The 60,948-nt window shown below is 48.0% G+C and overlaps 2 protein-coding genes across 2 annotated transcripts; one reads left to right on the plus strand and one right to left on the minus strand.

Moving 5' to 3' along the window:
- The first annotated feature begins 3,687 nt into the window (after positions 1-3,687).
- Positions 3,688-17,012, plus strand: LOC119405666 (uncharacterized). The gene is made up of 5 exons (XM_037672508.2): positions 3,688-3,709; positions 4,464-4,737; positions 12,433-12,718; positions 14,373-14,569; positions 16,568-17,012. The coding sequence occupies exons 1-5, from the start codon at positions 3,688-3,690 to the stop codon at positions 17,001-17,003; spliced, it is 1,215 nt and encodes a 404-aa protein (XP_037528436.1). The 3' UTR covers positions 17,004-17,012.
- Positions 17,013-41,314: 24,302 nt separating this feature from the next.
- On the minus strand, positions 41,315-42,973 carry LOC119405667 (probable ATP-dependent RNA helicase DDX5). Its single transcript, XM_037672509.1, has one exon. The coding sequence runs from the start codon at positions 42,971-42,973 to the stop codon at positions 41,315-41,317; it is 1,659 nt and encodes a 552-aa protein (XP_037528437.1).
- Between the last annotated feature and the right edge of the window lie 17,975 nt (positions 42,974-60,948).

The following is a 60,948-nucleotide window of genomic DNA, read 5'->3' on the forward strand; positions in this document are numbered from 1 at the left end:
TGTTGGCGTATTCTCTGCGGGAAACACTTGCTCTCGCCTATGTAGCTGGCTGGACACTCAGAACACGACACCTTGGTGACGGTCAGTCTTTCGGCCTCGATAGCAAGCGGGTGAGCGTCGATTCCGGTTTGTGAATTACCGTGACCCCGCTTTTCCGAAGAACCTGGAGAGCTGTTCACGGATGCCCGGCACATAAGGAATGACGACGCGCTGGGCCGGCTTCTTCGATTCCATTGTAGCCGGTGGGGTGGCCAGGGAGGGAGGGGGGTCGCGTAGTGTGTCTCTCGCTGTCTCTCTGCGGTAGGGTGGCTGCCCTCTCGATACACATGATAACTATTTACATAACTATTCTGTGTTCACTCGGCGCTCTCTGAAACCGAAACGGCGACTGGGCGCTATAAAACCATCTACAAAAAATTAACCGTCGCGCGCTCGAGGAAACGAGCTTTCCATATGTAATAAGTGAGTCGTAGAAAAAACAAGATCCAAGCTTTTTGTGTCAATGCTCCTTTAAGCTGCCACCCCCTTTTGCTGAGGAAGCAAGGGGGTTGAGGAGATGAAATTCTTGGATAGAGAAGAAGAGAAAAGCACAGGATAGTAAGTGTCTCTCGTCGAGAAGGACATCTCAATCCTCCTGCTCAGGGGTGGGGGACTAAGGTAGCAGACAGAGGCTCAGCGTCGCTGAAAAAGGTAGTGAAAGAAGTTGGAGGAAAGACGAGGGCACCGTCTCGAGTTCCCAGAACACAAAATGGCAGGGCAACTCATTTGCCTATTAGAAAAACCGGCGGGTGTCCGGCGGCACTGAGAATCGAACCCGGTAGCTACCGCATTGGAAGCTGACGCTCTAGCCATTCGGCTTCCTCTGCGGTTTGGGCAGTGGTAGCCGGGGCAACCTGACAAAGGAGGTGGACGCAGGCACTGGAGGGAAGGGGGGGGGGGTGTCACACAGACTTTGGGGGGGGGGGCGATCGCCCCTACCGCCCCCCCTCTGGATCCGCCACTGGTACTTGGGAGCCTCCTCATTAGGCCATTGTCAAAGGGATGTCTGCTCTGCTATTGAAAAATATTTAACTGAACCATGGCGGTTTGGACTCGAAATCCGTAAATTGCCATGATTCCAAAATTCCTCAATAGCCATACAATTCATAAGTGTCCATTTCTTTAGAAATTCAATCGTTTCTTGGCCAATCCCCCCGGGTGGGCGTGAGCCAGCGATAATCATAATCGTCATCATCACTAGTGATCACGCGCGCCCGCAGTGCGTCGCGTACAAAGAAGAAGCGAAAGCCACGGCCGACGGTCATCCCCCACAGTGGCCCGGTAATTCAGGTATTGCCCGCATCCAAATTCATTACAGGTGCTAGATTTAGGAGGAAAATGATGTTAGAAGAATTTTCCGCACCGTCATTAACGACCATATTAGAATTCCAGCATTTAAATCATCAGTGGAATAGTAAAGTATGTCAATCACGAGCAATAGAAGTCGCAATCACAAGACTACGTTGTCAAACTCCCTATCTAAATTTTTATCTACACAGAGCTGGTCTGGCAGCATCACCTAATTGTCCTTTTTGCGGAATACATGAGACAACGAAGCACTTTCTCATTTCCTGCAAGAGGTACTCTACCTTGCGCAAAAATACCTTAGGTGTTGTTTTCCGTCTGCATAGATTAGAATTAAATGAACAAGATGTACTGTCTTTCGGGGCTTTTTCTCTGGGCCACAGTGACGGGAAGATTGCTGATGCATTGCAGGAGTTTCTTAAAGGTTCAAAAAGATTTAGATTGTAAACTTACCTTTCCAAAATATTATTTCTATTTTTTCCCCAAAATTATCGGTTTTATTGATTCAATTCTATTCTATATTATTATTAGTAGTATAAATTTTAACTCTAATTCATTTATACTTCTTTCGTATTAATTAAACAAAGTTTGAACCTCAATTTCAATTTTTCCTTTAAAAACTAACCGGTTCTTGGCCAATCCACCAGTGTGGGTATGAGCCACAGCTTCCAGGCTCTACTCTACTCTACTCTACAGTGGGTTGCGCCAGGTTGCGAAGGTCCAACCAACCAACCAATCAACCAAACGTTGTTCTACCGGGCTGCAAGCAACGTCACCCCTTCTCTCAAATAAAGGTAAGACGTTCGATGCCACCTCCTCATACATCATGTTTTACGAGGCTCACTATAGCAGGCGCGTATCTTTTTTTACGTAGAAGGTTGCATTTCAATTATAGTTCCACTGGGCCAGGTCCGATCTTGAACTGGCGCTCCAAACCTTGGCGCAAACTCGCTCAGGTAACCATTAGCGTAAGCATATAATGTCATTCATAAAAAGTTCTCTTATTGGCCATCTGAGTTAGTAAAACTACAGAGAGGAGTGGGTAGCATATTGTAATATTCATGGTTGTCGTAGTTTGTCTTCATTGGTCGAAGCGCTGTCGTGGGGGGAACGTTCCTTATACTGCTTTATACGTTCGCTTGTTGCTCTGTTTGTTACGCTTCGTTTTACACCGAGCAGGGCAGTTCGGCACTATTCTGCAAAAGTATTATGTACCAACTACTGCGGTAATCATAGACGGGTACTGAGGAAGTGTACAGAACTTCTGGTCGTTGTGCTTATGAGGTCTGCATGGTGTAACACTCCTATGACTGGGTTTACCGCATATTACCACACTACATATTCGCAGGTGCGTTAATTGACTTGTGTGTTCAGCTGCCTCCGTAGCTCTATTGGTAAAAATCATCTTTTATGTCACGGGGACTTTGTGAGTCCCAGTTAAACCCAGTGAATTCTGTTCTCTTTCATTGCCTTCTTAGTCAATCCTACACTGCAATTTTAAAAAGTTACTTATTTTCCCTCGTGGGTATTTAGCTTACTTTGATGGAAGGGCTTATCTGCAGCGATGTGTGCCGCTCCGCGTTTACGAGCATTTCATAATTGAAATAAGCCACGACCATAATAGTGCAAAAACGTATGTGTAAAGCCCCTCGTTGCAAATCGCACTGGCACTGGCGACCGCAGAGTCTTTTGCCGCGTGGCAATTGCTTTATATTTCGGTCTCAGTTGGAATTACACGGCGACCGGGATCGGCGATGTTGATAGGGTGTTAGTGTTTGCCCACGTCACTGAATCTGTCGCTCCTCATTGGTCTCCACGATTGGCGTCAAGTGACCTTCTGCTAAGCTTTCTCCTCCACCACTTCCCTCTGCGGCAGGTAATCGTTACAGCTCACCAGTTCAGCCAGCTGCGGCATGCTGCCCGCGTTCTTGATTTTATTTATTTTTATCTTCGTTTTGTTTTTTCAGAATGCCCTTAGTAGTAGAATGAAAAGTTGTTAGCTGGTGCCTGTTAATCTTAATATCTTTGCACTCGCAAGACACGCAGACACAGTAACGGTGACAATCGCTTGCTTGTGCACTTCAGTTTGTCTCTTTTTGCGCGTGCTGGGTCATTAACCTGTATGTATAGGCTAGAACATAGAAATTTTTTAGTTTCTGCTTACCGACAAACTCTGACTACACTGTGCCTATTCATCGCAAACCAGTTTGCACTGTGCATCCAGCGTGGGTGAACAGTCGCAGCCACTGTCGTCGTCTCATTCGACCCCACTGAGACAGCAACAGCGGTTACGCCTGCTCGCTTCGGGGCCCGTCCTCTCGCTGAAGCAGCAACGAGACAGTCATGGGAGACGCCGTCGAGGCAGGTACGAATCGACAGGCGTCTTTCACTGCGTTGGCTATTGCGTGCCATAGTAAGAGTGACAAATAATACGGAAAGTTTGAAAGTACATTTAGAATACCCAATGAGCACAGTTACTCGAGAAAGGCTTGTTCCGGGGCTGGTTGGTGTCTGTGCTTTTCCAGGCGCAATGCTTGAAACGTGAGGACCCGCTGCTCGGGCAGAAACTGAAAGCATTGATCAAAAGCGCGCGCTGTTTCGACAGACATCGGTAGACGCCTCCTACCCTTGTACGGGCTGTGGTCTCACCGCTCAGTTCGCGTTGAGACGGCACATTACGAAAACCGCTTCGCTCCCTGGGACGGCCCTGTTCACTTACACCAACGTTTAGTAGAGTTACGCGAGATCGGATCCTAAAGGAGTTAGCTGCTAGCCTTACTTCGTATAACGTTCCCATTTCTTGCCCTCGCGTTCATTGCTTCATATCCTTGCGGCGAAAGTCAGTTTTTAGACTGTCTACAAACCTCACAAGGTGCATGGTCGAATGGTATGTGAGGGATATTGCGTTTTCTTGGCTTCCATAAGAGTATTTCTAAATCCAGCTTCAATTATTTCCTGCGCGGAAAAAAATCTATATTCAAGTAGTTAATTTTTAATACAATATGGTACATGATGTTATACCTTCTGCGCTTAAGCGAAAACCGCAACTGCTTTTTATGATCGTTTATTGGATCTCTTCAATGGCCGTGTCGCTGCCGCCCTGCACCTGTCGTGCGCAGGCTCCGCCCCCACGACCGCGCCTCGGAAAGTGGACGACGCCGAAATAGACAGCACCGCGGCGCGGCAGCCACCACCGCCGATGCTCGGGGCCCTCGTCGAGCTCCCCTGCCTCTGCACCGCGCTCACACTGGCGGCCACTGTGCTCACGGTAGCCCTTCCCATGATTCTGCGCGACCAGCTGCCTCCGTGCCAAGAGCCCCGCTGCTTCCAGTACGCCCGCGAGATGACGCTCTCGGTCGACACGGGCACGGACCCCTGCAACGACTTCTACGGGTATGGACACGACAGGCCGGGTTTCTATAGTCGGGTACAACTTAAAGGGGTCATGACACCTAATTTTCGATCATAATTTGTTTTTATGTGGATTAATCCTGGCGCGTTCACAAACAAGCTGGCGAAATTTTAGCGCATTTTGTCTAGCACCTAATTTATACTTGAATAAGATTATAAACACTAGAGCAGCCTCAGAGTTGGGCAACACTGGCGCACTCACGAGCAGTGACGTAACAAGCTGCTTGCTGCGCGAGCGTCAGCATTCCATAGAACAATGTTATTCCTTGGTCAGCCAGGCGTGCTGTTGAGCTATTTCAGATTTGTTTAGCTTGGCATTGAAATTGAGCGATTTACAACGGCTGAAACCTTGGTAGAAGACGGCGGCTCCACTCCACGCAGCACATGACGTCACACACGCCATGGCAATATGGCGGTCGCCACCGGTGGGCGGGGTTCATGGCCGACGACTTCTAGGGCTAATTTCACACTGCAATATTTTTTACAATCCATTTTTCATGTAGTATGTATAGGCACGATGGACCATCTGCTTATATTTTTCGATAAAACCGCAAGTTGTTGGGAACCCGTGTCGTGGCCTCGGAGAGGCCCCGCCCATATAATCGAAGTACGGCATCCGCTTCAGTAGGCGGTCTTTTCCCCCTCCCCAGAGCAAGTTGTCTAGAACTCAGCCTACTCGAGCCTCTCCTATACTTTTCTCCCCATTCCCCACAGGTGTCGCGGTTGTGGTGTCCTCGCAGGAGAGACAGTTACTGCGTCACTTACCCCCACTCTTCACCTATTTTCCCAACTCAAGAATCTCTCTCTCTCACGTTTAGAATGCTACAGACAAGGTCTTATCCTAATCTATCTTTCCTTATCATCGTCTCTTCGGAGGCTTTCGAGTCTACCTACCCTGATTGCGGGGAGGTCAGTGAATTAGGACACATGCTCTGGCGGTGCCCCTCGTTACGGGGCCCTAGTCGGCTCACAGAAGACGATTGGGACTTTGCTGCGGGCTGTCCAGAGAACCTACGATGTTGCGGTGAGGCTACCTCCCCGTCCCCACGTGGCAACGGCCCACTGCGTAGCTCTAAGAGAGTGGCGTTTCTCAGGATCCAAATAAAGTTATTGGTCTGTCTTTCTCCGAAGGTGGGGTTACCGGCCGTCCTGTTATGACGTCAGTATGGAGTGCGCGCCCATTGATTCAGGCTTGTGTGCACCCGCATTTGAGGACGAAACGCCGACGACTTTTGAAGTTGTATCGCATTATGGAATATAACAAGGTGTAGTGCATTTACACGTACAATGCGATATCGTTATCAGAGTTAGCAGGACTGGACTGCCTCAAGGATCGGCTCGTTTTACGAACCCCATCTGTTTCAAGACTTCACATCTTGCGCTGGTTTCAGGCATTACAGGTCTTTACGGTAATCGGAATTCACTGAAACTTAATCGCAGGTTATTTCTCTCGTTTTAGGGCTCACTCAGACTCGCATCAGGGTCATTACACGCCCAACGTCCCAGCCATTTTGGCATCCGTCTAAAATGTATTCGAAAAAATCCTGCTGTTTTCCTGCACTAAAAACAGTTAATGCTAGAATATTTCGGAGAGCAAAAAATTTTTGGGGACGGGGGGCCTTCCGAATTTCGCAGAGTGTCGTCCGAGTGTTGTTCGTCAGAAAACATATTCTGAGAGTATCGTTCCTCGGTGCAATGTCAAGTTTGTTTTACACATTAAGCAAAGGCGTTTGTATAAGGTGTTCGAAGCTCAATAATATTGCTGCAATTATGGTGCCATATAAGCCTCCAAAAATTTCACCAAAATGTTCTATATCTGCGTATTTTCTCTCATAATGTTGCACTATGTATGAATATCTGATTAATGAACACCAACTCTACGAAAGGTATATTTGGCGTTAGAGATATTTTCAGACCACAGAAGTTTATAGGTTTTACGAGAAAAAAATCACGAATTTTGAGAAACTCATCATTTTGGTCCACATAGAGAATCAATATACACCACGTGGTGCTCCAAATATAAATCAGGTTTACGCCTTAATCGAAAGGAAATTAATAGTTCTTCTTATATGGCAAGTTTTATTATCATTTTTTAACGAACAAAATGATTTTTCGCCACGATGGTTATCATCCCATCTGGTCATACGGCAGGTTCCTCATTGAAGTCCCCCATTGCCGTCAATGGGAAACATCAAAAATTATTTTCTTAAGACAAAAAATGTAATGGTAAAACTTGTCATATAAGAAGACCTTTTTTATTTGCTTTCGATCGAGGTAGAAAGCCGAATTTTAATTGGAGCGCCTCGGGGTGTAAATTGCGTTCCAAAGTGGGCCATAATGATGATTTTCTCACATTCTTGAGTTGTACTCGTAAAACTTTAAAACGTCTGTCCCCTGAAAATAATTTAAACGCTAGATATACCTTTCGTAGAGAAGGTGTTCATCTTTCACATATTCATACATATTGCAATATTATGAGGCAAAAAATACAAACATAGCACATTTTGGCAACATTTCTGGAGGTGTATATGGCAGAAAAATTGCCGCAATATTATTGAGCCTCGAGCGCCTTACACAAACGACGTTTCTTAATATGTAACCCAAAGTTGGTGTTTAAACCAGAAGCCACACTTTCAGAATAAATTTTCTGACAAACACTCCGATGACACCCTGAAAATTCGGAAGGCTCCAACGTGACCAAAAAAACTTTTCTCCGATATATTCTAGCACTTGTTTTCTGTGCAACAAAAGAGCACGATTTTTTTCTAATGCATTTTAGATGATCACCAAAACGTTTGTGATGTTTGGCATGGACTGACCCATCATTCAGCACACCACGACCATCCAAAAATTTTACATAAACTGGATGAAAAATTACACTCGTCTGTCCACACTTTAAACCAGGCCACTTTTTTACATGGTTTAGATCATTTCACTGCATTTTTACATGATACTTTCGGACAATTTTTATTTAGGTTTTAAGCCCTGGGAACAAAATTACAAAGTCTTTTTTTTCTAACCTGTCAATTTCTTCCAAGCATTCGCATCTCAACTCAGGGGTCGGTCTTTGTCTGAGTGAGCCGACTGATTAGATTACCTTACTAGGGTGTGGTCAACCAACTAGATCAACACATTTGACTTAGGATTATTCGTGACCAATCCGGGTATCCTCTTAAAGAGGCCCTGCAACACTTTTCCAAGTAATCTTCGAATGGCTTCATTAAAAGAGCTTACTGCCTCACGAATCGACTTCCTCAAAAATTTTCGGAAGCCGTCAAGTACAAGCAGAGTTACATGGATTTGTCGCACGTTTCAAGCGCTTCCTTTCTCCTTTTCTACTAGCGAGCCTACTGAAAGATACGCAAAGAGGGAGGTGACATGGGGGCAATAATATGCGTTCTTTCGTCAGCGCATGTCATGACCTTGAGCACTTTCCTTTCTTTTTTTTATTCGAATGCCCGGCTTACTTTCAGTGGGATGCGAGCGAGCGCGGCGACATCCCGCGGCGGCCACGGTAACTATGCAGCTCACGATGCTCAAATCAGCCATTGGCCGGGGACTTTGGGTTTATGGTGCGGTAATTTGAGTTTGTGGCATCATTTGTCGAGAGAAGAGCGAACGATTCTTAGTAGGGGTGTGCGAATATTCGAGTTTCGAATTCGACTCGAATGTTACCTAATCGAATAATTCGCTTCGACTTTCGAATAGCTAGTGTTCGAAGTTTCGAATAATTCGGCAGGACGAATATCTAAAAGCACGACAAAGACCAATGGTGCAATTTGATTAGGGTGACGTGCCTAAACCCTACTGAAACGTTCCGTATGCCATTCCAATAATTCCGCATGTTTCCGTAAGAATCTTACGGAAATATACGGCAAACATATGGATTCCGTATGGAAACATATGGCATTATTGGAATGACATACGTAACGTTTCAGTAGAGAAACTAACGCTAACGTCGTTACAGTAGGCCTTTCGTTAAAACTTTCGCCAGTATCCTGGTTCAAAGACGAGCGCATATTTATTTTAAATATGTCATTTCCGCACGTCATGCCACCAGCAAACAAGGCCAGTGAACAGCCTAGGAGACCGCCGAACTGCTAGCGTCAAAAAATAACCAGCACACTGAGCGCAGATCTTATAGTCAAGTGGTTGGAATATGCTTCAATGAGCCCCTGATCCCAAGAAAGGATGGTCCTTTGAAATATTGAAAAGAACATGAAACTGCACTTTATCCAGGCATCGCCCCAAAATTGCTTTGCGATACATTCCCATCCCTGCTATCTGGGTGCCCAGTGAGCGCATGTTTTCAACGGCAGGAAACACCGTAACATCACGGCGAGAGAGCCCGAAGCCAGGTGATGTGGAGAATCTTGTGTATTTGACTGGATATTCGATATTTTTCTGGCCACTATTCGGCATTATTCGATTCGAATTCGATTCGAGATGAAATTTCACTATTTGAACACCCCTAATTTTTAGCTGACTGATAATTAATTGTAAATTCCAGGCCGCGCTGCTGCGCTATATCGTTTGATTTCTTGTTCTCTGGAGCCTCGATTACCGATCGGTAGCGTTTTCTGACCATGCTATAAAATGTTGCAGTGGCTCAGCTCGGCTATGCCAGGACATACGTAGCGTTAGCAAAGGTTCAGCTGATTATTCTTAGCTTTTAGTGTCTCCGCAGCACGTTTAGCCTTCTTCTGTTCATTCTCCCTACGCTCAACCGCTAATTGCCAGGCAACTACTTCGGGATCCGATGAGACAAGCTTCTCCGCTCTTCTGCGTCGTTGAGCAGCATTTGCGCTCTCCTTCTCCGTGGCTATACAACACTGGCAAACGCCAGTCAGAGGCGCTATCAAGCGGCTCCAGCGCAGTGTCAGTCGGCGACTGCACAGCGAAGGCGAATAGCTGCGCGCGCCGGCGCCAGCGTGTCTGCCATGGCTACGACGTCACTGTCTCTGGAATGCGCAGACCGGCGGCGGAGTGCGCGGGAGGTACCGGCTCCGGTGCGCCAGCTGTGTGACATCACTGATCCTCGCTCATGTGCAGCACGGCTCTTGAGGAGGCGCGCGAAACTGGCTCGGCTAGGCCAGTGTGGCTAAAGCTACAAAAAGTGTTGCAGGGCCCCTTTAAACAGCGTCCAGCACCGGCTCGTAGTGCTCAGTACGACACGACGATGACGCCCACACTTCTGATAGGCAGCCAAAGTAAGCGGGACATTGTTTGTCGGTCTTGTCAAGAAGTGGCAGCTCAAGGAAAACACGGGAGAAAAACGCAGTAGACGCTACGGGCGCTGGCTGACGCCAAGTTTTTATTGCCGTCACCTGTGCCAGAAATATGTGTGCCTCGTACATGTGCCACAAACACTCAGGTATTGCACACTCAAGTACTGCTCGAGCGAACTTTGTCTGTGGGAATACAATCATTGGGGTTTTGCATCCCAAATATCATTATGAGGGACGCCGTAGTGGAACGCTCCGGAAATTCTGACCATCTGGTGTTCTTTAAAGGGACACTGAAGGCCAATAAATAACAATTTATGTCAGAGTGAAAGGTCAATGTGTGAGAACGCCTGAAACGTCAGTACTATCAAAAGCAGTGCTCTAGTAATCGCAAAATTAAGGTAAATGTAGGACACGATGTGCGCCACGAGTGGGATATTTTGGAAATGGTCCCTATGACGTTAAGAGTACCGAGTACAAATAACCAGTAATCAAACTAGTTGCCATCAAAAAAGAACCTTCCGTGCTTCAGAAGACGTAATAAAATGCTGCGCTTTCGTTTCTGTTTGACTCATGGAAAGTGGAACCTCTTGTCGTTACCATGGGGAACGGTGCGAGGGGCTCAAAAGCTTCGTTTCCGCCGAGCTGCGCGTCTCAGTGGTAGTTTCGGTATCGCGTACTGCTGCGTGTGCTTGGCTGTCGCTATTTTCGCACTGTTGATACTCTACTGCTGCTGGCCAAGCTAAGCTCCATTACAGTGAACTATACAGTTTCGGAGTAGCCCGTGGCTGCGTCTTGGCAAAGATGATGGCCACTGTTGCGCAAGAAACCGCAGCATCGGCGGCCGGGCAGTGAAGGCGGGCAACGTTGGGCACGGCAACTGCTACGTCAGGACCGTTCAGGCGGGTGATTTGAAGTGCTAACGCCATACGGAACCACTAAAATGTAATTTTCTTTCAAAATAAGCATTTCCTTGGCATGAAACAAGCAATACGAGGTTTCTGGAACGCTATTTCAACAATCAACGTCGACTTAATATTTGCCTTTAGTGTCCCTTTAACGGTTACCTAAATCTAAGCACACAGGCCTCTGCCATTTCGCCTCCATCGGAATGCGGCCGCCACCGCCGGGATTTGATCCGCTACCTCCGGGTCAGCAGTCGAGTACTATAACTACCAGACCACCGAGGCGGATGTCTGTGTGAATGGCAACACAGCTTTGTGCACATACACGAACGTGCTCGCTGCAACAAAATGTGTTTAATGGCAGTAAACGACTAGGATTATTATGCGCCAAACGCAAGGTATAAATTGTGTTAAATGTTGGGTCTCCTAAGTGAGCTCTTGTCTGAGCAAGGGCCCCGACGGTCCCAACTTATCAGGATGAAAAGCTCGCTCTTCTTCTCAAAGATGAGAAAGGGGATGAGGTAAGCAATACTTAGATGAGCACACAGTGGGCTTAAGTTTTTTTTAATAATAATAATATCTGGGGTTTAACGTCCCAAAACCACGATATGATTATGAGAGACGCCGTAGTGGAGGGCTCCGGGAATTTCGACCACCTGGGGTTCTTTAACGTGCACCTAAATCTAAGTACACGGGCCTCAAACATTTTCGCCTCCATCGAAAATGCAAGTGGGCTTAAAGTTTTCCTAGAAATCCTGCTTCCCTTAAAATGCTAAAAAACTCATGCTATGTCAACAAGCGCACCTTCGCTTAAAACCACTTAAGTGTGAATAGGAACGTATTATCTGTAGAATGGAAAGAGGTTTTTTTCTCAGTGTTTCAAGTTCTGCGAAAGAAAATAAGATGTGCTTTACTGGTCAGCTCATATCCGCATGCTTCACATTTGGGTTTATCTTGCTTTGTTGTGATTAAGCTGCGCGTGTGTTATGTGTTGCCTATGCGCAGACGGCATAGTAGCACTTCCTTAACACGTTCTTGGTGTGTGCGAGGTTTCCATTCGCCTAACACAGGTTTTACTAGGTGTAGTTTGTTATTGGGTTCATTGTTTCACGCAGACTGCTTTTTCTCCTTAGTTTAGAATTGACTAACTTCATGCAGTCATTAGGAGGAGCATTTATTTTCCTTATTTCTTTGTGACGAGCTCGTGCCGCGCATACGTTTGCTTTCTCACTGCCACTAATTCCAACGTGGCTCGGAACCCAGTAGGATTTAATCTTCTGTCCTCGTGTGGTGGCTTTATTGCATTGTGTTTAACATCCCCCAGTAGTGGTCTAAAATTCATTTGCAACGCTGCGATCGTCTTGCGCAGGCGTATTCTCGGATTGCGTTGTTTCTGTGCAGAGTTCGCACCATTTGTGTAAAGAACAGCTTTTCTTTTTTTTTCTTTTTTGGCGAGTTTTCTTAAGTGCGCGGTCTGTAGGCCTAGCATGGTTCGTCCCGCACTGACTGATGCAACTGGTGCCGTGCCTCGCTCGCCCACCATGCAGTCACGTGTGCGGCAACTTCGAAGACTTGTACCCGCCCTACTCGAGCCTGCTCTCTGTGCTGGGCACCCGGGTAACCGAGTACCAGGACTCCGTGCTCAACCGGCTCGAGTTGAGTGCGGCTATGGAGACGCCCGGCGAGGTGACGGTGGCCGCGTTCCGCGTCTGCGTCGAAGAGTACCGCAGCGGCTATGATGGTGGCCTGCGCGCCATTCGCGATCTCCTCCGGGATCTGGGCCTATACCTCAGGGCCCAGAAGGTCACCTACACCGTAGAGAACGTGTTCGAGGTAAGCCTAACCGAGGCATCGACCACACCATCGAGAACGTGTTTGGTTAAACCTAACAGACACACCCGCTCCAACGTAATGAACGTGTTGGACGCAAGCCTAGCAGAGGCATCCGCTACACTATCGAGAACGTTTTCGCTGTAAGCCTAACAGAGACATCAAGTACACCATCGAGAAAGCTCTTAGGTTAAGCCTAACAGACGCATCCGCTGCAACGCTGAGAACATGTTCGAAGTAAGCGTAACGAAGGCATCCACTATGCCGTCGGGAACGTGATCAAGGTAAGCCTAACAGAGGTATCCAGTACAGTGTCGAGAATGTGTTCGAATTAAGCGTGACAAAGGCATCCACTACAATGTCGAGAACGTGTTCGAGGTAAGCCTAACAGAGAAATCGGCTACACCGAGGACGCGATTGGGTTAAGCCTAACCGACACATCCTCAGTAGTGTTGAGATCATGTCCGATTTAAGTGTAGCAAAGGCATCAACTCCACCATCGTGTGCGTGTATGAAGTAAGCCTAACAGATATATCCATTTCGAACGCCATTGCACACCACCCGGTAGTTTCGTCAGGTCCGTTGCCCCTAGATTCCAAGGAGGGGAGGTTGTCAACATAACTTTTTCCGAGCTTAAATTATACTTACTTACCGCGTCGATGCGGTATAGAGCTCTCAGATATTCGTTAGTGTTGGTGACAGTGAACCACCGAACCGGTTCGTCAGGGTGTACATATGGTACGTCGCTTTCTCAGCCAAACACCCTCCTATGTTGAGACCTACATCTCTCTGCGGAAGCACTGCGCATGCACATCGGTACCGTGACAGCACGGCGACAGCTCACTCCGTCCATATTCCGATCGCGTCCATTCAAAAGAGAACATCAACGTACTGACCTTATGGCTTAATGCTACATAACCTCGGCCAATATACCACTATATGTCGCGAAGGCATTGTTACGCTAGCCCCGAAATTTGAAATAAAGTTGACTATCAAATTAAATTATTTTGTCCTTCACAGCATTCGTAATGGGTTTGTGCTATCCTTTCACTGCGCGGTAGTGTTTCTGCAATCGAGAAAACATCTGGCAGTAGAAAAGTATGCGTGTAGACGAATGTATGCGTGTGCGTCAAGGTTTCAAGAGATTGCGGATGTAGCTACCACCACGTGGTCTCTCAAGTGCAGCATGTGGTTGTCAAGTGCAGCATGCGCACGGGTATGGGGGCAGGGGGAACCACCTCCCCCTTATCTTCTAATGGGGGCGCGAAGTCTGCCCATTCCTTCACTTAGTCGGACCTGCCCCGTCATTGCTTAAAGCCTACGGTTATGGGCATGCAGGTTTTTGACGTTAATGGAAGCCGAGGGCCTCTGAAGAAGTGTTTGCCTCTAACCTTTACCCTCGGAGAGCCAGGGACAAAAGGCAGGCCGTTGTGAGAAGCCCGTCATTGCTTCACTTTCACTGCATCCATTGCAAACCTTGTTTTCTTCCGGACACGACCAATGGGGAGGGGGGGAGGCGGTGTGGTGAAACTTTCACCCCCCCCCCCTAACGGAGAACCCTACGCACGCCTATGCATGCGGCATGCTGCCTCCAAGGCTAGTGCTTAAAGAGTTGTCCCTTACAGAGCGCAAGCTCACTCGCCCTTTCATTGTGCAGGGTATGCTGAGGATGTCCCTGAGTTTCGACCTGCCTGTGCTGGTGCGAGCCGTGCTGGGGCGCTCCCTCAAGCAGACGGCGCACAACAAGCTCGAACTTCAGTTGGACCTGCACGTGCCAGTGCCACCCGTCGAGCGCACCGTCGACAACATCGAGTACTCGCTGCGGGCCGTGGCTCAAAACGGTACCTTTAGCAGGTACGTGCTCTATACTCATCAGCCACAGTAGCATCGCTATCATCGCCTGCATCTACTTTCATCGCGAGCCATTCTTATCAAATCAAATGTTTATTTTTAGTCTGTACAAGTGTTTATTTTCTATCTGTACAAAATAGAGAGAGAGGTCTGTGTAAAAAAAGTTTTGGAGCACTTGCTTGATCGGGAAAATGGAGGCAAGCGAAGCTTGGCCTGTGCGTGCATGACGAACTGCTTTTCTTGCTTTCTTTTTCTTTCCTTCAAATTAAACACCGAATCTAAATTATTTGCAAAATAAATCGCTCTACAATAGAGTACGCAGCAGACTTGTACACGTTACAGAAAATAAGCACCCGATTACAATTACAAGTACTTCAAATGAAATTGATTACAGTGGCCAATTACAGCCCCAGAAAAGTAACTGAGCAACTACAGAAATGTAATCGATTACTTTTGCCTTACTTTCCTTAAAACTTTTATTGCCGTAGCACAACACAAGGAGTAAACTACAACGAACTGGTGTGGCTTGCGTAGTAGAGAGAAGGCTGGAAGCTTGCGTGAAGGCCGAGATGCTTACTGTGGCTTCTGTGACACGCTGTTAACTTTCAACAGGAGCTGTTTTTCAAAGTTGTCGTCACTGATTCTTCCGCGTTTCCTCGTTTAGAGGTCAGCTGCTATACTGAATACTCTCTCAAGGCATGCAGTGGAGGGAAGGGCGGTATTATAACGTAGGAACACCTTGCGCACCAGCTCGTAGTTGCGCCGTGCTTCGATGCTGGTGTCCATGTCCTCTAAGAAGCATTGCGCTTAGCTGCTGCTGGCACATAGATAACGCACTGCAGGTAAGGCCAAGGAAAAGGTGAAAAAATAGGCTCTGTAAGGACCCCGGTCGCGCATATATATATATATATATATATATATATATATATATATATATATATATATATATATATATATATATATATATATATATATATATATATATATATATATATCCACGAAAACTCCTACAAAGCAGGATTCTCCGTACTTAAGCCTATCAAACTCAGTTGCAAATAGAGCGTCTTTCCTGTAAGTCCTGTGTCCCTTTCGTCGGTAGTTTTTCATCGACAAGTTTTTGGCTCATTATCTTAGAAATGTCGGGAGGCGGGCCTGTGAAAGTGTATCCACCGAAATGGAGAGTCGGTATTGGACCAAAGATATAAATGAAAATCCTACCTTCTGCGCGCCCATCTTACAAACCAGGGGCGTAGCCAGAAATATTTTTATTTTTGGGGGTAGGGGGGGGTTCAATCATATTTTATGTATGTTCATGCGTGCGTTTGTATGTGTGCGTGTATACGCAAGCAAAATTGAAAATTTTTGGGGCGGAGGTTGAACCCCCCACCCCCCCCCCCCCCCCCCCGCTTGGCTACGCCCCTGTTGCAAACCTAGCTGTCTAGCTGTGAGCAGTCCGCTTACGGCCCAAGACATCCTCAAACACCAATGTCGCACGAGAGAACGTCTTGCCCCGCCGCATCGGCAGCTGGGAGTAGCAGAAGCTCGCGCATACAGAATAGAAACGCACACCTATCGCCACTTGGAAAGGACCCACCACATGAATTCCACATTACATGCCGGCGCTTGCGCATGGTGTGGTGCACGGCCGTCACTGCCACATGTGATGTGGGAATGCGCAGTAGTACCACGGGATGCATACTCGCCTATGTTATGTATTTACCTAGGGAGCCGTGGGAGATGGCTCGACCGGGGCTGGAGGTCGAAAGAGGCCTCTCGGACCAGGCGGAGCGTGTAGCCAGGAACACTGTAGTCCTGGAATAGGAACCCACCTACCCACTCTTTCCCATTCTACCCATTCCCTTATTCCCATTTCCCTACCTTGAATAATCAATAAAGTTTTTCGTGCCACCTTTTTCTTGTGAGCAGCGGTGGTTTTTCGAGCGGGGCTATTTATACCTGCAACTTGCTCTGGCCTTGTCACATCGTTGCTTGGCGACGCAGGTTCCACCACCTGGCGTCCGCCGTACTCGGCTCCCTGGAACTCCTGCAGTCTCGGCTGGCCTCCGTTCCGCACTGGGACGGTGGCATGAAGTACGTACGCTTCGGCGACGTCCAAGGCGCCCTGCTGTCTTTCACGACGACGGAACAACTTCTGAATGTCAGCAACGACGCCGTAACTGCTAAAGGATACTTCGACGACGACAGCGAGCTCGCGACGGGCAACCCGGAGCGTTTGAAGGGCTTCGCCACGTTCGCGGTGGACCAAGGTGGTGGCAGTTTGCTGAACCTCGTCCGGTACTTGCTCGTCGAGAGGCTGCTTCCGGTCTCCTTCTACGGTCTGGCCGACGTCTACAACATTACGGCCAAGGAAGCGTTCGGCGTCCGTGTCGCTGCCTGCAGGTATAGGCAGCTCAGACGCCGCGTGCAGAGCCGGTAGCCGTTCATAAACGTGCTGACCTATTCAATGCCTCCTAAATCCGCAGGCTGTTTTCATAAAATTTTCTGTTCGTAAGAACTTTTCAGATTCCTGTCGCGTACCACCACTATTACTCGGAGTTATACTCTCACATGTTTACGTTTTGCCATCAGACGGCGGACCTGAACGACATGTCATGGGCTTGCCTCAGAGTAACAGGGCAAAATCGAACATATATTAAAGGAGAGCAGTGGGAGACCGCACTGTTCAGCGCAGACCCAGAAGTTCAACTACAATTCCTTCGGCAGGCCGAGGATGCCGCCAGAGCACAAGGACTCAGGGCTGTCACCTAGGGGAGGGAGCCAATCCTTCCAAATCTTGCCGTTTTCAATGAAGTTGTTTCCTCCTCGTAAGAACTCATCGCGATTGGCTGACCAGCTTTTCTAATGATATTTCCGGACTCATGATTGGTTGAAAGTTTCTCTTACGAACATTTCTGACGTAAGAACTTTTCGTGAACATTTGCCCAGTGCTCGTGTTCCAAAGAAACTTCTTGGGCTTGGTTTGTTCACAAGAGCAAAAGAAGTCGGCCAACCCTGGTACAAGACCTGTCATGAGAGAATCCCGCCAGCCAATCGAAATAAGGACTTGTCAACGAAAAAAATTTGTGAATTGACCCGCATTTTAGCAGATTTATTAAAGGGGTGGTGACCCCAAGTTTTGAGGCTATAAAAAGTCTCTGTATGCAAGGACACTCGGCACGACGTGTTAGACACAGCAAACGTCTAGAATATATTTTATTCCTTTTCCAAAGTGTGTCTAAATGCTCATTCTCGCGGTCGAGACCCATCGCTAGCACGACATACACCGACGTCACTGTGTAGGAAGCGTAACAAAAGTTTCAGTGTCGTCAGACCACATTATAGCGACGTGCAATGAGCGGTGACCCACAGCTCCGTTGCACAGGGCAAGACAAGAGAGCATCGGCTGCGAACTGCACTCATTTTTTCTGAGCTTATTGCCGAAGTAGCCAGACTTGCTCGCATTTTGCAAAGTGCTTCGCATCGTCACGCAAACCTGCGAAGGCGACATTAGAGAAGTTTAGTTCGTGTTACCCTTCTTTGTTTTAGCATACCGGCTTGCCGTAGCTGTAAACGTGAGAGGCCGGATAGGTGGGGCATCCTGGTGGCTCTAAGATGAATCACGCAAGCACAGAATTGCTGCTGCATAAACCTCATGTATTCTACTTCTCTGCTGGTGTAAATTTTCAGCAGCGGCGTAGTTCCGAATGAGCTGCCTTTTAAAGCATTTTTTCGCCACGGTCACTCAGCGAAAACAAAGAAACGCACCTGCGATTGTGGTTGCACGAAGTGTCATAAGATGTCGATACCATCGTCCGGTAACCGGTACTCCACAAAACATCTCTGCGTATACCGGAATACCGTACACGTTAATATTCTCTATTAGAAATTTTTAGCGAGTATTGAAGGCATTTGGACGGTTGTCCGAGAGTGTGTGCGAGAGCAGACGATGCAGCACTGCGTGCGTCACAGCTTTGTGGGCCCACGTGTTCAAGTTTCCTACAGAGTGACGTCAGTGCCCAACTCGGTGCCCAGAAACTGAAATCTAAAGTCTTCACATAAATAAGGCGATATTCAATTGGACGAAAACGCCTGAAGCTTGGAGCGTGTCTCATGCTTCCTTGAGCAATAACAAACGTTTGCAACAGAGAACGCGCAAACAACTAATTTGATGACACCACACCTTTCAGCTAATATTGCTCGCATCAGAAAGCTTCAGTGAAACTTTATCAAGGAGAAAATCGGTTAGCACTGTTCAGCTGCGTAGCCAGAATTTTTTTTTCGGGGTAGCTGGGTGGGGTGGGGGTAGGGGGTGCTCAACCATACCTTATGCGTGTTCTTTCGTACGTTTGTATGTGCGGGTGTATTTATACACAAAATTGAAAAAGTTCGGGGCTGGGGGGTTGAGACACCCTAACTCCCCCTCCGTGGCTACGCCAGTGCCCCTGTTGTTTTATCTAGTCCCACATAACACGCTTCTAGCCGCGTAGCGATGCCATCATGAGAAGTCATCGATGAGAGCAAAAACACTATCCTAGAGCTGCATCTCCGGCATTACTCGAACCTAACGCAGGTGAAACTGTTTGGCGATCCTTGCAGTTGATTACCCTGTTCAATGGTTCGCGTCCGGCGGTGAAAGCGCCCCGCAACTCGGTTCCAAGAAAGCACAAGCGCCCTTTTTTATCGGAGCCCTTCTTGTTTGTCTGCACGTTTGGTGGCGGTCGTTCGGAGCGTGGCGTGAGACAAAGGCGCGTTTACGCAGTTGGTCACGCGTTCATACCCAGGCAACAACGAAATGTGGGAACGTGAAATGAAGTGACCTCGATCGGATTGCTTTATCGGACTGCCGTATCCTAAACCGCTGATCGCAGACAAGCCAACGCTCGAGCCGTTCCATTCGCACGGCGAAAGCGCAGGAGAAAGCGGTGTGACAGCCAGAAGAGCGTCGCTGAGTGGACGCTGAAGATGGCAAAGGCCGCCATCCCGCGGAATGGTAAAGAGTTAACAAAGAGCAACGGCGTGTTGCCGGAACTGATCGCAGAGGCCACGCTCGTAACAAAACAAGCTTCGCTTGAATAGACTTCCTAAAACGACCGAGCGCGCTGGTCGCACTTGCAGGCGAGAAGCGGTGGGCCTCACGCCACGTGCGTGGGCCGACCTCATCTTCCGCAACCTGCTGGGCCTTAACTACAGCGCGGCGGAAGTCCTGGCGCACGACGTGCTCGACTCGGCCTTCGCTCACGTGTCCTCCCAGGGCGGCGTCTGGACGGCGGACGCAGAGACGTCGGAGCGCGCCAAGCAGCGACTTCTGAGGATGCGACTGCTGCTCGGTCGCGTCGCGGTCAAGGACAACCTCAGGGTGCGCTACGGCCACGTCAAGGCGCCCAACGCCACCAAGCCCTTCGTCGCGTGGCTTCTCCGCACGTTGCAAGTGGGCTGCATGCAACTCGCCGCAGCAATAAGCCGGCGCAGCGCCACGCTCTATGTGGACACGCACGACCAAGAGCTGCGGGTGAGGTGATGCTACATAAACCTCCCTATTCACAGTATAGTGCTATGCATAGTGTGAAATCGTACTGTGCGGAATAACACTGCATTGAGAGAGGTACGGTCGCGCTCAATTCGACTTGCAACATGGGAGAGTGTGGCCTCACGAGTTCAAATGTTGCGCACTACATGTGGTACGCACCAAGGCTTCAACTTTCCCACATTTCAACAGGATGGCCCATCTATCTCTAGCCAGAGTTTAAAAATATGACAACGCCACCAAAGGCATGCTGCTGGCATGGAGTACGTCACATTATCTTTTTGTGTTCTTCTTACCTGCTTAATTAGGCATGTTTAATTGAATAACTTTTGAAGGAAGGAAGCTGGGTAGGAATCTCAATCGGAAAGCTGTAGATCGGTTTGCAAAACGTCCGATTAGACAGTTTCTAACTCTCTATCTATTAAGTATTAGTGGTTTTCTGCTTACTACAGACGCGCGCGAAATATGAAAAAAACACAACGTCGCATGCCCGCTTGCGTGCATTTGCGCGCCGTCATTGCAGCGTCCCCCTGGCGTTCCCTGTGCAAACGACCACATCCTTTGGACGGGTGTGCTGCCTCGACACTCGACAGCGCAGCGACGATAGTGGTGGCCATGCGATGACGAACGCTTTGCTAGCGGCAACATAAGCAATAACCACTTCACTTTTTTTTGTATTTCGCGGGCATCCGTAATAAGCCACACAACAGTAATACTTAGAATAACAGAGAGCTGAGCCAGTTGATAAGTATTCATGCGCAGAAGTTTTTGTGCCTTCTTTCTTTTCGGCCGCTGTGCGCCTAATCAGTCGTTAGTCGGCGTTTGCGGCGTCTTGACCTCTCTCTTGTGTCCGTGTCTGCACGCCCTGTCTCTAATACTTAATATAAAGAAAGCTAGAAACGGTCTAATCGGACGTTTTGCGAACCGATCTGCAACTTTCTCATTGGAATTTATTGCCCGTGCTGCTTCGTCGCTTCAAAAGTTAGCTAATTAAACATGCCTAAGTGAGCACTTAAGTAGAACACAAAATATTTACTCCTTGGAATTGTGAGCAAAATACATTTGGTCGCATAGTCATAGAGTGCGTCGGCATGTCGGCATATTTTTAAACTCTGGCTGGAGTTAGCTGGTACACCCTGTATATCGTCTTAATTAGGCTCGTCCCCAAGTGAAAGAACAGTGTTTACATGTGGAAATAAGAGCTAGTGTAAGCGGCGGGTGACCTTGGAACTCGTAAGGCCACGCGCTTCCGTGACGGAAGTCATATTGAGAGCGACTGCACATGAATAAATCGGTCATTGTTGCAATCAATATGTGTTTGCGCAGGGTTCATTCCGGCTTATCTAGAGCAAAAATGCACCCGCTAATGCGGGCAAGCGTGAAGTGATGTAAGGGAGGAGGAGGAGGGTAGACATTCGCATTTTTGCCTCCCCACCCACCCCCACTCATTTGTAGCTCCTCTATTCTCACCTGTAATACCGGATCGCATGTGACGGTCTTCGTCCCATATTTTTGTTTCTCAATAAGTTTGTTCATAAGCTGCATGGACGTGACTGATCTCATTCTTTCCTTGAGGCACCCCATACGGTCACACTGCTGTAAAGCATTACCGTGGAACAAAAAATGTGTATTTCAGAATTGGCGTCCAGAGTGCAGTCATTCTCGAGATTAGTATAGATACATATCGGGTTTCTCGAAACCTTGCATCAAGTATCCTTCAGAAGTGACCCATATATGACATATGGGAAATGCCTGCTTTCAAATGACAGCGTTACCTGACATTTTGTTCAGATTCCACCTGCACCCCGGCGAGCAGCGGAATGTCCGTCAGCACACGATGAACGCTGGAGAGGGAACATGAACTTCGCTGCGCACGTATTGCGCCACGCGGTGCGGGCGCGCTGTAAGCGGGAGAGAGGGCGTGCCGCTACAGATGACTTGTTGCATCGCTATGCATCAGTCGTGTTGTCGTCCCCCATGCGGGAAGCCGACGGTCAATTCTCGCGTTTGATGAGACATCCAAGGCTTTCGCCTTAATAACATGACTTCGATTTCAGGTCCTCGATTCAAATCCCAACGCGATCCTGGACCCCGTCCGGCAGGATATCATGGTGACCCCAGCGATGTTGTTCGCGCCATTTCTGGCGGAAGACGTGCCCAGCGCCGTCAACTATGGCGCCATCGGAAGCCTTATAGGGTCGCTGCTGGCACAGTCGCTGGACCCTTCAGTCGGCGTGTACGACATCCTGGGACGCAGGATGGAGCAGTCCTGGTTCTCGGAGGCCAGCCTAAACGCCCGCAAAGGCACCCTGTCGTGCATCTCCACGAAGATGGCGACCTACGAGAAGGACTCGCTATCCGACAAGCACGCGACTGAGGTAATCTTTATAGCATATGAAAATGAAAAAGTATGACCTCCAGCTGATAGCTTATGACACGAAGCTACAAGCAAAGCTCTTGGGGGTTTATCGCCTTTCAAAAATGATGAATAAATTGTCCTACTGCGTGAGTCGAAAACGGTACCGTTGCTCTTTCTTGGGCAACTTGCCCTACCATGTGAGCCAGTAAGGAGACTACCATATTTCAGAGCAACAACGAGTTACCCAACAAGTCGAAGAGCGGAGTCCCTGAATAGTTCTGGCAAGTTGTTGGAGACAAATGAGGTGCGAGTCTCTCCTACTCAATGCATGTCAGGAGCTAGGCTTTTGCAGCGATAGCTGGTATCAGTGGCGTAGCCAGGGGAGGGGGGGGGGGGCACACCGGATTCGTGCCCCCCCCCCGAATTTTTTTTTTTTTTGCTATGGCATAGAGAGCCCAAAATGACACTTGACCACATCTGCCCGCCCGCCCACACTTCACATCAAGGAGGTGCCCCCCTCCCCCCGAAAAAATTTCTGCCTACGCCCCGGGCTGATATCGCTATGCCTTGCTTTGCATTTATATTTTGAATGGGGTCATGATTACTGTTGCCTCAGTTGCTCATTTCGTGCTTATATTGTCAAAGGCAGTGATTATGCTCAGTTTTTAGTATAACATTACGTCCTACTATGACTTAACATTGTACATGTTAGCATTTGGTATATATATTTACTATTTTCGTTACTACTGTCACAAACGAAAACGAAATTAGCATCTTAGAGCGATAGCTCTACACCTTCCAGTACAAACCCAGAAAACGACCTTGTGCATGCGTTCGACCTTGATGCTCAGCCAACGTCAATTTCCACCTCCTCCTCCTTACACGTGTGTCGTTATAGCAACGGACATGCGCATTGTCGGTTTGTTCTCTCTCGCGCACCCCTCTCCGTCGGTCCGCGAGAGCCGCGAGCCGGCCGGCGCTCGCGCCTCGAGGCCTCAATTTTTTTCACGTGACTCCCGCATCGGCAATACGAAGAGAAAATGTGGACAACGTGCTGCTGCTTGCCGCGCGGGGGCGCCGACGTGCGGGATACCGCCACAGCATGCTTCCCGCAGTTGTTGTTGCTATCTTTCGACAAGCTTGGCTTACTTGAAAGGGTATAGCGCTTTACCACTTGTAAGCTTGGCTTGACTGCAATCAACCATAAAGTTTCCTACAATTTTTACTAGAGGGAACTGTGGCGCGGCGATCGTACAGCCACCGTGGGAATGATGGGTAGTACACAGATTTGCCTAGTTTTCGCGCGTGTGGCTTTGAACGCACTTATGGCTTTGTTTATTGGTTTGCTTTGTCTTTTCTTTTGTATAAAAGAACGGCTCGTTGAAAACCTCGTAAGATGATTTGGACAGGTGAGCTAGAAGGCCCAAGGAGGGGAAGTGGGACTGCTGAACTTCTGGTGAACTTCGCTTTGCGACAAAGCTGCTGCAGGCCACACGAAGCCACATGGAGCCGAAAGAACGAAATTTAGGCAAATCCATGTACTACCCATCCTTCCCATGCTAGCTGTAGCCGGCAGGGTCATGCATTGAAGCTCCCATAGGCACTAGCGCCAGACTTCCCTCTAGTGTACTGTTAAACTTTATGTGTTCAACCACATAAAGGACAGGTAGTAACCGCGGAGCCGAACCATGAGAGTGAAATAACTAGAAGAATAAGGATGGGTTGGGGCTCATTCGGCAAGCATTATCAAATCATGAATGGTAATCTACCACTATCCCTCAAGAGGAAGGTATATAACAGCTGCATCTTACCGGTACTTACCTACGGAGCAGAAACCTGGAGACTTACAAAGAGGGTTCAACTTAAATTGAGGACGACGCAGCGAGCGATGGAAAGGAAAATGATAGGTGTAACCTTAAGAGACAGGAAGAGAGCAGAGTGGGTCAGGGAACAAACAGGGGTTAAGGACATCATAGTTGAAATCAAGAAGAAGAAATGGATATGGGCCGGGCACGTAGCACGTCGGCAGGATAACCGGTGGTCATTAAGGGTAACTGACTGGATTCCAAGAGATGGCAAACGCGTGAGGGGGAGACAGAAAATTAGGTGGGTAGATGAGATTAAGAAGTTTGCAGGTATTACGTGGCAGCAGAAAGCACAGGACCGGGTTGATTGGCGGAACATGGAAGAGGCCTTTGCCCTGCAGTTGGCGTAGACAGGCTGATGATGATGTTCAACCACGGCATTTTTTACAGGTGCTGGCTTACACTATGGGTCTGCGTATGGCGCACACCGCCTTTATCGGTAAGCTGGACGACAATGGCACCCTGACGGCGGCTGGCGAGTGGGACGGACCCTTCCTGTCCGGCAATGACGTCAGCGGACTGCACCGGCTCTTCTTCGCCGCCAGCTGCTTCCAGCTCTGCGGCGTGTCGCCACCGCGAGGCGTCGCCACCTCCGCGCTACCGTTGCGCCACCGGTGCAATCTGCCGCTGATGAACTACGCCGAGTTCAGGCGCGCGTTTGGCTGCTCCGCCAACAGCGCCATGGCCCCCACCGAGACCTGCTTTGCCAAACCTTAATTAGGGGCTCGTTCATTTCGCTTCGTCTTTTTTCTCGAATAATTACTTTAGTAGTGTGTTTTTTATGAAATTCGGAACATTTCCCACATTTTTGTACTTTCTTTAATACACGCCATTTAGATGCTCACTAGTTTGTTGAAGACGCGTTCGATTACGCAACCAGCAGTGGGCACTGGACGCTCGTTTATAACACAAACCTACAGGTCCTAGGTGCTACAGCTTACTGTTTCGATAATGCTCCATTATCGGGCGTATTAATGTGATCATAGTGACATAATTGTCGCGTCTCTATAACGTGAATTTCTCATGTGCGCATAATGTTTTCATCCATTCTGTTCTGTGGTTCCTTAACCGTTGATAACTTCGCGTATAGAGCGAGGTATCTTATTCATTTGGAGTACCTCGAATCGAAGAATACATTACGTGACTTCTTACGTATTACGTGCTACCAACTTTAGCCTCCCTTTTTGCACTACTGATTCAGTAGTCCATATATCGCGGCTCTCGTCAAGTGAACGAACCCGAATAGAGCATGGCTTCCACGAAAAAAAAAATAAACATGTTAATAAACGGCATCCAAAATGGCGGAGCTGCACCAGATCTCTGGAATATGCGACGTTCGGCGCTCAATGTTTCCAACGAATGGTGTTTATCCCAAAACAGGCGATCTGTTTTTAAGTGAACTGGCACGTCTTCACAGGGAGGGAGAGGAGAGGCCTGCTGCCGGCACGAGACGCGCCGAGCATGCGAGGGAGGGAGAGGAGATGCCTGCCGGCACGAGACGAGCCGAGCATGCGCAGTGGGGGTGTGGACGGCGGCCGACGCCGCAGGTGCGACTAAGAAATGCTCCGCATTTAAAACGTCAGCGTCTGCAGTTTGTCTAAAGCTGGCTTCTTTGCAAGAAGGGTCTTTGTGCAGAGAAGCCGGCTTTGCAGAGGTGCGTCGTTTTAGAGCGCAGCTCTTCGGCGCCTGTTCTTGCGTTGAGCGGCATCGCAGTTGTTGTCAACGTAACCGATAGAGCGAACGAGGACAAAAGAAACCTAGAAAGAGACTGCCCCAAGGAGGCTTTCACCATGAGCCAGTGAGCCGCTGTGTTCGCGTCTGCAATGCCTCGTGTCTGCTCGCGCGTCTTGTTACAGCGCAACGCATGCCTTTCGCGCACGGGAAGAAGTAGGTTGACGTGCGAGGCTTGAGAGAACACGTGCGTTGGTCGAAGGGACACCCCCTTGGTCGGTGAGCGCCATCAAGAAGAGGACATCATCATAATCATCACTTTGTGTGTGGAACGCTCTAGCGGACTCTCAAGGGCCCTTTACAGTCCGGTGCAGCGTTCGCGTCCGCCAGCGGCGGCGAAAGTTGGCAACGCCAGGTTCACCACGTTACGTTGACGCGAAAACCGACAATGCTATAGGCTTCCAAAGCAACGTCGAGCGGCGCCACTGCTCTTATCGCAACTGGGAATGCACACGGCCACAACACTGCCGCCCCCTCTTCCGTGCACGCGCAGAGCTCTTGGATTGCATCTGTGGTGCGTCACGATATTAACTATTGCTCACTAGCAGTGCTCGGGCCGAATGAGCAGCGCATGCGCTCACGGGTCCTTGCCGCCGCCGCTGCCAAATCCGGCGACAAACCGCCTTCGCGTGCAGCGTCTGCTCCCAGTGACGCATAGCTCGGCCACGCGAGAGTCGCGGCCAAACTTGAGCTTTCCACCTCCACGCAGAGTGGATCCACCGAATCCACTCAGCGTGGATTCGGTGGCTTCAAGCTTTCCATCGCTGCCCACTTTTTTTTTTCTTTTGATAAAGAACTTACTCATACTTTATCTCTTAGCGCGGTACATTATTGAGAAGCCCGCAGTTATAATCAGAGCAACAGGATATTTTTCCCTTTCTTAAAACACATATACCCCAATTAACCTGGTGATCATCACCTGACCCATGGCCTTGTACCATAAACACTCGGCTGGAATGGCCCAGGGAGGCAGTGGGTGTCAAAACCTGCTGTCAGTGTGCGGCGGGGCTCCTTAGTGTGCATGTGAGCTTAGAGGGGTGCACAGGTCGGGTCAGAAACCCAATCTGCCGTGGGGGCACTTAGAGTGGATTTGGTGGCTTCAAGCCTTCCATCGCTGCCCACTTTTTTTTTTCTTTTGATAAAAAGGTTACTCATGCTTTATCTCTTAGCGCGGTACATTACCGAGAAGTCCGTAGTCATTATCATAGCGACAGGATATTTTTCCCTTTGTTAAAACACACATACCCCAATTAACCTGGTGATCATCACCTGACCCATGGCCTTGTACCATAAACACTCGGCTGGAATGGATCAGGTTTAGATGCCAGCTTGTAAAAAGATCACGTGCTACGTGACGCCAGAAAGGCAGAAAAAGTGTTCCACACTCGCCGCCATGGCTGCGATTGGCGCTGACTAACACTCCAAGGTTTAAATGCACATATATACCCCATAAAGTGGACGAGAGGATGACCGCCGCTGTAGCTCAGTGGTAGAGCATCGGACGCGTTATTCGAAGGTCGCAGGTTCGGTACCTGCCGGCGGCAAGTTATCTTTTCGTCCACTTTACTTTCTTCACATTTATATTCTAAATACTACAGATAACATCCCCTATACCTTACTTGGCGTTATTGTCTGTTAGTTCTCATTAATATTGTGTCTAACAAAGAAAACGAGCCCTTAAGAGTAATCTTTCCTTCATTCAGGAAGGCAGTGGGTGTCAAAACCTGCTGTCGGTGGGCGGCGGGGCTCCTTAGTGTGCCTGTGTGCTTTGAGGGGTGCGCAGGTCGGGTCAGAAACCCAATCTGCGGTGGGGGCACTCAGCGTGGATTCGGTGGCTTCAAGCCTTCCGTGGCTGCCCACTTTTTTTTTCTTTTAATAAAAAACTTACTCATACTTTATCTCTTAGCGCTGTACATTATCGAGTAGTCAGCAGTCATTATCACAGCGACAGGATATTCTTCCCTTTGTTAAAACACATATACCCCGAATAACATACTGGTCATCACCTGACCCATGGCCTTGTGCCACAAACATTCGGCTGGAATGGCTCAGGGAGGCAGTGGGTGACAAAACCTGCTGTCGGTGGGCGGCGGGGCTCCCTAGTGTGCCTGTGTGCTTTGAGGGGTGCACAGGTCGGGTCAGAAACCCAATCTGCAGTGGGGGCACTCAGCGTGGATTCGGTGGCTTCAAGCCTTCCATCGCTGCCCATTTTTTTATTGCGGTTGGCGTTCCTTGAAAACTTCCCGCGCTTTGTGACACGTATGGGTACCCCCTTTTTAACTTTCACACCAACTTAGGTCACTGGTATGTCGACGGGACTGGTAAAGAATGGAGCAGCGTAAACCAAGGGGCCGTTTTGACTCGCTTGGTTTATCACCTGCGCGCGTAATATTTTGTGATTTGGCTTCGGAGGTGCGTTGAAGCGAGAGGCAAAGTAGCCAGTTCGACGGCGCGAATACCGTCGGAACGCAAAGCTGCCGCTACTTTCGTCAGGCATCACATTTTGCTCCTAAGTTCTGACGAAGTTTTAACTAACGATTTCTTTGTTGTTTCTTTGTTCTTCACCTTAAGCCATGCGGATACCGCCCAAGGATTTACTCATTCATGGCTACGCTGGAGTGCTACGGTAGCGTTCCAGTGTGGATGTGGCCCATTCCACCCACTCACTCTCCCAAAACGCGTATTGCTATCACGGCTACACAGAAACGAAGCAGTGTAATAATCAGCATCATCACTTGGCATCATCGCATTCGTTATCATCATTTCGTTTTATTTTTATTTATATTCGTCCGAATGGGAGGCTGCTATTACCAGCTCCGGACTCGATGACCTGCTATGGGCAGTCGAACGGGCCTGTGACGCAGCAGAGAAACTTGGTATTTCTGTTCCGACGTGGGAGCGGCCCACAAAGTGCTAGAGTGAGTTCCCAGGGACCATAATAATACTTATCCATCCATCCATCCACATTCCCCCTCTGTCACGTGACCTACGTCACGACAAATACTGCTACTACTCCTACTAGTACCGATCACTGACGATTAACAAGACTCTCTGATGTTACCCTTTTAGGCCCGGGGTTTCAATTAGAATAACCTGTTTTGTAGGTCGGGCATCAAGCACCTGGTAAAGGTAAAGCGTTGTTCTTCCTCAAGAGCTCATATTTAGCATCTTCTCTACATATGGTGCCAACCTGCAGGTACACACAACAAAGCGAGGTCACGCGTGAACGAAGAAATCACAGAAAGCACAGAAGCGTGTCGCACTGTTCGCACATTTGATGATGATGATGATGATGATGATGATGATCCTCTACACATGGCTCATACCCACTCTGGGGGATTGGCCAAGAATTGTAGATATGAAGATTTAAAACTACTGAGTTAACACAAAAGACAAGCACACATAAAAAGAACTAGTGCAATAATTATTTCTACATTCAGCCCAGACTTCTCATCCTAACTAAAAATTAGAATAATGAAATTACTGTGGTACCGAACGTCTTCTTTTTTATTGATTTTTTTTTTCTTATTGATTCATTACTATTTTCGGAACAGGTTTGCATTTAAGAACTTAAAAACACATTCGTTTTGTTTCCTGAAGGAAAGCAATTACGGCATCAAAAACATACCTGTGGCTGACGCCCAAATCCGAAGCACCGAAGGTGAGAATAGCGTCTATTGTTAAAATTATCCCCAGCTTAGCACAATGAGTTTCAAGAAGTCTTTTTCTTTGTAATATATAGCGGCGACACGATAAAAAATAATGCTCTATCGATTCGATTTCTGAACAAAAGTGACAGAGGGGAGATATCACCAGACCAGCCCTGTGTGCATATAGATTCAAAGGGGGCACTCGGCATCGTAATCTAGTTAATAATACTTCTAATTGTCTAGTTTGACACCACTGAATTTTCCATGGAAATTTTAGATGTCTAAATTCTGTCCATGAAGTTATTGATTCTATGGCGTCTGCTCGAAGGGAAAATTTCCTATACCTAATCGCAGTTATGCTGGCTACTTCAGGGAGGACCGAAATTATTGGACCGTTCAATGCCGCTCTCGCTAGTGTGTCGGCCATTTCATTTATTTCTAATCCACAATGGCCAGGTACCCATAATAATTTCAAAATTTTCAATTGTGGAGGCACTAGCGTAAGGAGCGTTTTTAAGGCAATTGATTTTGATGACATTGTTAGATATGTACATACTGACAGGGAATCTGTTATTATTATTGCGCAATGGTCGTTCAAATCTAGTTTTCGCAGCGCCAGTATAATTGCCGAGAGTTCCGCTTCAAACACAGGGGTGAAGTCCGGCAGTCTTAATGAAAATGACCAGCCAAGCGAAGGGGAGTAAATACCTACGCCTGCCTTTTCGTCAATTACTGAAGCATCTGTGGCTACTATATTTTTTTGTTTTCGCGTGCGTAAGATAATCTTGCAGCCGACTATTTAACACCCTGTATGATTGAAATTTAGGCTTAGAGGGGAAAATCTCATCGAATTCTATCTTAAGATTTTGATTGGACACATTTGCTGCAGGCACATCTCGAATCTTCACGTTTATCCGGTCTAGCTGCTTCTGAACAAAAATAATCTGTGGTGTACGAAAACGTGGCCAATGAGCAAGAAAAAAAAGAGTCTGGCTCATTTATAAAAGCATATTCGGATCGTCTTAACGGAAAGCTATAAAATTTTAAAAATGTCTGCACCGTCAGGATTCGGAATCGACAAGGCAATGTTGGCAAGCGCGCTTCCTGATACAGAACGTTGATTGCTACAAACCCAGGGAGTCCCAGACACAATCGCAAGGCTTCTCGCTCCAGCATAACCAGAGGCTTAAGTTTGTACGCAGGGCCACCCGAGAACAAGACACACCCAAATTCTAATATTGGGCGCATGTACATTTTATAGACCATCAAAAGTGTGTCCCTACGTAGTCCATATCGTCTGCTGCTCAGCCTACGTAGTATGCCTAAGGCACGTTGTGCCTTAGGTACGATACTCTCTATGTGTGGAGTCCAGTTTAGTGTCCCATTATAAATGATTCCCAAATATTTTAGCGACTCAACCTGCGGAATAGGCTCTTGTTTATAGAATATTGAAATTGAAATTGGATCTGCGATTGGAAATATCAACAATGCGCTTTTATTTACTTTTAAGGACATGCAAATTGTCTCTAGCCATACCTCTAGCATACTCATATATCTCTGTAATTTCTGATATAGAGAATAAATATCACTATCAGCCGCGAAGAATGCAATATCGTCGGCATAAACATATACCTGCACATCCTGGCAATTGGGGATTGAGCTCATTAATACATTAAATAATACTGGAGACAACACTGCTCCTTGGGGGACTCCGCGAGTCTGTTTGAACTTTAATGATGCACAGCCGTCCTTATAACAATAAAATTCTCTTGCCCTCAAAAATTCGCCCAACCACGCAATGATATATTGAGGGAAATTACGCCTCTGTAAGTGGTCCTATAAAACTGAATGCTCCACACTATCATACGCTTTGGCGACATCTAACGTCACCAAAGCTGCGTGTTGCCTTCTTTTCCGAGCAAGTTGAATACGGCTTTCTAAATCGGCGTGTGCACACCATATAGAACAGTCTGCTCTGAAGCCAATTTGATTTGGATTTAACAATAAATTATCCGCCATCCAGATTGAAATTCTATTATGGAGCACCCTCTCTATGAGTTTTACCATATTAGAAGTAAGAGAAATAGGTCGAATGTTTTCTATGGTATAGCCTAATCCTTGTCTTTTTTGTACCGGAATTATTTTAGCTAATTTCCAATCATATGGAATCCAGGCATTTTTTAAGGAATAATTTATTGTATTGATGAGGTCACACGGTGATAATTTGAATAATATCTTTATCATATCAACCGTAATTCCGTCCGGACCTGGAGTTGACGAGGGTAAATCTTGAATCACTAGACCTAATTCTTCCAATGAAACTTTAGTAAAATCCACCGTTAGCGCTGGTACTTGCAAATTGTATAACTTAGTTGATGTGAATCTACATTCCAGGCCTTTAGCTATGCCTTCCAAAGATTTCTTCATTTCATCTGATGACATAATTTCACAGTCTATATTACTTGGTGATGGTAAAATTTTTCGTGATCTCATAAACCTAAACAGCGATTTTTTGTTCTTAGGATTCGATAGGTAATCATAGTGTTTCCTATGCTTCTTTAGCTAAAGAAACTGTGCGTTTAAATATTGCAGCGTAAAATTTGTAATCGGACCAATTTTGGGGGGACTGGTTATACATAAGCTTCTTCCGAGCTGCCTGTCGTCGACGGTAATCTCGTGTACAATCTGAATTCCACCAAGGACTACCGGAAATGGACTTTGCAGACTCTACAACAAATTCTGCTTTTTTGTACGTCCTTTTAATTAATGCACTTAGCCTCATAGCTTTTATATCGTCTCGCTCATCCGAATGTGTGGTCAACGCATTTTCTAGATCTTTTTTAAATTTGCCGTAATTTATAAATAGTCGAGTCTGAGAACAGGATGAAGTTACTGGACAAGCAATCTCAAATATTACTGGCAAATGATCGCTATTTCGCTTAGGCAGCTTCTTCTTTCACCGTGCAGAGATAGGCTATTTATTTTACTTCTGTGTCGAAAACTTGAATTTTGGCGATCGGGCATTAATCAATCGCACCTAAATAACTTTCGAAGTAATAAATTAACTAAAAATAATAGAAATAATATTAAATAATACCTATTTCATAAATTAATTTGGGCATTAATTACTTCTTATTGGAGATTGTGAGCAAAATTTTTTTTTACTACCGCGATCATGCGCATCTCAACATGTAAACATGGCGAAGCTTGCGTTAAGTCGCGCAAGGCTTCAAGCAGCGAAGCGGGACGATTCTGAAGTCTAATCTGGTTGCTTATAGGTTGTTGCTCGGCTTTACCTAAGTGATGCTAGGTTGTTTCTAGGTTGCTTCTAAGTTATTGCTAGGATTTAGCAAGGTTATGCTAGGTTGTTTCTAGTTTACTTCTAGGTTGTTTCCAGGCTTTAGCTAGGTGATGCTATGTTGTTTCTAGGTAGTCGCTAGGCTTTTAGCTCGGTGATGCAACGTTGCTTCTAGGTAGCTGCTTGGCTCTTGGCTATGTTGTTTTCTGGGTTGCTTCTAGGTCGTTGCTGGGCTTTATCTAGTTGTTGTTAGGTTGTTTCTAGGTTATTGGCAGTTTTGTTATACTTCAGAATCGTTGAGCATTGCTGTTTAAAGCCTCGCGCGACTTAATGCAAGCTTCGCCTTTTTTTTTCTCTTTCTCTCTCTCTCTTTCTTTCTCTCTCCCTCCCTTTCACGTGTTTCACGCGCTCCACTTCGCCGAGCAGATTTTTCTTTTAACGCTCGCACCTGCTGTACTCGGTGGAGGGGTTTGCCCAATTCCTGCGGCGCCTACCCACCTGCGGAGTTCTGCACGATGGAGCACAAGTTACCGATAGCCTAAAGGGACATTACAGAGCAAAACGATTTTTCTCTTATTAGTAAACTACTCTTTCACGATACCAAAAACACCGCGCTTGATGCGAGAACACGCTTAGTAAGCGAGAACTCGCGCAAAAAGAAAATGTGGGCAGCGACGCCACATTGAAGCATCCGCACCATTCTCCGTAACGTCACATATTTTGTCGGCGCCTACTAGGGCCTACGTAGTTCCCGAACGGTAAAAATGAAGTACACTGTTTTCTGAGGGGACCAAGAGCTAAAACACCAAGTTTGAGAAATCTTGTTCAGCCAATGGCGTCAAAATACGGTAAATACACTTTGAAATCCGTGACGTCACGTGTGGAGATTTTGGCGCGAGATTTAAAAATGAAACTTTGAACTGCATTTTCTCTTTAATAATAAACATATGATGGTGAAATTAACGATATTGTAGTTCTCAAGGTACAATTTATCAATCTAGACCGATTCGTTGTTTCTCTTTAGTATCCCTTTAAACAGCTTCACTGTAAAGTATATGAAGAGAGCGCATTCCGGTTCACGCTTATGATAGTTTTTGTACACGTTGCACACAACAAAGCTTTTACGGCCGGCCTAGCTTCGCTGTAAAAAAAACTCTTATAAAGCATCTTATAAAGCATCTTATAAAGGGCGTCCAAGATGGCGGAGGGGGAGGAATGAACTTTATCGACAAAAACCAGCAACTTTAGGTGGCCGGGCCTAGGCTTTCCATGAGGGGCCGTCAAGGGCTTGCCTCGACGCCGCCGAGCTGCATCATATTTCTAGAATGTGCTACGGTTGCCGTTCAATGTTTCCGAGGAATGCAGTTTTCCTCTAAAATATACCGATTGACTAGTTGTTACTGCGTACGTTGAAGTTTTAACGCAAACGTACAACGCGGCGCTGTGTCCTCGTGTCTTCCACCGTCCTGCGTCTTTTGCTTGCCTTAATCCTTAAAATGTGCTCCTGTAGAACCTTACGAATCTCGCAATCATGATTTCGAAGTATTGATTATTTTATTGATTGTGTTTTGTTTGTTTGTTTGTTTGTTTGTTTGTTTGTTTGTTTGTTTGTTTGTTTGTTTGTTTGTTTGTTTGTTTGTTTGTTTGTTTGTTTGTTTGTTTGTTTGTTTGTTTGTTTGTTTGTCCTCGCATGCAAAGGAAATTCACCGCAGAATAAGAATAACCTGGAGTGCAAGCGGCAAGTATTCCCAAATCGTAATCGGCAATTTACCGCTGTCCCTAAAGCGGAAAGTTTAGAACTATTTCACCCGGCCAGTACTGACGCACAGGGAACTTCGAGGTGAACAAATAAACTCGAGGAGGAGGGGGACCACGTGCGCGATGGAACAAAAATCACGCCCTCTCCCGCTAAAGGGGACCATGAGGCGATGCGAAGCAGCGTTTCGGCATGTCGAGCCCACGTTTCAGAGGGGAAGTGGAGAGGGAGAGGGAGCGGGGGAGAGGGGGAAGTGAGAGAGGGGGAGGGGAAGTAGAGATGGGAGGGGAGAAAGGAGGGGAGGGGGAAGTGAGAGAGGTGGAGGGGAGAGGGGGAAAGTCGGAGGGGAAGCGTATGGAGAGGGTTCGCGCATGCGCAGTAAGGGTGGTCACGCCGCACACCACCACCGGTTTAAACTCCGCCATAAGATGCTTCGCATTTAAAAATTGATTGGTGGGACATTCTGATATGTCTGCTTCTATTAAGAAAAAAAAGGGAGGCACGTGCAGTAGATAGCCGATTGTCAGATCAACGGAATAGATACCGATAAATCAGGAAAGCAGCCGAGGGCGGCAGGAAGATAGGCGGAATGATGAAATTGAGGATTTCGCAGACATGTAATGGAAACAGCCCACGAAGGTGGGGTAAATTGTAAATCATTTGGAGAGGTCTTGGTCTGCATGCAGTGGACGATATGTTGATGATGACGACGGTAAACAACTAAGAGGAGGACCGGCTTTATTAATCGCACTGAAGAATTCGTGAAGTGTTGTCTAGCTGCGTGAGGTAGTCGTTAGTCGATGCCTGCCGGTGACATCTTCTGCTGACAGCTGTCAGCTGGGTGTTGGGCAAATAGCGCAAAGTTTCGCTTTCATTCGCGCCACCCGCCCAACTCGTGGCCCATCCGGACATCCAGGGAGGATGTCCGGATGTCCTGACCTCCCCCTCCCCGGCCTCCGCCTCTAGATTTCTGCATTGTCCCTCACGGACAGGGTGAGGGTCCCCTTGCAGATGAGGCCACCAGCATTCTTCAATAGTACTTTTCGCGAAGTTTTACTACTCCTTAAGAAAAAAAACAGAGTCCTGTGACATTTTTGCCATGATTATAACTCCCACAAGATTCTCTTTAAAGAGGCTCATTAACTTGTATTTGGAGAATCGGGGGACGCACGAGGTGCAACAGCGGAGAATGCGTCGAAAGACCACGAATCCGAGGAAGAGCTTCATCGTCTGCATTCGCTGACGTCGGAGGAACGAGCGGACGAGCGTCTAGAGCAGAATACAGCCTTTCTGGTAATCCGTCCCAACATGAATTTTGCGGATGTGGGGGAAGAGGATAAAAGATGGCATCGCCGAGTTCAGGAAGCGCAGGGCCGGACCAAGCATAGACCATGCCGTCTTTTTTTCTGCTGTCGCCTGTTAGAGTGCCCCCGTGTAAAGTCTAATCTCGATGAACTTTGAACAGTAAATAAAATATGGCCCCATTTTCTTCGTAGTTTGCCTGTCTGTACTTAAATGCAGCATAGGGACTGCCCGGTATTTGGCGCTACAATATCAAAGAAAAGGATATCGACCACTGTAAGGCGCAAAGAGTGACTCGACCTTCGTACTCTATCAGTTAATCGCAGATGGAAAGGTGAGAACACAATACGTACAAAGAAATTAGCCGTCTGCCGATCGCTGTACAAGACACGGCGCGCGCGACCGCTGGCGACCACGCCCACCTGGTCAAAGTACGCAGTCCCCCCTCCAGGTGGGAGACGGCCGGTACGTTTCCTCTCCGCTTGAGCCGCGATCGCTGGCAGCCCTCATACGCTTTCACTCGCACGCAGAAGATACGACGCGCGGGGCGATGTTATCGATTAGGACGTTATACGGAACATCACGGCGATGGCGATGCCAAAAATGCGGATAGAGTGTCCATATAATTACTATCGCAATAATGTACTGCCTGGATTCAACTGGCATGTAATCATGGCGATCATGTGACAAAAACCGCATTGGCGACACCCGGTCAGCTTAAATAGCAGGGGCTAATTTTTGTTTCATCTCGAAAACTAAAATATGATGAGCTCAAAAATTAAGAACAAACCCGGAATGTACTGCCGTACGGCACACTTGGTTGAGAGTCAGCGCCGTGGTCTGTGTCATCTTTTCTTACTGTCATTGTAGCACAGTTTTTCTACCCCGAATGGGCGTTTTCCTGAACGACAGGCATCTTTATAGCAGCAGTTGCCAGCCAAATGTGATGACGTAAAACGTTACTAACCGAAATCTGAGAGGAAAATTCCGTCGACTGGGCTGGAACCCACGTTAATTTACGCCCGCACAGGAACGAACGTCTACACCATTGACCACCTCTGTGGAATGCTGCTATCATTACCGAAGCTTGTAGCGTCGCTGCCATTCCAGTTATGCCACCGGATGAGTCATGCACCCGTTTGAGAGCATTATTAGCCCGTTTCGCGCAAATGTGACGTGCATTGTGGCGTTTTACACGTACTACATGAATCGCTCAGCGAAAGCGGACAATGGAACCTGCTCAGCAATTGTTCCAAACCTCAGCCTCTGCCTCTCCTCACCCAAAGACAGGCTCTGCCTCTGCTGCATTGCCTCTGCTCCTCCTGCTCCGCCTGGGCTCATTATTTTATGCGTAGTTATCCCCCTTGACCTCAGCGGTCAACTTGGGATAAACAATGTCCGACCAGTAGCAATTCTCGCGATTGCTACCTGCAAGCCTCGCCATGAGGCGTTGAACGCTCGTCGACGGGGCTGGGGGCTTATGTTTGGTTTTTGCGCTTGTATATGCATTTTTTATGAAAGTCGATTGAGAACCAGCAGACAAGACGTGGAAGCCGCTACACTAAATTGGTCAATTTTTAGGCACAACTCCACGTGTGCTGACGCTGTCGTGACCGCAGCAAGCAACTCGCAAGCGCACTGGTTATCGTATATATTAGAAACCACAGTTTTGCTTCAAGGGCAAAACAGTGAATGCGATGACAACAAATTGTAATGTAATACAAACTATGGCTAGCAGCTCACTCTTTTAGCATACAACCTGGTGTAACTCACCAGAACGCTGGCGTAAGGAAACACAGCCGTCGCAGCGAGCGCAGTGACCTGCGTGCTGTCTATCTCATGAAAGTTGAACGTGAACTGAGTGGTCAAAACGCAGCACGTACAAAGGCATTAGCCGTCTGCTGATCCCTGTTAACATATGGTGCGCAAGACCGCTCCCAGTCGTTGAATAATCGCAGTTACTGGCGAAGCTATATTTCTTTGGCATATATTTGTTTATTTCTTCTACATCTCTATATATTCAAGTGTTATTTCTGCTTATGTAGACAAAACAAACTTGCAAGCATTGATAGCAGTTAGTTATGGCAGAATTTCTGTGAATAAGAAAAGCTACTATCATCACCAGTCATACAAGCTGGCCCTCCTCCCCCCCCCCCCCCCGGAAAATACCTAAATCCGCCTTTGGGCCTTTCCCCCTCAGTGGTTTTGAGTCACGTGAGAAGACAAAAAAAAAACGCCAGGCCTGAGCGGAAAGCGCAGCACAGTCATAGCGAAAGTTTCAAGAGCGGCATTTCTAGAGCCCGTTGTAAACGCTCTTGGGGCTACTAATACAAGTACACTTGCATAAACACTTTCACTACGCCATAAATCTTAATTTCTGTGAAGTTGGGAAGCACCCACTTCGCCATCACTCGTCATTCTGTGGAGAAGCGAGGCACCCGCTTCACATCTGTAAGGCATTATGTGCACCTTGTTGATGTGGCGGCTGATGACGCTGAAGAATTATGGCTCGGGATACCGGGCCGCGTCGACGAAGCAACAGTCCCCGGCCTGATCGTGAGCCCTTTCTAAAAGAGCCTTTCTCCTGGCCCGTCTCCTACCCTCGTTATGCTCGGGGTGGACGTTTCGCGGGATGGGGACAACGGTGATTCGTCCTCGCTGTTCACGAGGAATGGTGCAGAAGCGAGACTCGATTTCCGTCACTGCATGGAGTCCCCAACCCCCGCAGGATGTTCCTACCGGAACGCGTGGTGGACAGCCTGGCGAATTGCGCCCTCTTCTGAGCCTCCGCAATTTCTTCCAGCGTGTTGTGTATTCCGAGACGAAACAGTCTCTCCGAGCTTGTGTACATGGGAAGCCCGAGAGCTCTCTTGATGGCCTTCCTGATTAACGTGTTGAGCTTGTCACGCTCCGCTCTCTGCCAGTTGTACATGGCTGCAACGTAGGTAAAGTGGCACATCACAAAGGCGTGCACCAGCCTTGCGAGATTGTCTTCCCCAAGTCTCTGTTGGCGGTTGGCAACCCTCCTTATAAGTTTGACGGCATTGTCCGTCTTTCTGGATGGTCTCGTTACCGTCAGGTTATTGGAGCCGTTGGATTTGATAGTCATACCCAGAACCCGGAGGGAGTTCACCCTGGGGATGAAGCAGCCCTCACCTGTCCTAAGAATGCTATGCTATGGTTTACCCTCCCCCACCTCTTTTCTCTCCTCCTCACCCTCCTTATCCGCTCTTCCTTTTAACACCCCCTTGCCATACTATACTAGACATGGCTATGCATTGCTTTACACTCTCCCCCTTCTCCTTTCCATGCTCCTCACGCTCACATCACCGCTCACCCTCACTCCCCCTTCCCACCTCTTGTTATACTATACTATACATATCTATGCTATGATTTAACATCTCCCATCTTCTTTCCCTCCTCCTAAACCTCACTTTCCTTTCCCACCCCTTCCTATATAACACTATACATGGCTATGCTATGCTTCGACTTCCTCTGCGCCGAACTCCGCTGTTAAAAAAATACAATTCCAAAGCTGTCCATGTGTGCGCGAATACGCCTTATCTGGTGTGTAAATAGTCCGCCACGATAGATCAGAGGTTACGATGCTAGGCTGCTGACCCAAAGGTCGCGGGTTCGATACCGGCCGCGGCCACTGCATTTCGATGGAGTCGAAATGGTAGAAGACCGTGTACTGTGCGATGTCAGTGCACGTTAAAGAACACCAGATGGTGAAAATTTCCGCAGCCCTCCACTACGGCGTCTCTCATAATCATATCGTGGTTTCGGGACGTAAAACCCCACATATAAAAAACAATATCCGCTGTGCATTGAGAGTCGAAAGGTGAGATGAGAAACTTAAGAATCAAGCAAAAAAAACTCACAGGGTCCTTTATGCATTCCCTTGAGACAACTCGACGGCTAAATCCGTCCGTTGTGGTTATTTCCCCGTGCACTATATCACACGAACGCTGCTCATATATCACGGGAAAGATGGAGAGCTAAAATGGCAAGTTGCAGAAAACTTTATTGAGTTAATGTAGCTAAAGCACGACAAAAGACTGAAATCCGTGAGGTCATAGACCTTCGGATGCCAAAGGTCTGGCGCGATATTCAACAGTTACATCTTACATTTCCCTCTTATAATAACGAAGATATGTTAAAAAAATAACCACAATGCTTTTCTGAAAAATGATCTCTCGAAAATATTTCGATGTATTAATCTAGTGTCGCTTCAATATCTGCAGATGGAAATATACAAGATCAAAAGCTTCCCGTCGGCGAAAATGATTTCATAAGGTCTAACTTTCTGAGGCAGCAATGGCAAATCAATAGAACATCGGGCCATATTGAAAGGTGGTAAAATTTAACCGCATGGCATATCGTGTCGTCCATGCAAGTATCGTTGTCGTGTAACATGGCGTCGAATGAAAAAGCAAAGGCGGTTTTTATGTTGCCATATTGGTATAAACTACTTCAAGCAGTAAATAGTCGCGAATATATTTGTCTATATCGTGTGGAATACATACGTTGAATAGATTATAGGCAAGAGACGTCGTCAACCCGTTAATGGCGCCGAGTCTGAAAATAGAAGATTGGGCCACGGCTAAGACTTGTAACGACGCGAAACCATCACAGGCATTATGGCAAAACCTATTGTGACTAACGAACCGTGTGTTTCACGTCTCCATACTCTTCGCAACGTCAACGCTTAGCATAAACTTTATCGCAACCTGAAATGGTGCGAACTATCGCAACAATGCGACGACGAAAACCGAGGGAATGCACCGTAAATGTACGGCTAGTAACACTAAAAGTAACGAATCGTGGAAAAAAAAAACAGTTTGCTTTGGTCGCGTTAAGCAACGAACACTTCGGCAGGTATAGCAGATAGCAGACTACTTAGCAAATGCCATCATGAACAACTGCTTTATTCCCATCTCGGATGGTGAATTCAATGAAAATACACGTGCAAGGTTGGTGGGAGCTAGATATTACCCAAGTTAGGGCTATAAGTCACCCAAGTGTTTGTTGTTCATAGGGTTTCGCATTTATTTTTTGTAGGGTTTCGTAACGTCCGCTGAAATACTGCGGAGCGCAGGGCAAATTTGGACGCGCAAAACAAATGTCGCCATTATTTTACGGCAAGCGCCAGGCATTGTCGATGGCGCGCGGCGACAGCATTATTATACTTCAGCGAGAACACTCTCGCCATCTGTCCAATTTGTAATACGAAGCCAAGAGCACGGAGAAGTCCAACTGGCTATCTTCGTGCAACCTTCTTCGCCATTTCCTGTAGTAGCGGCGGTACTACCAATTTGGCCTCTCTGAGAAACCGCGTCAGATCCTCAGCGTGGCGGCTGTCGTCGCGTCCCAAGAAGGTGTACACCACACCGGTCCCGTCTGTACGAACCGCGTACTTGAAGCGGCGCCGGTACTCGTCCTGACTGCTCGGGCAGTCGTAGTTGACGACGAAGCGCACGTTTTCCGCGTTGATAGCCCTCCCAGCCACGTCGGTCGCCACCAAGACGAGTACCTTGCCGAAACTAAGGGCGTTCAGGGCCCACTCGCGTTCTTGTTCCGAGTGCCCGCCGTAGATACCAACGGCTGGCCAGCCCTGAAGGCGGACGCTCCACATCAGGTCTTCCACCGTTTGCTTCCTCTCGACGAATACTATCATCCTGTCCCTCTCGTCTTGAATGACGTCCTTCAAGAGGCTTACGAGCCTTTCTTCCTTTGCGGACTCCTCGCAAACATCGGCGATGTGTTTCACGCGCCAGCTGTGATACTTCTGGACCACGGTGCCTACACTGACGGTTATACAGTCCTTGGTCAGTTTTTCCACGAGTTCCTGCGTGTCTTCGGTGCACTCCGCGAGCCACACGAGCGTCTGGCGGTCGGGTCTCACATTCGCCGCTACAGTGCGAAGGTGTTCGGCGAATCCCATCGCTAACATGCGGTCCGCTTCGTCCAATACAAAGTAAGTGCAGCGGCGCAGGTTCACCTTCAGGTCCTCCATGAAGGCTAGGAGGCGACCGGGTGTGGCAATGCAGATCTCGGCGCCTTCTTCGAGTTGCTTCAGCTGCGGCCGCTTCGCATACCCGGACGCGAGGCACATGGTTCGCATCCCGGACCCTTCGATGAGAACGTCAGAGACAACCCGAACCTTCTGGGCAGCTTCCTGGGTCGCCGTCAGAACCAGTACTATAGGGCCACAACCGCGTGGCATGGACGGCTGGCGCTGTACGTGGACTATGGCCGGGGCCAAGTAGGCAAGTGAGTTCTCTTCGGAAGCTGAGCTACTGACGGCCACGAGATCTCTGCCGCGTAGTGCTACTGGCCAGCACTGTGTTTGCAACGCAGTCACCGGCGATCCAGGGTTCCGCGCCTGGATGTTTCTCCTCAGGAATTCGGGAAAGTTGGCTTCGTCGATGTGCAGGACGGGATCGGGCACGTCGCGTCCCGTGACGGCGACGTCATTGGCCTTCCGGTAGGCCTCCACTTCTTCCGTCGATCGCTGTGACGTCACGGTGTGTTCGGGGCAGCAGTCCTTCGCGTGGTTAGGCAAGGATAATTTTGCCCAGTCCGGTGGGCACAGGTTGCATCGCACCTGGCTTCCGTGGGCAGGGCTGGCTACCCCGTTTCCTCTGCCTAAATAAATTCGCGCGGTTACTGTGTCTCCAATGACGGGGTACCTCGCGCGTCCCATGCCGAAGAATGGAAGTTCCGGGCGGACTTCCGGCGCGGCCAATGGCATGTCGAGCCCCTCGTTGGGGCCATTGAAGGGTCCGCGTACGGGGGGCCATGCCGCTCCGAGCCCGCCCAACGCAGCTGGCGGATTGTTGAACTCTATGAGGAAATCCTGTACAGCTTCCGCTGCTGCCTGGGCTGCGTCTTCGAGAGCGTCCGCTAGTCCGAGCATCGTCGCAAACCGTTAGGCCTCCTGCGTGTGCGATTCGGTGATGGCGACGGCGTTGATGGCGCCTTCCGTTGATGATGATTATGATGGTATCCTCTTACCTGATGGCGCTCACTCACAAAGAACCTGGCGGCAGGATGTTTAAGGTAAAGACCTATGAAGCTGAAAAACGCTAGAAAGTTAGACTAAAAGTAAAACACCGAATAAATGAAAATGCTTAACGAGCAAGCGGTCAGACTGTCGGGTGGGCTTTCTGACGGAGATAACGACGGATTTCGAACTAAAATATCAAGAGATAAAAATAGACTAACCCGGTAAACTTTTGTTTCATTTATGTAATCGAACACAGCAGAGCAGACATCCCTGCGGCTATAAATTAATGTAGCCCCGCCAAATCATAAAATTACTCCATTTATCGCTAGTCCTGTCTTCCGAAGTGAAGCTACAAGGTATCTTTCTCTCTTATTAGAATATCGGCGACAGGATAAAGAGAAATGATCTATTGTTTCGATTTAGTTGGAATACATGTATGAAGGAGACGCCTCGAGGCCACCTTTACGTAAGCAATAATTCAATTGCGGAATTCTACAGGATAATTTGGTGTAAGAAACTTCTCACTGGCGAGATGCACACCACTGTTTATTCCAGCAATATCTTAGATGTGTGAAATCTTTAAATTTGTCCAATGATAATTTGCCTTTTTCGCGTCGCAAACAAGCGTTTCTGAGCCTTCGTGCTGTCGCGTAAGCCGTATCTTGTAAAATTGGGATGGCGGGTCCACTTAAGGATATTGTGGCTAATGAGTGCACCATTTCGTTCAAATATTATCCGCGTGGCCTGGTACCAATAGCAGCTGAATTTTTTTAAGTTAGCCTATATTAGATGACGAAACTTGCTATTGAGTCATGACTCAAACCCTCCGATGATATGGCGAACACCGGGTCGTTATAACAACATGTCTTTATAAGTATACGAGATGAACTGATTGTCAATAAATTTAATGTCACCTCTACCGTAATTAACCCTATATAAAGGAAATAATAAAATAAGAACATCAAAAATAGTGAACAATACGAAAAGGTTGGATGTATTTGATGTCTCATATATTTTGAATTTTCTATTTATTCATCTAGCTATCATGAATACCCTGAAACGCCATAACCAAATGAATATAACAGAGAATTAAGCCACGGAAAGCATAGGAGGCAATGAATGTTCTCTTTAACTGTAGTGTAGAAATAATGACGTAAATTAAAATGAGTTAAAGTGGACGAAAGATCACCCTGCCCCTCGGCGAGACCTGAACCCACAACCTTCGAATTACGCATGCGATGCCCTATCAAATGAACTACGACGGAAGGTGCTTCCCCGTCCACTTTGTCGGGTATTTCTGTATGTGTAATTCCTTGGATTACACATACGTTTACGTGAAGTTTAGTTTTACCTACACCTAGTTTACCTAAAGCTGGCTTCTTTGCAAAAATAGCCTTTGTGCAGGGAAGCAGGCTTTGCTGACGCGCGTCGTTTTGAAAGGCGCGTTCAGGCCGTTCGCTTCAACGCGTCTCAACATAACGCTGCCTCCAGGCTTCAAACATTACGCGCGTGGACGAAGCGCTCAATAGAGTCACTGTAACAGAATTTGGAGTACCGCCACAATATGCAGCATGATGGCAAAATTAAGCGTAAACGGCCATATCCTTTTCTGGCCTTTCGACGCCTTCCTAGAGCGCTTCAAGCAGAGACCGAATTTTCGGCCAGGGTAACGTGTTCCCTTCGGCAATACTGGAATATTTTTGTGTACTTCTTCATATGGATATCACATGTTCTTCCGATTTATGTATGGTCACTGAGCGGACTCAACAGTAAATTAAGTGTGGTAACTACGTATAAAATGTGAGTGGATTGTTCATATGCTCCTAATTCTCTTTATGGCTTCATCGGCCTCGTTTTGCTTCGGTTGCTGCATTCAGTGGCCAGTAGTTTCAAACATGTACGCGCTCTCTGAATAAAGCGCCATTTACTGGCACACTTGGTGTATCTCGCGCACATCTTTGCGCTACGTACATTGAGAGCCGACTTAATGCATTGTGCAGTTGGTGCCCAGGTTTCCTATATACTGCTCGATTCCATCGTTCTACTGATATCGTCTAAGTATATATGCACGCATGCAAATGTTGACATTACACAGATCGACCACCTGAGCAGCACGCAATCAGAGGGAAGTATTGAAACTTGGCCCCCGTGATGGAGAACGCTGCACGTCCCTATGCTTAGCTATACCTTAGCGTAGTAGCACGGAGCAATACCTAATCCATCAGGATTCTATGAACATAATGTAACTCGCGTATCAGTTGCGTGAATAGGCATGCTGGACTTGCCGTAACTCTGGTCGGCGTCTACTGGGTGACATTGTTAATTCAGTAACTGTCTCTTCGACAGTTGTCCCTCCTGTGAGTGTAATATACGCTTACTCGAAATGTATGCGCGATGTTCTCAAAAGCGTGAAGATAAAGCGAGCCTCCCCCCCCCCCCCCCCCCCCCACCGTGCGCACGCCTACTGCCACACGTCAAGTGAGGTCGCTTTTTACTCACCAAACACATATACCGCAATTAACCTGGTGATCATCACCTGACCCATGGCCTTGTGCCATAAACACTCGGCTGGAATGGCTCAGGGAGGCAGTGGGTGTCAAAACCTGCTGTCGGTGGGCGGCGGGGCTCCCTAGTGTGCCTGTGTGCTTAGAGGGGTGCACAAGTCGGGTCAGAAACCCAATCTGCGGTGAGAGTACTCAGCGTGGATTCGGTGGCTTTAAGCCTTCCATCGCTGCCCACTTTTTTTCTTTTTATAAAAAACATACTCATGCTTTATCTCTTAGCGCTGTATATTATCCAGTAGTCCGCAGTTTTTATCATAGCGAGAGGATACTTTTCTCTTTATTACAAACACATATACCGCAATTAACCTGGTGATCATCACCTGACCCATGGCCTTGTGCCATAAACACTCGGCTGGAATGGCTCAGGGAGGCAGTGGGTGTCAAAACCTGTTGTCGGTGGGCGGCGGGGCTCCTTAGTGTGCCTGTGTGCTTAGAGGGGTGCACAAGTCGTGTCAGAAACCCAATCTGCGGCGAGGGTACTCAGCGTAGATTCGGTGGCTTTAACATCGCTGCCCACTTTTTTCTTTTTATAAAAAACATACTCATACTTTATCTCTTAGCGCTGTATATTATCCAGTAGTCCGCAGTTTTTATCATAGTGAGAGGATACTTTTCTCGTCATTACAAACACATATACCGCAATTAACCTGGTGATCATCACCTGACCCATGGCCTTGTGCCATAAACACTCGGCTGGAATGGCTCATGGAGGTAGTGGGTGTCAAAACCTGCTGTCGGTGGGCGGCGGGGCTCCCTAGTGTGCCTGTGTGCTTAGAGGGGTGCACAGGCCGGGTCAGAAACCCAATCTGCGGTGAGAGTACTCAGCGTGGATTCGGTGGCTTTAAGCCTTCCATCGCTGCCCACTTTTTTAGTGCGACTGGCATTCGTTGGAAACATCGCGCAGTTGGCATGTTTGTCGTCTCTTTCTAACATTCACGCCAACTTGGATCACGGGTATGTGGGGCTTGTAGAGAATGGAGTTGCGCATACCAACGGGCCATCTTGACTCGCTTGGTCTTCTCCTCTGCCCGCATTATTTTGCGAGTGGTAGAAAAAGTAGTGCAGTAAAAGCTCGTTAATTCGACCTCGGTTAATTCGAACTTACCGTTCATTCAAACTGACACCCTGGTCCCGGCACAGCCTTGTTCATTTCTATGGAGGAAAACTCCCGATAATTCGAACGCGTCGATATCCACAACGGTTAGTTCGAACTGGGAGCGCCTGGTTTTCATCTCTCCAAGCAGGAGTCGGCCCAAAGTGATCACAGTGTGTTGCAAAACCAAACAAAACCAAGTTTACTAGAGATTCAAAACAATGATACAGCAGCATTTCTCAGCAGGTGAGAATTTGGACGCTGCGCTGGAGCGCTTGGCCAAGCTGCAAACAATGCCCCTGGAGTCGCTACAGAAGAAACGCAAGCAAGTGAAAATTACTGATTACTTTTTATTTTGATTGCATTAACTCTACTATGTAAATAAACGTGTTTTGGAGCATAACTAGCGTCATATGTTTCGACATTAAGACTCACTGCTCACATGAATGCATGTCGGTGCTTGTCTCTGGCGCATCACTGACTGATCAATTAATTCTGTTTAGCTCCATGACCTTAATTTACGAAATCTCCTGCCACAAACGTGTAGTAGCGCCTAATTCGCAATAACGAGCCCAGAGGTGGCTTCTGTGGGTTCTGCCCGTGCAGTGTGGCGTGATTTCCGTTCATTCCAGCGCCCTCCCGCTAATTCGAACTCCGCTTAATTCAAATAATTTTATAGTCCCCTTCGAGTTCGAATTAACGTGCTTTCGCTGTAGTAGTAGTAGTAGTAGTAGTTGTAGTAGTAGTAGTAGTAGTAGTAGTAGTAGTAGTAGTAGTAGTAGTAGTAGTAGTAAGCAGGCCCGTAGCCAGGAATTTTTTTCGTGGGGGGGGGGGGGGGGGGCACTTGCTGAAAGCCTTGACTATTTGAGAAAAACACCTATTTTTATTATTTGTTTTTGGTAAAAACACGTATTTCACCAAAATTGCAGGGAGTGCCCAAGCCCCTACCCCCCCCCCCCCCCCCCTGGCTACGGGCCTGGTAGTAAGAATAAAACTCGCAGGTTCCCTTACGCTTTCGACTAAGACTACTCGAAGGCAAAAGCCATCTTCTTTTTCTTCTTCTGAGCACATGTACTCATCCTCCCACGCCCCCGTCCGAAAGCTTTGCGCACCTAACGTGGTTTCGCACTGCCTTCGGGATCGGACGGATTGCAAGCTTTATGCACTTCACCTGGTTTTGCACTGCCTCCGTGATCGGCCCACTTTTTACCAAGCGATGATGCCATATGTGATGACGTCACGTTATTGACGTAGTGACGTCATCGTGACGTCACAAAACTTGGCGATCTCTGCCGCCATGATGACGTTGACGTCACCACGTGATGATGATGATCCTTTGCATCACTCTTGTTGACGCCGCCGACGGTGAATTTTCGCCTTAAAGAGGCCTGCAACACTTTTCCAAGTAATCATTGAATGGCTTAGCCTCACGAATCGACTGCCGCAAACATTTTTAGAATCCGTCATGGACGAGCGGAGTTACAGAGATTTGTCGCACGCTTCAAGCGCTTTCTCTCTCCTTTCGCACTAGCGAGCGCGCTGAAAGCTATGCAGGGAGGGGGATGACAAGGGGGCAAGAAGATGCGTCAGCGGGCGTCGTGGATTTGAGTACTCCTTTTTTTTTTCTCCGAACGCACGGCTTACTTTCAGTGTGATCGCGAACGAGCGCGCGGGCAACTGGCGGCATCCCGCGGCGGCCGCGGTAACTACGCAGCTCACGATGCTCAAATCAGCCAATGGCCGTGGACTTTGGGTTTATGGCGCGGTCATTTGGGTTTATGGCGTCAAGTGTCGAGACGATTTCTAGCTGACTTTTATAATTAATTGTGAATTCCAGGCAGCGTGCTGCGCTTTAATGGTTGGCTCGCGTGTTCTCAGGAGCCTCGATTACCGATCGGCAGCGCTTTCTGACCATGCTGGAAAAGCGTTGCAGGGCCCCTTTAATAATATTCGCCGACGACTGCGATACTCCCTAATGTAAAATTAGGGCGCAGCAGGATGCGGGCGTCGACGGCTCTGAGCACTTAGTTCAGCTGAAGTCACGTAGAACATGGAAAGCAAGCCTTTTCTGTTCGCCGCCGTGCCGCCGATTGTTCGATCACTATCACGTGATTAATTTTCTTGGGGCAACTGTAACTTTCGTGTGTTAAATAAAGCTTAAAGAAACACACTAGTGGTGAGCGCTTTCTTGCGTGGTTCAACCGGATAAAACACTAGCGCACCCTAGCACCTTAGCGCACCCTTGTTATAATTTACAAACGAGCAAAGAAGATTGCGGGAAGGGGAAAAAATTAATTACGAAAGGACTGCCGCTCGAGCGCCCGTCCCGCCACTGGTCTCGCTTCGGGCGCAATTTTGCGCCTGCTAATTATTCTTATTTTATTTGCATTATTTCACCAGATACACCAGTAAAGTAACACCAGTACATTTCTAATCCATATGATGAAGAAATGGGGCGATTTGTGATAACATAAACCGCGGCAAGCGAAGCTTTTTCACAGCTGAGCAGCTGCTGCTGCCCGAGTGACGCGCCTGCGTCCAGATCTCGAGAGAGCAAGTTCCGCCAGCTGCGCCTTGGAAGGACCGAACGGGTGAGCTTGCGAGGAAGAACCACTGGAAGCAGTGAAATGGGTTGGAAACACGTCACCTTACCGAAATCTACGGCAGCGTCGCGCGGTTCTCGCCCTTTGCGTTCCGCCAGCTGCGCTACCACTGTAGCTGCGCTCTGCGCACGCTGTCTTCCATCCTCCACAGTGCCAATCGTTCGCTTGGTTACACAAGGACGACGCGAAGACGCCAAACGGGCGCATTATAGTTGAGTTCTAAAAAAAAGACAAAAAAAAAAGATGATGTGCCTGGTAGATTGTTGGTGCTGTTCGTCACGCCGACGTTGTCACAGCGAGTGTCATCGCGATGATCAAATAGGTCTCTCTGGTGCGCGCGTCACCCCATGCTTGCTATTTTAATTAGTAAGCGAATGTCCCACATGCAGTGCAGGTGGCAGTGGCGTAGCCAGGGGGGGAGGAACACACCGGGCCCATGCCCCCCCCCCCGAATTTTTTTTTTCCTTATGGGTAGGGCTCCGTGCTTTCGGTGTTTATTTTTCTTGAAAATCGGCGGGTGTTTATCGGAGTTTATATTTTTGGCGTAAATTCGGCGTTTATCGGAGTTTATTTCTCGTAAATCACCAATTCTCCGAAATTCGGAGTTCTGCATTATTCTCGAAACCCCAAAATCTTAGATCAGTTCATATCTGAAAACTATATAAAACATCAAAACACACGAAGCACTTCTTGTGTCTAGAAGGTTTGAACGCACAAAAACATATACGCACAAGCGAAATACTTGAACGTATAACAACCTTGTGCTTACAGCTTATTGTAAAACCCGCAAGCGTACTTTGTAAGGTTGCTGTCAGTGATCGAGAGAGAGAGAGAAATAACATTTATTTACACATCCGGCGTGTGGGAAATCCCCGGCCTCGCAGGGCGCGGATGTTCCCTATCTTAAGATTACGGCTATTAGAGTCCGATAATCTCAGAGCCTAGACCTCGAGGATGTTGTGCTCCAACTAGGCGACAGTTACTCGGGTGCCTCCGCGCCCGTTGGACGGGTCGTCGGCTCCTTTTCTCCGTTGCTTCGCCAAAGCCTCCTCAAGCCGCTGGATGGCCCTTCGTTGCGTCTTCAGGTTTTCGGAGCGTATCCACGCTCTCACCTCTTCGGGATACGTGGCGTCCTGGCACTGCCCGTTCCCACTGTGCATAGCACTGTTACACCCTCCCCACATGATGTGGCGGAGAGTAGCTAGTTCACGTTCGCACACACTGCACTTTGCGTCCACCAACATGTCGGGGCACACGTGCTGGGCCAGAGCCGGTGTCAGCACGCACTCGGTCTGCAACTGTCGGAACTTTACTGCCTCCGCGCGCGAGAGTTCTCGGTGCGGGTGCGGGAAGGCTCTCCTGACTTCTCTGTAAGCCGCCAGGATCCCACCGTAGTCGGTGAGGGGCTCGAAGTCCTCTTTTTGGTCTTCTCCGCTGGTCTCGGAGGGACGGACTGCCGCGGTCCGGCACGTAGCGCTCTCCTTTCAACTGACGACTGTCGGCTTTGAAAATGCCCTTTCAACGTTAGCGCTAACAACAGGAAGCGCCAGAAGACGCAGCGCGCAGCGAGAAAGCACTGGCCACTGCAAATTGTGAAGTCTCCAAAACTACAGGGGTTCAACAATGTTGCATATTTTATAGCACTGATAGTTCGCAAAATCACTCAGGAGCTGGCTCATGTCGTCACTTTCAAGAAGCATTAATTGAAAAATAGGCGCGTGGGTTTCGAACGCGCAGGGCAGCTCATGCTTCACATTTGGATTCACAATTTGAACACAGTACTAAAACGATTCTTTGCTGTACTGTAGTTGATCGCACAGGTTCCTCTCAGATGTCTGTCTCCACTTTTCGGCGACAGCGGCGTAGTATCCGTGAAAGCCTGCGACAGTCGTTAAGCGGTCAGTCTCGTCAAGGAGGTCCAACAGACTTGTAACATCTGATGCGAAGACCTCGGTTGGATCACGCCATTGACTTATGAGTGCGTGCAAACGAACCCCCAGTATGGGATAAACTTGGTGTACCAGGGTACTCTCTGCCTCAAGTTCCTTGATGATTGAGAGCACGGCACACGAATTGGTCTTCGGAAACCTTATCTTAACGAGCAAGTCGTACAGCTTCAGGTGATGAAATAAGACTCTTGAGCTTCTCACACTTCGTTCCCTTGGCTTCGTCGCTTCTCAAGAAAGACAAAATGGCGCGCCAGTTGTCCAAAATAGAGCTTCATAAAAAGAGAACCACCTCGACGGACATACGGTTTACAGCGACTTGATGGACATGCCCATGGCCAAGCACACAAGACCAAACTTACGGCGCAGCTCCCGCGACGACTTCAACAGGGCAGGAAAGTGCACAACAAAATCGTGAACTGCGTTAAACGAGCTCGTCCTGATTTCATCCTCCAGGACGTTTTTGGGTAGGTGGCACGGAGCTTTAAGTGAAGCGCCTTGAATTCGGGGTCGGAGAGTTGCAAGTCCTTGTGAAGCTTCTGCATGTAGGAAGCTGAGTCGAGCACAATACAGCTACGTCGCCTAATACAGCTACGCGCGGTAAACTTTAAATCGGTCGAACCAGAAGATGTATCAATGAGCGCTTAGAACTTGCCCTTTCAATAAAGAACGGAACCAGGTCAAATTGGCCCTTGAAATTGGAGTTTATCGGATAAATCCGAATTGTCAAAATTTTACCGGTGAATGTTGTGGAGATAGGTTTGCGAGACGCGTACCCTACGAGGCGACCGGCAAGGGACACGACGTTCTCCACTGCCGCAGCGAACAAAGACGCTACGGCCGGGTTCGTCGATTCTCCGGCACGGCGCAGAAAAGGCACTCGAGGCAGGAGGTCAACAAACAACACGGGTTTATTAACCCAAGATGCAGCACAGTACGACAGTCACGGGCTTGCAGGCCGTAAAAGGAACTCCGCAAGACCGATCGAGTACGCCTGCCAGCGGCGCTACGACTATCACACAAAGGGCAGCAGTCGAGCACACGAACGAGAAGCCGCCTGCTAGAGCAGCGCGTCAACCTCTCGTGCTAGCCTGGGAGCATCTCCCGCGGGCAAGCCCGCGACAGACAGAAGCGAGCTCAAGTGGGTTGTCACTGGCAGCCAATGAGGACAGGCGTTGCGCAGTGACGTAAGCTAGCTTGGTGGCGTGAGCATGTCGAGGCATGCCCGGACGCGTGCCCGCGCGCCGGGAAGCCGACGCATGGCTCGCACCAGACAAAGAGGCCTGGCGCTGCCGCCGTGACGGTCCCCGGCGCTCGAGCCGCGCAGGGCCAACACGCGCGCTAGCTGGGGAACGAGGCGCCAAAGGGAAGGGCGCGCTCGATTCCCACAATGTTTATCGGATTTTTTCGAATAAAACCGAAAACACGGAGCCCTACCCACGGGATACAGAGCACAAATTGACGCTCGACCCCACCCCACTTATCTGCCCAGACCCAATGTCGGATCAAGGTGGTGCCCTCGCCCCCCCCCCCCCCCTACCGAAAAAAATTTCTGTCAACGCCCCTGGCAGGTGGGGCTGTCAAAGCTGGGAACCTTACTTTTATAGACGTCAGGCTCTGGAGTTTCCTAGATGTGTGGCGCCACCTGTCGGAGAAGTATTGAGTAGTGCATAGACCGACTCTCTCGCACAGTTTGCTATGGGACCAGGTGCAACTAGCGAGTGCGAAACAACGATTGAGCTTAATATCGCGTGTGTCTGCGGATTTAGCACTCAGAACGAGAGCTGTGAATTGCTCTCCGCTAGTCGGACGCGCCACCGAGCCGTCGTGACGTGCTCGCTGGATCACTCGCCTGAACGACGGCGAAAACAGCAGCAGACGAGAGCCCTCCGCACGCTACGAAGAAACTCCGCAAAAGACGCACTGTTGCGTTGTGAATTGCCACGGACGTGAAAGACTGAATAACAACGTTCAGTTTTACCGATTTCCATAGTTGTCGTACGAAGAAGAAAGGCGAGAGCGCTGGATACGGGCCGTTGCGAACGTGTTGGGTAAGCGAAGTACCCGCGTTCTCCACAGCCGGTGGCATGAATGTGTGGCACTGGCTCTGCTGTTGTTTTGCGTAGCCCTGATGCAAAACCGTGGTAACCTTGACTATGAATCTCAGCAGAGGCTCTGACCGCAGTGCTTGTCGTGTAACACGAAGTGAGCAGCTAGAGGCAGACTGGAGACGCGTGATACGCACACCGCGACGAGTTGGTCGTCACAACACAGCATCGCGACGTACGTACGTTTTGAAGGCTCAAAGTTCTGGTTCTAACGAGCTAACACCACGTGCGTCATACAAGCAAATCGCAGAATGTTGGTCGTGACCCCCTTCAGGTTTGTTTCGCCCGTGTCCTCCGCGGTTGCCGTAGCTATCTCGGAGGCCACGGTTTTGCCTTTGGTTGTACCCCGCGAAAGTGGACACGCACGTATCCCCATTTGCAGTACATACAAACGGAAGACGACCATCAAGAGACCATTTGAGGATGCGTAATAAAACACTGCTATGCACAGGAAGCGAGAGATGAATTAAGGGAGAATGCAACTGAAAAGGCGAAAATCTCCGGAGCCATTCGCCCCTGATGAACCGAGTTTTGTACCACTGATCGTAAGATGCATAGCTAAGTAAATTGATCGTGTATGTAGGTACTTTATCGCTGTGGCATACGTATATATCGATTTTAACGCATTTAGGCTCTAGAGAACGGATGTCGGAGGGCTTGCCTCGAACTCGGTGTCGTGTGATGCTCGCTTGTACTTGCGAGTTGCAGCGCGCGGGAATAACTAAAACTTATTTTGCATTGTACTCGCAGTTCGCTTTATCAGCTTCCTTTGTTTCTGAAGCGTGGATTGGCGGAAGAAGCTTTACAGGTCCTTGATTTTCAGGGAACCGCGCCTCGACACCAACGAAAGAGGAGGGTTATATTGCGGCCTATGCACATTCGCTTGCGGGCGGCTCTCTTTGCACTACCCAGTTAGTGCCAGGGCTAAGATGAGGGCGCTGGTGGCGGTGTTTTTCGCAGCGCCGCCTGGGCAGAGTCTGACGTCTATAGAGCGCAGCTCTTAGGCGCCCGTTCCTGCGTTGTGCGGCGTCGCCGTTGGCGTCGGCGGCGTAAGCGATAGAGCGAACGAGGACGAAAGAGAGCGAACGCGGAGTCTGTCGATACCACGAGCCACTGGCCCGTAACCTCGCTTTCTTCCTTCGTCACGCGCGATGGCCCCTCGGTCGGAGCTCGTGCGCATGCACGGCTGGCACGTGCAATGCGGCTGGCTTCGCTTGTTGTTACGTGGCATGTCGACCTTGCGCTTGGTTCGCGACGCCTGCAATGCACAGAGCTAGTGGTGTGCGTATAGCACTCGAGCGCTGGCAGTTTCTGTGGCAATATGTAACGATTGTTACAGTGCTACAACGGCGGATAGCCAAAACTTCAAACATAGTTGGTGTTGCCCCAACACGAAGCTGCGCTCAGAATTCGCATTAGGCAGTGTCGTAATCGTCGGTGAATTTTTTCTGTTGTCTAATGCATTGCCACCTTATCCCTTGTGAAATTCTTACTTTTATTTTTTATTTTTGTGGTCCTTCTCGGATGCCTGCACAACCTAGGTGTTTGAAGGCAACCAAAAATGGAGCTGACAATCTTCAATGGAGCCTATAAAGCTTCTGGAAAACATGCAGAATTTAAATCTGCAAATGGACACAATTTGCTAACCTGTGCATAGTACGTAGTATGCTCATATAGTAGGCGGGCAAGAGGTTCTTTTCACATATCAATTTGTGCAGCCGCCTCTAAACTTTCTTCTGGCTTCTGTGATGTAGTCATCCTTGATTTTAACAACTAATACTAATTACCCTTTAACTATTGAAGCAGCACTGACACGATTTTGATACATCGCAAAATGGTCATTTTTCGCTTCTTTGGTATGCAGTGTTAACGCTCTCCACACACCGGAGTCAGACAACACGTATAAAATATTTTACTTTGATTTTAAAGTTTTCGTCGCTGAGCATCTGCAAGCCAGCCCCACCACAATGGACATTATCCCGACGAGTCAACACAGTTCCACTGAGTTTGCGAACTCTGCGTCCTGCGTGCAGCCTAAATCGCAGAAATCACTGCCGGGGTCACTGGACAATTCACTCATTGTTGTTTATGCGCATCACGAGCAGATGACATGATCTGCCGCTAGTACGTCACGAGTTGCTGTCTCCCCTTTACGTCACACTGGGATGACACGTCACTGAGAAGCCGCCCGCTCGATATCGAAACCGAAAGTTGTTTTTTTTTTTTTTGCAGTAGCGGTATTAACAATACATTCGTACATTCCCGGGCCCCACAATACTCTTTTTAGGGTTCTCGACACCAGTCTTTTATTTAGAGCAACAATCCGAAAATATTTAAAATTCGCATCAGTACTCCTTTAATTACCTTATAAGTAACATTCAAATTCGAAACTCCAGCAGTTTCACGCTAAAGTTAGAACGAAATATTCCTGCCCGATTGGTTTGCTTTGGGCTGAAGAAGTATTAAAATATCTTCTGTCAGACACATAGCAAAAGCAAAAACTCTTGCCTGTAGCATTCTGTTCTCAGGCAGATGATTGACGGCAGAAATACTGGATGTCGTTTTAGCCGTCCCATAGAGCTCTAATGCATATTCAGCCTCAATTCCAGTGATCAACTCTATTAATTAGTGTACCGTCCATTTTTAAAGGAACTGTGTGTTAATGCTTCACCTTGCACTGTACTGTTAATTAAATCACCGTGTCCTGCTTTTCCACCAAGTGTCTGTGCTGCACTGAGCGAATGAAAATTCATACTGACAATCACTTTTCGTATATTGATTGATGATGCTGACATCATTCACTTTGTTGGTGAAACCAGAAGAGAGCAACTGATGTAAATGAGCACGTGACATTTCAAGATAGTCAATTGTTATAGCGTTTACGAACTTTGCTGAACACTTGTCCACTGGATGCTTATCTGTGGACCCACTCAGGAAAGTGGCTCGATGTGGGTAGCAGTGACACGACAATATTGTCAATGGAAAAGGGTGATCTAGTGAGTTGCCTTTTATTTGTCACAGTGAAAATCAATTACATGAGATACTGCAAGTAAAATTAACTGCTATTCAGACTCACAAAAGCTGTAGTGGTCAAGGCACTCAGTGTAAGGACACATGAAAATTCCAGCCATGTAAGACCACACGGTCCTGATGAAGACGAGCAGTTTTTAAATGTATGCCATGTCACTTCAACATTTACGGCATTCTAGATTAATAAGGATGGCACTTAATTTCCTAAAGATGGTCCGCACTTTTTACAGGAAATTCATAGGCAGCACATCCCTGGAATTTCAAAAGACAACAGTGGTCTGCCTTCTAGCCAACAGAATTGGCTATGCCACCTTAGGGGCTAAAGATGATGATGATGATGATGACCTTTATAAATGGCTCACACCCACTCTGGGGGATTGGCCAAGAAACGAATAATTTATAGGTAAAAGTGGTCACATGTGAAAATGAATTATGAGGAGGCTCCCAAGGATAGAATATTCGAAGTAATGAAATCCAATCTAATACGATTAAACGCTGCTTTGAGAATGTTTTTCCTCGGTAAATTGAAGCGGTTACATGATAAATAATGTTCAAGCATGGGTGTTTTCGTTTTTACTATCATTTTACTGTCAAAATGATCTGATGCATCCATACTCACATACTCGCATACCATTGCTCCGTTGCTCACATACCAAACAATAAAATTTCAGAATCCGCACCGAGTTGCTCCATGTTGATTTTCGCTGTTCTTTCATTTTTAAGTGCGAATGCACTTTATAAGCGACCCTGAATCCGCCGTCCCATAGCAACGGCGCGAGGAAAGGAGAGGAGCGTCTGTAGCAACGGCGCAGCGACGTCACACCCCACGTGACTGCGCGCGCTCCGCCTCCTCACCGCGGTTTGCGCGGGCGCGCGCCGGCTCCGCACCGCTCTTCTAGGTGGCATTGGGTGCAGTGCTTCGCCGCTCCTTCTCTCGCCGTTCGCTCTCTCTCCTCCCTGCGCCCCACTCCCCCGTCCGCTGGCTGGGCGCCTCTCGAAATATGTGCTCGAGACGCCGCTGTGAAACGCCAACGGCGACCACAAGGATGAGATTATGGCCGTCAGGTACAATGACAACACAAACAGGTGCTGATGAATGTGTAAATAAATGGTTACGGTACAAATCCTCATCTCGTCATTAATTTACGCCATTAAAATTACTGCGCCGTGTACTCTCGGCGCAAGAAATGCATTCGCATTTCCTCACGATTCCCTTCGGGGAGGTGGGGGCATTTTTGGCTATTCTGGAAGGGTGGTGCCCTCTCCAACGTTTCAGGTGTATCATTATGGAGCTCAGTCTTATAAAAAAGCATGTGCTTTCGTGTCCTTCATTTTCATTTGACAGCATGTGTTAACTCCCCGAGGATGCCATAATCAGTGCGTAGGCCTCTTCCCATGTAACACAAAACCTCTAAAAGACGTCTCGAAACGGCTACGGACGGCTATAGACGTCTTGGTTTACGAGAAGATCAAGAATAGACATTTTTGCAAAATAAAGCACTCGCCTCTCAAATATGCCTGCGTACTGTTTATTACCGTTTTCAACAGCTACGACATAGCCAGAGTGTATTCTGCCAAAGAAGTCCACAACGTCTACTTTGAGACATTTTTAGACATTGTGGGGGAAAGTGCGCGCGCAACGACTATTTAAATGATTCTTCAAATGTTTTGTCCACGAGCGCAAAGACGCCAAAACGGCATGTCTACAGAGCGGTGACTGTCGCTTTAGTGAAAGAAGAGACGCAGAAAACAAAGCCCTGAAAATAATTGGTTTCGCTCCGCAACGCGGGTTTCTATCAGCAAGCGGCTAAGGCCACGCAACGCTCGCGCAACAGCGAACGACAACAGAAGCAAACGCAGGCAAGCCAGGCAAACATGCTACTGATACTACGCAGTCGGAGGCTCGAAGCGAGTGTTGTCGAAGCGCGCATGCCAGCGCATGCTCCCAGTGGAGATCAGTCGTTTACCCCTGCATTGGAGAACATCTTTTCTCTCGGCGCTCCACCTTGACTCAATTTCGATGGCAGATACACCTATTGGAAGGAATGTTCACTAAATATTGAGCAATAGGCGGGATCCCTTTGTGAAAACCGTTGTGTCTTTTCTGTTGTATGGTGACGCTGTGCTCAGCTCGGTCAAGTGAAGGGTGAGGCTTGTTTCAGAATACTTGTTCCTTCCTCCCCCTTTCCCCTCTTCCTCCACTAGTTCGCGCCAGCCGCCAGGCGCCAGTTCGCAGCGGCTCTATCAGCAGTAGAGCTAGGCGACGGCCGGCGGTCATTTGCGTTTTGTGTAGCGTTGTCAGCTTTTGTTTGTGAACGGATGAACCGATTACGGGCTGTTTGGCATCAAGGAACGGTGATCATACTGTCTGTCGCATATTTTCCATCAGTGTTTGGTGAAACAAGCTTTACTGTGTGTTTGCGACGGTACGTTCGTCGGTACGTTCGTTTCAAGAAGCGATTGTTCTGCTCACCACCTTCGTTGCAGCCAGACAAACAGCTAAGAACGTGTGCACGTTCGGATAGAGTGCTTTTTTCGGTAAGTGCACCTGACTTTTCGTCGTTTTTACTGAAAGGTTTTAGAATTGTGATTAAAATGTGAACAGTTCTTTGCTAGGTTGAACCGCGTGGTCGAACGCGAAACTATACGCGCCGGTGCGACTCGCCCTATTTTGAGTAATTATGTTTTGCGCGTTACAGCTCGTGGCTCCACGCACGCACGCTAGTGACAGGCCGACATAGTTTAAGCAAGCATGCTTACAACTTACCGGCCTGTCGCTGACAAAGTGCAAAGCTTCTAGCGTATAGGCGCCTCGCCTGTGGGTGTGGTTATGATTGATGGTCGTTTCTTAATACATGACAGCATTTTATCATATCTGTAATTGGAAATGTTTCTTTAGAGTGACTTCATGATCTGTTATTTGTTGTAAATCCTGCGTAGCTTACTTGCTTTCTCTGTATGCAGCTTTTCTTCACTGCTGTTTGTGCAAGATATTGGGCCTGAGACCACGCCAGCTAATGCGGAAGCCAGTGCAGTTCCTTTGACGAGACTTGGAGTGCATTCATGCAGAATTTTATTTACGTTGCTGCCGTGCCACTCAGCTTCACCTTGTGCGGTCACCTTCCGACGTGTTTTGTGCCACATTTGGTTGTGCTTTATTCATTAATAAAGCCGATTTGACAACATCATGGGATAATTTATTGTTGCTGAGAAGCACGATTATTTATTTGCGCGCCATCCGCTAAACGTCATTTATGTAGTACAGTATACGTGTTGATCCCCTGCGTACGTGTTCAAATTTATTATAAACCGATGTCTTTTATATGAAAATTGGATATGTATGGTGTGCTGAAGTAGCCAATAATTCACGCGGCATATATGAGTGACCGCAACAACTTGATTCGGTCCGCAATAAACGCGAGTAAACTCAGCGTTGAAAATTTATATATGCAACAGTGAGGACATGCGTAGGTATGTACGTATGTACGTATGTTAGTGATCTTGCTTGATTGTTTGGTCACTTGCTCGACGACTCACATAGGAAGTGGGAGAAAAAACAGGAAAGTGCTCTCGCGGGAGCTCTTTCGGTCCCTTCAATCTCTATCTTCCTATGGTAGCCGTCAGGCTGCCGACCAAACATGCTGCAAAGACAGTTATAATAGTTTATTTTATATTTCGAAAGTCCGAAATTTCGAAAACGCCGAAAAAACAAGAACGTCTAGAAAACGCCTTAACTTGGTCTTCTCAAAACGTCTTTTAAAGACGTCAACTAGCGGGACATTAGCACAGCTATCAGACGTCGAAAAGACGTCTACGGCTACGGGAATGTCTTGACCAAGACGTCTATTAGCCCTTTTTGGTAGCCGTTCAAGACGTCTTTTAGACGGCAAATAGCTTCTTTTGTGTTACGTGGGTTGTGCCTAAATCGACTTTTGTAAGACACCTAAACCACAATTGAGCATTTGACATCACTGCACGAGATCCCCGACTTATGCAGGGGTGCAACATCGAAATAGGATTTGGAGCAATTTTTGGAGCAGCAAAATGTTGTTTTTGGAGCACGAAAATCCAAATTTGGAGCAGGTTATGAAGAAAAACCCGAATTTTTTAGCACGAAATCTCTCATTTGGAGCGGTATAACAAAGAAGACAAAAATTACTTAAAAAGCTCGGCACACAAGTAAGGCACACAGGGGACACGACGTTGTGGAATAAACAGTTGCAAGTTAAGCGCGTGTCCCTTGTGTACCTTCCTTCTGTGCTGTGTTCTTATTGCGCTAAATAATTTTTGTCAGTATGCACCAACTAGGCCCCCAAAAAGTCCGATTAACAAAGAAGGCTTACTTAAGAAAAGAAAACAAAAATATTTACAAACCATTAAAAATCAGCTAACTCGTGCGCAGTGCACATGAACACTGCTATTTAAATAAAATCAGTATGTTGAACCACCCTACAGTGAGAATGACTAAGTCCACATTAGCATTTGCAGGGCCCGTCAAATAATTCGACAGGCACTGCAAATGCTAATGTAGACCTGCGAAC

This window comes from Rhipicephalus sanguineus, chromosome 9 (assembly GCF_013339695.2).
Source record: "Rhipicephalus sanguineus isolate Rsan-2018 chromosome 9, BIME_Rsan_1.4, whole genome shotgun sequence".
NCBI lineage: Eukaryota > Metazoa > Arthropoda > Arachnida > Ixodida > Ixodidae > Rhipicephalus > Rhipicephalus sanguineus.

Coding starts and splice junctions, on each gene's coding strand:
- LOC119405666 (XM_037672508.2), top strand. CDS start 3,688: ATGGGAGACGCCGTCGAGGCAG. Junction 3,710..4,463: donor GGGAGACGCCGTCGAGGCAG/GTACGAATCGAC, acceptor TGTCGTGCGCAG/GCTCCGCCCCCACGACCGCG. Junction 14,570..16,567: donor CAAAACGGTACCTTTAGCAG/GTACGTGCTCTA, acceptor TTGGCGACGCAG/GTTCCACCACCTGGCGTCCG.
- LOC119405667 (XM_037672509.1), bottom strand. CDS start 42,973: ATGCTCGGACTAGCGGACGCTCTCGAAGACGCAGCCCAGGCAGCAGCG.